The 50,811-nt window shown below is 36.9% G+C and overlaps 1 protein-coding gene across 3 annotated transcripts; it reads right to left on the reverse strand.

Moving 5' to 3' along the window:
* Positions 1 to 1,862: 1,862 nt before the first annotated feature.
* Positions 1,863 to 46,477, reverse strand: IFT88 (intraflagellar transport 88). 3 transcript variants are annotated; one of them, XM_085063229.1, is made up of 25 exons: positions 46,373 to 46,477; positions 45,345 to 45,407; positions 45,160 to 45,216; positions 43,369 to 43,422; positions 42,936 to 42,999; positions 42,790 to 42,859; positions 41,727 to 41,817; positions 40,233 to 40,337; positions 39,026 to 39,128; positions 38,259 to 38,373; positions 37,928 to 38,159; positions 36,340 to 36,410; positions 35,574 to 35,660; positions 32,929 to 33,028; positions 28,667 to 28,753; positions 27,865 to 28,051; positions 27,174 to 27,282; positions 25,576 to 25,726; positions 24,312 to 24,427; positions 21,423 to 21,475; positions 19,621 to 19,686; positions 17,951 to 18,057; positions 12,220 to 12,274; positions 3,530 to 3,625; positions 1,863 to 2,845 (listed from the first exon to the last, which is right to left on the reverse strand). In XM_085063229.1, exons 1-25 carry the CDS (start codon positions 46,475 to 46,477, stop codon positions 2,724 to 2,726), a joined length of 2,466 nt encoding a protein of 821 aa, XP_084919355.1. In that variant the 3' UTR covers positions 1,863 to 2,723. The 3 variants fall into 3 exon arrangements, 2 of the variants coding, with proteins under 2 accessions (XP_084919355.1, XP_084919344.1); XR_014852765.1 differs by lacking the exons at positions 12,220 to 12,274; positions 45,160 to 45,216; positions 45,345 to 45,407; positions 46,373 to 46,477 and having other exon boundaries at positions 43,369 to 45,089; XM_085063218.1 differs by lacking the exons at positions 1,863 to 2,845; positions 3,530 to 3,625; positions 45,160 to 45,216; positions 45,345 to 45,407; positions 46,373 to 46,477 and adding an exon at positions 11,533 to 11,655 and having other exon boundaries at positions 43,369 to 45,089.
* Between the last annotated feature and the right edge of the window lie 4,334 nt (positions 46,478 to 50,811).

Raw genomic sequence — 50,811 nt, forward strand, 5'->3', positions numbered from 1 at the left:
TATTGGTATTTCCTATTATTTTTTCATGGACATGTCTGTGCAATTGCAATGTTTGATTAGATGCTGCATTGGGTTTGCATGGCCAAGCTTTGGTCGTGGAGGGGCTGCAGGGGTGGCTTCTGTGAGAAGCTGCCAGAAGCTTCCTCTGTGTCTGACAGAGTGAATCCCTGGCAGCTCCAAGATGGACCTGCTGCTGGGCAAGGCTGGACCAATCAGGAATGACAGTAATGCCTCTGTGATAACATATTTAAGAAGAATTTTAAAAAGGTATCATACAGTTCTAATTGCTTCCAGAGAAGAGTGGGATGAGAAGGAACAACTATGCAGACACCAAGGTGAGTGCAGAGGAGTAAGAGGTGCTCCAGGCATCAGAGCTGAGATTCCTCTGCAGCCCATGGTGATTCCCCCCTTCCTGTGGTGCAGACCATGGTGAAGCTGCTGTGCTCCTGCAGCCCATGGAGATCCATGGGGATGCAGAGATTCACCTGCAGTCTGTGGAGGAGCCCCACACTGAAGCACTTGAATGCCCAAGAGGAGGCTGTGACCACATGGGAGATCTGTGGAAGAGTGACCCATGCTGCAGCAGCTTGAGAGGCACTGTTGCCTGTGGGACACTCACACTGCAGCAGTTTGCAGAGAACTCACATTAGAGGAGTTCATGGAGAACTGTCTCCCATGGGAGAGACCCCATGGTGCAGCAGAAGAGCAATTCCTCTCCCTGAGGAGCAGGAGAAGCCACAGGTGATGGACTGACCATAACCCCCACTCCCTGCCTCCTTGCACACTAGGCTAGGAGGTAGAGCTGGCAAGGAGGGAAGGGTGGGGGGAAAGGTGTTTTGAAGATTTTATTTTACTACTCATTATCCTGCTCTGATTTTGATAGTATTAAATTCACTTCATATCTCTAATTTGAGCTTGTTTTGTCCATGATGGTATTTGGTGAATGATCTCTGTCTTATCTCAACCCATGAACCCCTAATTATGTTTTCTCTCCCCTGCACAGCTGCAGAGGGGAGTGACAGAGAGGCTTCAGTGGGTGCCAGGCATCTAGTCAGGGCCAACCCACTACAGTATTCTCTTTGTGTTAGAAGACCATGACAGTGTCTCTCTTGGCCTTCTCTTCTGCACAGTTTCACAGGTTTATCTACACTCCCTGCCATGGTCCCAAGTATTCTCTCTTACTGGGATTAAGTCAGACACCTCATGCCACTGCAGTCTGCAGATGAAAACATTCCCTCCTGCAGGGCACATTGCATCCTGGTGGTCTAGGTCTTCCAAGACTAAGCCTGACAGAAAAATCTACCATGATATCCATGAATATGTCATTCTCTGACCAGAGCAGTAGATACAGCAGGACTGAGGAACAGGCAATAGAAAGACTTGCAGAAATAAGGCAGTGCCATCCACTTCCTTCTCATGCTCTTTTCCATCCCTTAGAAGGATGAGGTCCCAGAACTTACAGTGTCTTTCTTCTTTGGTGAACCCCTTGGGATAAATCTCTGCTGTACCATCAGGCAGAAGCAGTGCAATCCCAGATGGAGCACTGCTCCAGTGCTGTGGGAAGCATGTCACACACAGAGCAGCTCATTAGCTCTGCCATAAAGCCCACAGGACTTTCTGACCACTTCCAGACATCTTATGAAACTGGGCAGATGTTTTTAAAACCTGGAAAAACATTTCATGAAAATATGAAGAAACCTCTCCAGTGTCACTGGTTGGGAAACAGTCTGAGCACCAACACTGAGAAGGAGCACCAAAAATTTTAGAAGACTGAGTCCTCACATTTTAAAGTGCAATAACCAAAGTTTAACTATTAAACCAAACTCCTGCCAGCATTCCAAAACCAAGTCATCTCAGTGGACTAGTTTTGCAAGTATTTAATAGGAAATTCTGAACACCTGACTAGTATTTTTCATCTCCACAAAGTGATTCCTACTACAGGAAATTAATGTCTCAGTAACTTCAGATCAAACCTGTTCAGTCTATAAAATGATGATTTCTGTAACTAACGTCTTGACCCATACTCAGCTTAGGCTGTAGAAAACTACCACTGTGTGGTCAATGCCACAATCTCCAACACAAGACACAACAGCTGCAATCTAATTAGCAATGCTGACAAACCAGGCTGAAATCTTGACAACTCTGACCACTCAGAATGAAAAACCAAAAATAAGGACATTGCCAAGAGACTGCAAAATGGTCCTAGTTCATCTAAGCATACACTAAAATATAGATGCTTTCTTTGGTATCAGTGCTAAGTGATTTGCTGAATTGGGACCTTAAGAAGACCAAGGTCATACCCAACATTTTCAGAAAGTCAGTTGAGAGGCCTTAAATAAATTCTGGCTTTGGATGAAGGATATGGGATTTTCAACCTTACAAGCATTGCTCTGAGGTATTTTGCACTGAAGGAGAAAATTCTAGAGGCTTCTCTGTTTCATATTATCATTGTATTAATCTCTCAAAGCAAAAGCTTTACACATTTGATACAGCTTGCAATGTGTTTGAGTACCTGTGTAGAGTAAAATAACCTCAACACTGTTTTTTTAAAATCAGTTACAGAAGACATTGCAATTACAAATCCGTGTTTTTAACATAAGGTACCACATGTTCAAAGTATTTCACAAATAGTTTATAAAAATCCACTACAAAATCATCATGAATGAAAAGTTTTTCAGCTAAAACTTTTACAAGGATTAAAAAAATTATGAGTGGCCCATTTGCTATTCTGGAAGCAGATCCTCTCCTAGTTCTTCATCAGCAAAGTCATCTTCCTCCATTCTTCTTCTTGCTGCTGTTTTTGGTCTTTCTGGTTGTGGGCCAAGAGGATCTGTGTAGGAGGCATCTAGAGTTTAAATAAATACATGTGAAACAGTTACAAACTATTTTAGCTTTAGCTTGTTTCAAACATACAAAATCAAACACAAGGTTAGGATTTATCACTACACATCTGTGTCTTTGAAATCAAGACCAGAAAGAACATATGAACACTGAAGGGGAACAAAATACTGCATTTAGGATCTGAGTCAGGGCACAAGAGCAAAGCTCCTGACTTCTACTGATGGAAGCCTTTTTTTTTTGTGGGTTTTTTTTTTTTTTTTTTAAAATTTCTCCTATTATATGACAATGAGAAAAAGACTTCGGAAAAGTGTAAGGAACAGCAAGACTGATGACTTGTTTAAGGAATGGCTTTTTAGGAAGTACCACATTCCACATGGATTTGGGTTTTTAAACCCCTTTGAAAATTCAATCTTATTGAAGAACTTGTGACTGCAGAATGGCAATAACTGACTTAAAGGATGCCACAGACAGATATCAAAAGTAATATTAACATGGACCACAATTCTTAATACTTACAATTACTTTATAGTGAGCTCTGAACAATGAAGCTAAAGCCCCATTTTCGTGAGGATGATGTTTCCCCAATTATCTAATTTTACATACTCTTCCAATAATTTATTTTTTTTTCTCTCTCATTTCTCCTCACTCAGAACCATGAAAGTAAAAAAGGTATAAGATGTTCACTTGCCTATTTCTTTACTGCTGCTACTTTCATAGGGTTCACTTGTTCCAGGCAGAGCTCTTAGTTTGGCACTCAGTTTTTCCCCTTTGGTACCACCACTATCTGGGGAACAGAAAAAAAAAAAAGACAAATAAAATGCTGTTATGTTCTGTGAAACCAATATACAGGAACAACATCAATTTGGCTACTCCTATCTGTCAAACTAGACTTGGATGAAACCATCTTTTCATGACAGATACAGTACTCATTTGTAATAGTGGTCTTTAAAACACAGTGGACACTGTGTCCACACATGTGTGTTAATGTTTTTTAAAAAATATATACAGCCTTATTACTTTGGAGTAAACACATTAAAATATTTCTGCTTCAATTGCTGACATTTCAGTTGCTTATAAATCACAGTCACATTTTGGAGTTAAAATAAGCATGATAAATATAAACACTGCCACAATGTCCACAGGACATTTCCTATGTTTGTGTGCTTACTAATATATCAGTGTGATCCACCTGCTCAGTACTGTCAAGGTGAAATGCAACACTGACTTTGTTAGTTAGAAGAGTGTATTTGCCATGTGCTGTGTGCATGGCAGGCACAGTTCATGTGTACATAGCATGCTGGCCCTGCATCCTGCTGTAAACACTGTGCTGGCAGCTCAGTTTGCAGCAGGGCCCCAAGGAATGTGTCGGCTCCAAGGGCTGCCTCCTGCCCAGACAACATCAGATTAACATTCTCTTGCCACAGCAGTATTCCAGACACTTTAAATATTCTGTTCACCTCTGAATCTCTTTTTCACATTCATGGCAAGCTTTCAATCTCATCTGCTACAACAAATTTTTATGCAATATTTTTTCTCCTAGGAGAAAACATTTTGAGTTTGACTTGGTATATACACAACGCAGGACGTGCAGCCAAATGGAGACATATTCATTTACAACACCAAACAATGTGGGTATTAAAAGTCTTCCATATGTAAGGAGGAAAAATGGGTATCATTCAGCAAACATTAATTACAAAGTCTGGACTTTGCAACATATTTCCATTGTCTTACTTAGTATAAATGTTATTTAAATAAATATTGTTACAATTAAAAGAAAATAAACCACCCCCCCAAACTTTTACTAAGATGACAAATTTTTATTCCTCTACAAATACTACTTCTGTTTGCTCAGCCCCGAAATGGAAGACAACATCTCCACTCCAAGAAAGATCTAATACATACAGTCACGTATTGAACAGTTAGTAAGTTCACAAGACACAGATTACAGTTCAAATTTCAAAGCAAGGAAAATGTATTTTAATGTACATCCACTTCGCTTGGACCAATTCTCCCTGACAGGTTTAATGAAAGAAGTGAATAATTAAAGGATTTGAAGAAATGAGGGGAAACAATAGGTTTCCTTGGGGAGGAACTCAACCAAAGGGCTGTGAAATTGCAAAAGGGACTCCCCTTGATTTCAGTGGGCTCTGGACAGGCCTGTGCAACAAGGAGGTGAGAGCTGGGTTTCAAAGACAGTGTGGAAAAAATATTTTGAGGAAAATACAAAATAATCAATGAGAAAAAGAGTAGGATTGAAGTAGGCACAGTCTTGCATAATGGAGAACAAGTAGTTTCCAAGATGATAATTAAGTTGTAAGGAGCAGGAAAGAGATGCAAAGACAGGAACAATACAGCAAACTATACTAGGGGAAGACTGAACTAGTCAAAGAAACACCACAGGTTTAATTGGTTGGTTCTGAAAGGAAGAACTGGATGGAATGACAATAGAAGAGGAGGAAGATGGCATAGCAAATGTTTTCAGCTGTGAAGAAGGAAAACCCATGGGTGTTAGTGATAATACTGGAGTAAGGTGAAAGACTTTATATTAACTGAAATAAGGAAGAAAAGGATGGCAGACAAACCAGTTTGGGTGGAATCACCATAATGCCCACGAGTTACCTGCACACCTTACTGCCCTAAAAAAAATAAAATTGAAAACAGAAGCTTCCTTGGATGTTCTAGGACCCTTACATTTTACTAGGGTTACATCCAAGAAGGGAATGAGGCAGTAAGTCCAAAATTTGAAGCCCTTTTATTTAGTCTGAACCTCCTTATCTAGCCCCACCTCACCACAGAAAGGAGCATCCTGCCCTTTCTTCCCCATGTCATATCCCCCTCCACACACTGTCCAGTTGTAGCAGGTTCCTGTAAATTTAAAACTAACCTAATGGAAACTTTCTCTCAGGCAGATCAGCAAAATAACACAGCTCACCTTATTCTACATGACCACTATATCTAGCAAGAGTGAAGGAAAGGTTAACAACTCTTCTGGTTAGTTCTTCACATTTAGTTTAAATTGGGCTAATATGCAAAACCACATCAAGTCTCTATGGACTGCAGTATGCTCTGAGCATACCTAAAAATGTGGAAGAGGAGCACCTTTCATTTTAAAGTGCATCCAGAAGGAAGTAAGAGGTGCTTGACACCATCTGCATGACATGGAGATGTCAGACAGGAGCTCAGCAAGCAAGAAGTCTGGCTTCAATGCCTTCCTTCACCTGAGGGAGTTCAAACTCACAGCTTTCAGAAGGAATGTCCTAGCAGTTGAGCCATTTGGGGTAAGCTTTTCTTGACACTCTGCCATGGGATACAGAATTTGGCTGCCAACATGGCAGCTACTAAAAATTCTGTTGACCATATAACATGATCTGCCAGAAGTCTAAATCTCAGCTTGAAATTACTTTTTGTAGTTCTGTTTGCAGATGAATAATCTACATGTTTTTATTCAGTACACATTCACACATAATTTGGCAATGTTAAGGAATATAAGTTTGCAATGTAGACTTCAGGATTTTGGTATCCTCCAGTGAAGAGAACTTCAGGGAAGGAGTTGTGTTTAAAGCATTTTATCACAGACATGCGTATTTTTGGGAAGCTAGTTTTACAATTTCTACTAACCATTCCCTGCTGCTCTCACCCCTTCTAGGAGAAAGGTTTTATATATATATTTCAGCTTTTGAATTATGGGAATGAAGCTTTCACTAAAGCAATACACAGAAGAAAACAAAGCTAACATTGGGACGAGGGATAATAACAAAAACTCTGGATGAAAAGCTTTACTTGCAGCTTTTCTCTACTATGAGCAAGCTTTGAGTCTTAACATCTGATTGTACCTACAATCAGAGGACTACAGGTAAATATTTCTGAAACTGCAAATTCATTCTCTCTGTATTACTGTATTACCTGTACAAACACCTGCTCCTAATTCAAGGCAACTTTGGAATAATGGAAGACCATTGCTGAACGAAACTGCTCTCTATATCTAAGGAAATCTTCACCACAATGAATACCCACTCCTTATTTATTAATTTATTGGGCTTTTATTAAATAAGTTATTACTGTAGTTCATGTGGAGGGCAGCCCCACTGTACTCACTTTGGGTTGACAGTGTGGACACATCTACATGAACTGACTGCAGGAACAAAGCTCCAGATTTCAGTTGAAAAAGCAACAGAAACTGATTAAGCAGAGCTGGTCAATATATTTTTAAAATCTGATTGCTAAATACATTTACTCTGTAAAATCATTATACTTAAGACTTGGATTATCATGCTGACATTACCTTCCCCTCACAGTCTGTGTTCAACAGCCTTAACTGAGGACTATGCACACAGAGACATAAATAATACACTCTGCATGCTGATATCTTTTACAGTGCATTCCTTCCTCTCATCTGTTTAAAAGTCATGGCCATACCATTATATTTAGGATATTTAAATTATTCTATTAGAATTGTTTCATTCATTTAGATTTGTTCAATGTCTTACAAAAACTAATTTGAACTAATTCCTTCATATAGAATTTGGATGGGAATAAAAAAGAATCAAAGTATAAAATGTAATTTTAAAAAATGGCTAATTTGATATGGCAGAACAATGACTAATGCAACATACTGCCAAAGTAATAATATTTTGTAATTGTCCTATTTTAAGTAGTAATATCTAGCAAAAAAGATTCTCAATCTTTTTATGTGTTTCTGTACTTCCTATGCCACATGATACCTGTGTATACTTCAACCCATAAAATCCATTGTATTTGTATTTATTTTTAGAGGAATCTAACTAATTGCAATTACAGCAGCTACATGAGACTACTGCATTGGAAATTCCTCCAGTATCACAAAGGATGTAAATTAGAATTTTCAGTGCTATTTTATTCATCAAGAAAAGACATCAGAGGGTAAGACTTTGGTAATCTATGTTCTCTGTAAAATGTTTATGTAACTAAATGCACAGGGGTGTAATGCTCCACTAAATCCAGAATGTGTTTTAAGTGCAGCTCTGTGTATCTTTCATATTTGGGATGAAAACACCATCTTTGGAGAAGAATGGGCATTGGATTGACCAAAGAGAAGAGTAAGTTTGGTGTAGAAGGCAGGATATTGTATTAAAACTGTGGAACAGCATGGGAAGTAGATGCAATTTATAACTTCTCTGCTGTTCATTTTGATTTGAAATTCTGTTGAATGAAAACTGTTTGTGGTGTGCTAGTTCAGCTAGCTCCTTAGGTGAGTTCAGAGCAGAAAACAGATTAAGATGTTCTCTTCACTTCAACATCTTTTCCCTTCTTTGTTAATTAAGAAAACTATTTTCTATTTTGCACACACAGCCAATGGAACCATCCCACAATGACTTGTAATTAATGAGGCATCAACAGCCACACAAAGCCTAGAAAATATAAATGATTGTGATGTCCTGGCTGCAGGGTAACAAGGAAATCTCTTGTCTCTGTCACAGTCAGGATTATCTGGGATGTCTACAGCTCTAACATCTATACCATACTTCCATAACATATGAGGAGATCCCTAGGGGATGGTAAAGAGTGTTTGAAGATGGGAAATTTTTGGGGATGGACAAACTGACACAGTCAGCAGTGAAATGAAAAAGGGAAAAGACACCTAAATTATTCCCATGTGGTTTATTTTCCAAATTCACCCTGACAGGCTTAGGTAACAAGGAGAATGCAAAGTAGTCAGCCTTTCATCTTCTGAATTCAACACTGCTTCTTTGGGCTCCTGTCCGAGACTGCATGGCTCCTCTCATGCAGCACAAAACTCTCCATTCAGAGAGCTGGGCAAATTCAGAGACCAAGTAAACACTGCCATGGGAATGTATTCCCTAACATCATACTTTGCATTATCTACATATATAAAGGCACTATGCTATTAAACAGGAAAAGTCTTTTATGGTAGTAAAAACACCACAGTGTTTTGCACCACAGTGCACCAACTTGTAAGTTCTGGATGTTACAATCATATATCTGCAAAACACAAAAAAGTGAGAATGAAAACAAGAAAAGATAATTGAAATAAAAATCTTTGAGAACTGCTAACAGAGGTACTGTTAGCTCCCTTCAATGTTTTGTGGTGGTGTGGTTTTGCTTTTTTCTTTCTCCTTTCTTAAAATTAAAAAGAATAATTTTAACAGGACCATATCAATGTAATCTGCTTCCAACATAATAACCCAAGTAAGATTGAAAACCAAAAATCTGGTAATTGTGGGGAGAAGAAAACTTCACTTCTTATAATGAGTGACAAATGCGTTCAATTTTGGGTAGGCATTTTAGATTTAATGCTTGTCTTTCTGACAAGACAAGAGAAGACTTTAACTGACATTCTTATAGATGTCAGTTTTCTTGATCTCTTTGTTTCCATTCTGTCTGCCATTCATGCACACAGCAATCATATTGCTGAAACTGTACTTTGGTGCATCTCATACACCTTCTGCTTTAATTTATATTGGCAAAGTACTGGATACCTTTAAAGTACAAACCTTGCTGGTTTAGTTCTCCTTCTTAATTTCCTCTTTAAAAGCAATTTTAGATCATATTTCCTAAGACAAGGAAACCTGAATTATTAATACTCTTAATATAAAAAACTATATAGGGACAACACACCTGGGGGAAAAAATCTGTTAGGAATGCCAGCAAGTATGGAGACAGTGAGCTGGTAAGAGGAAAGAAATAAAACAGGCATCATACCTGAAATATCTGGAATGCATACAGACTTCAGTTAGCTAGTAAGAACTTTAATTTAGCTGGTAAGTACTAAACTAAGGAGGAGTCCACGCTTCAATGGGTTCAATAATGATGGCAAATCCCTCATACAGAGTAGGAAAATTATCCCTTTTGGTCTTGGCAACACCACTGGAAAAGACTAGCCTTAAAATGTATACAAATGTTTCTTTTTTTCCCCTCCTTTTGAAGTCATTAATTTATGAAAAGCATACTAATATTATGAAATAAAATAACCTATGTTTATATTTCATGTGTCTTCACACAGGCCATGCACAGAAATTTATTAAACTCCAAATTACAGCTCATAACCCCAGGTGAATAATGTCAAGCATTGGACAAAATAAAATGTTTGGGTCTTCAGGTTTCACTAGGTCATCCTCAGTACAATGTGGACAAACTACTGCAAGTGATGCTGCAAGTGTCCAGTTTCTTCACTGATAAGGCTCCCCAGAGTCAACATTACCAGTTAAAATGTGCCCAGCGCCTTTGACTCGTTCTAAAAATACATGTAAGTAGTACAGCTCACCACAACTTTTAATTAAGAATCCCAGCAGGAAGTTAACTCTGGGCTCAGTACAGGACCTTCTTTGTACCTCTGCTTGTTTGCCGAGTCATTTCCAGAAAGACTGGATCTTTGGCACAGCATTTGTATAATGGAGACTTCTCAAACAAGCTCTTATACAGACTTGGTCCCAAACTCTGTTTTTTTCCATTCTTTCATATATTTGACATAATATCTTGAGCAACAATCTAAGAATTACTGATAGGGCAAATTCGAGGTCAATTCTGATCCTGCTTAACCTCTCATCCTCTTTATTATTTTTTTTAAATCAAAGAAAAAAGAAGACAACTTTCCATAGATACCTCTGTCTTTAAAAGAAATATTGACAAACTGGTAGTTTGGGGGATTTATATTGTCTTAGCATTCTTTCAGCAAAAGCCTTATTAATATCTTATTTTGCTAAATTACTGACCCAGTCCCTCCTGAAACATACCCCCTTTCCACTAATGAGGGTAGGGATAATTACAAAGTAGAGCTGGAAGAAAAGAGACCCTTTGTGCCATTTGCCTACATGCCTGCTGCAAAGTTTTGCACTGCTGTGAATACCCTTACCTGCTACCAATGCTGCTCTTCATTTCTACTTACTGTATGCCAAAGTGGATTCCACTTTGTGACAGAGAACAGGGACCAATCCTGTCTCACACTGCTGTTTGTTGGCACCTCCAGCTGGCTGCCTGATCATAGGGTTTATATAACAAAGGAGAGCCCAGAAACATTTCCATCCCTCTCTGTTACTTAAATAAAGAATTACTTTGGCCTGAGGCCCAGAACAGGTAAAATTCAATCCTAGGTGAATGGTTGTTTCTTCCACACATCAAGAAATTATTTAAAAGCTTCTCTAGTGAAACTACTGAGCTGAAAAAGGAGTAAGATATCTCTCAAGCACCTAACTCACTCTTAACCATTAAAGAATCCAGGAAAGCAGTCTTCATAAATGAAACAACATTCTAAGGTCAACTTTAGATTACAATAATAATTGCCGTGACTTTTCATGGCCCTATAGAATTTGCTAAGTGTAGTAAAATATTGGCTATGTAGGTGGATAAATAAAATTACCAAATAAGAAAAAAATATCACAAATTATTTCTCTATAAAAGGAAGGGAAAAGAGGCAAAAATTTATAGATGATATCTTCTAATGAGAACCATTGATATCAAGATAAACCAAACGTAGAATATAAAGAAACCATTTCGGTTTTGGGTCTAAACATGGATTTTTTTTTTCCACATGGCTGAACTAGCCTGAAGTCTGCTAGTTTCCTTAGAGCCGCAATGGGGGACTGTTAGGTTTACATTACTAATTTTGTGGATTTAATAATGGGAGGGAAAAATCATTAGCTCTGCAGTATGCAGGCTACCTAGTGCAGAGAAGACAAAACAAAACAGAGCAGTTTCCTGACTTACATTGCAAGAGTTTTATATTTATGGAAATCAGCACTGTAAATCTATAGAAACAGACAGACTGAGTAGTCAGAGAGGAAGCTTTCTTCTAGGGAAGTCTCCAGTACTCCAGTTCTGCTATAAAGAGAAAAGGGGAGGAGGAGCTCAAAGATACTTAAGGGTATGTTATCCTTATTACAGGGTTGGTTGCACAGAACAATCTGCTGAACTTGTAGCAAACACCTAACATAGTAGATTACATGGTGGGCACAAAATTCCTTCATGTTAAATAAAGAAACAATGAATTCCTGTTTTCTATGGCTTACATGTTCTGTCTTAATATATGATTCCTTGTGGTAAATATTCCAAAGTTAAAAATGTTCAAGTACTAAAATAATGGAATAAAAATGTTCAAGTCCACAGTGCTGAAAACAATCAGAAATGTAGCCCTGGGAATATACTAAGACCTATATATAAAACACAAATGTTAGACCAAATCTATGCTACTTTGTTGGTTGCCATTTCATACAGCAATGAGAGAATCAAAAAGTATGAAATAAAATTTGTGAAGTACTTATATTAGTCAGTGCATGTTTGTGTGCATTTCAGAATTAAAGGAGGCTTTACAAACACTTTCAGAAACTCTGCTTTCTTTAGGATCCTGTCAAAACTGATATTTAAGCAGAGGCATTGACTACTTACCACCACTTCCGTCTCTGCGGCTACGCGCACTGCCATCTCTGCCAGATTTAATGCGCTGCACAACAAGGGAAAAGGTTTGAAAAGAACAGAACAAAAAAACCCATTCAGTAATATATACTGCAGATAATTATTGAAAATTCAACTCAGCTTATTAACAAAACACTAGAAGTATGTTAAACTAGACTGACTATACTGTGACTACTAAAGCTAGTTTTTCAACACACAAAATTGTCCTTAAAATCAGGGTTAAATCCAGTGTTTATATAAAACAAGAGTTCTGTGAAATTCAAATAGAATATCTCAATAAATTATTTTTCTTCAGATAAAATTTATACAAGGAATGTGCATAAAAATAGTTCAGATGTTCCTTTGAAAAGTACAGCTGAAAAAACAGGCAACATAGCCCTCCTTGCAGGAGTTCAAAGTAGCCTCTGCCTATTAACGTCTTGTAAATCCCACAAGCATTTTATTATTGTAAAGACTCAAAAGGGAGAAGTGGGGGAATCTATAAAAAGAACTATTCACCCTATGGATCTTAGATTTTGAATTCTTGGCACAGCACTGTATTTCACAGCAAAATTTAATTTGCTGTTGAGTGTTAAATGCAAGATAAAGGTGAAGGTAAATACTTTAAAAGCTGTGTTTAAAAAGTCAGCCCTCTTGCACAGGGGAAGGTACCATAAACATCTTCCAGCTGTGTTTTTTTGAGTGTTATTTGAAAACTTTAACAGTTTATCAAAGCAATACCTTTGTATGACATGGCAGACTTAGCTCTTCTGGCAAAACACCAAATTTCTTATGCATACATCTTGCCAATTACAAGAAGGGACACCTCAGAGAGGTAATTTTGATAGGTAGGTACAAAAACTTGATGTTTAAATCACTCAGCTATTTATAAAGTATCTCTGCATCTTATTTCAAAATACGGATTCAGGATCTGATAAACCACACATGCACACTACCTAACCATGTTTTTAGTCAATTACTGTAACTTCTTCACTCATTATTTTTCACCAGAAAAATATCATGGAGTCTAGCAAAGTTGCAATGATCCCAAAGAAGTGAAAGAACTTTCAAGATTCATGCCAACAGAAAAAGGAAGAACTCTTAAATCAAAACCCACAGGAGTCAGACAGGAAAGTATTGAGCCTAGTGTGAAACCAGGACTGGTCTTCGAGCAATTCAGTCTGGGACCAGAATTTCTCACACTTTTTTATTTGTTTTGGGAAATCCTCAAGTCTAAAATATGTTCTCTGAATTTTAGATTAAATATAATTTTCACAGCCAAGTGAAGTAGCATATATCAATCCTCCAGGAAGCCTGTCCAGACTCTCCAACTGTTGAATGACTGACAGCAGAAGCTCAGCTTGTGTCTGCCCAAGGGAAGCAGTCCCTATGTGATTGTGCCCTCTTGGCATTTACACCCTACAGCTTTCCTCCCAAAATATTACATAAGAACGACAGCTTAAACATATGATTAACTCCTGTAAAATTCCAAGTGACTAGTTCGTAAGTAATCCCATACTAAAAGCAGACATTCAAGATGGGTTTCCACCCTAAAACTGCCTATTTCTCCCATGACTGCAAAAGACATTTAGGATGGTTAGCCCAGATGTGGACGCCTGAAGGTGAAGGCAGTAAGGCCCCTCCGGCATTTGCACCTCTCATCACTGCTTCACACCACACCCCATCGCCCCTCGTTCTCAGTCATTAAGCTCACTAAACGGAAATAAATAGTCATGTGTGTACAAAGCAGCGCCAAGGAGGCTCTGTGAACTTTTACACTATTACTTGTCTTGTTTAGAGTGAAACATGAAAAAGTAAGACTAATGCAGTAAAAACAAAACAAAAAACAAAACAAAACAAAACCCCCAGCCACCCACCCTCCCCCCTCAAACACTCCAACATATGAAGGTTGCAGTAAAAATTGAATGCTGTGAGAAACAGGGAGAAAAATTTCTACAGGGAATGAACTCCACAGATGTTCCCAAATTCTTGGCTAGAAGTATTTAACAACTTGTCCATATTTGAGAACTGAGGGAAATAAATACTCCAGAATATTTATTTTGGTATAAACTCCATGTGGATATACTTATTCTGGAAAAACAATGCCAAAATAGAAAAATTTGATAAATTTGTACAGGAAGACAAAGTCTATGTGCAGGCTTTCAAACACAGGTATACTACAGGTATTTTGCCTATTTTGTCTTTACTGGGCGCAGCTGGGAAATCAAGGGTTAGTCTGAAATTGGGAGCAGGAATTGAACTGTATCTGGTACTGCTAACTGAAACCAGTATTCCTGTTGGAAACTTAGGTGGTGAAATATTAAAATTTGGTAATTTTAGAACTAGAATGTATAGTTTATGACTGCATGGTCATGGATGACAGAAGGAACTTCTTAGGGGAAAAAAACCCCTAGTAATTTCCAAAGCCAGATGGTAGAGAGAAGACTAAAAAACCACACACACACACACATCCCCAACCAAGAAACAAATGAATAAAAAACCTTCCCAAACCCAAAACCAGAGGATGGGAACCCAGATGTAACATCAATAGCAAAAAAAAGGAACTGCAGGGCTATTGTTTATAAGACAGCAGTGATGTAGAGATTGTCACAGAAAGATACTCCACTTCTAATGCAGGACAGCCGTATACTAAACCACAGCGTGTCCTGAAACATCTTTTCTTAGAGTCTTTGTTCCTTTACCAACTACAACGGTGTTCATTTTTAAGAAAACTCTGTCAGTGGGATCCCTGGGGGCAGAAGAAGTTGTTCCTTTCCTTCGGGAGGAACTTGGAAAGTTTTCAGAGTGTGGCAGAGGAGCAAGACAGAAGAGGGAGACGGGAGCTGGTCTCACCAAGACAAGGAGCTGCAAGAAGGAGCAGAAAGCAACTCATCAGACTTCAAAGGTTCTGAAGAGAGTATACTAGGAACCATAGGGGCAGAATTTTACTGCCATTCAGAGCTTAAGTCAGGCTGGAAACACTGGCCTGTGCAGGAATGACACTGACAGAGCTGACAGGAAACCTGGTTTATTTTTATTATTGCTGGTGGTTTTGAGGGGGCACAAAGTCAAGAGGGAGTGTTTGTCTGGGGTTTGTTTGGGTTTTTACAAGCTAGTGCATTTCATTTTTATCTGCTTAAATGAAAACTAATTTTAAAAATTTAAATTTTAAATTTCAATACAATCAGGCATATTTAAAAAGCTGAATTAGAAACCTTTTCTTTTCTGGCTAACACACTAGAGGAAATATTTAAGCAGATCTACCTTAATGCTTTGACTAATTAAAAGTGCTACCATAGACACCTTATCTATCCTAGACAGATCTGTTCTAACACTCCTCTGCTCTGTTCTCCTGAGACCTCACACAGAGTTCTGTGTCCAGTTCTGGGGCATCCAGTGTAAGGACATGGACCTGCTGGAGAGGACCATGAAGATGGAAAGAGGGCTGGAGCACTTCTCCAGTGAAGACAGGCTGAGTGAGTTGAAGCTGTTCAGCCTGGAGAAGACTCTGGGGAAGTCTTGTTGAGGCTTTTCCATACTTAATGGGGTCTTACAAGTAAGATGAGGACTGACTTTTTACTAAGGCCTGTGGTGACAGGACAAGGAGTGATGGCTTTAAACTGAAAAAGGGTGGAGAAAGAGAAAAAAATATGAGGGGGACAGTGGGACACTGGAGTAGGTTGGCCACAGAAGCTGTGGATGCTCATTTCTGGAAATGTTCACATTCAATGGGGCTTTGACCACCTGAATATTGGAGGATGTCCCTGCCCACAGCAAGGAGGTTGAAACTAGCTGATCAGCTTGTTCCAATCTAAACCATTGCATGATCCTGCTTTGAAAGGTTAGTGTTATGACACGTTAGAGTCAACAGACTAAACAGGAACGCTGAAATGCAAGACACTGAATGAGCTTTCCACATCATGGCCGAATTATGATCATAATTAAAGTCTGAACAGTCTAAACCAACTATGCAATAGCTTGTGCTACCATGAGTCTGTGTTGGATCCCACTGATACTTCTGTCATTCAGGTATGACTTAATGAATTCCCTTAACACAATGAAGGCAGAATGAAAAAAACTTGTAATTTAAACATAATTTCTCTTTTACTAAAATCCTAAGTTACTTAGATAATTTAAACTGTAAAGTACTCAATCAGTAGCTTTTCCCTCACCAGGTAGTACAAAAATGTGTTTGGGAAAGCTCCCACTTCCCATATGAAATAAACAGAAAGAAATATGACAATTTTTAGGAGTTTTTTTATTGTATTCAAGTATTAACTTTCCTAAAAAAAACAAAAAGGTGTTTTCTTTAAAGTCCTTGACATTTGCCCATGTATAATTAATGCCTTCAGTGTAAAAAAAAGGCCGGAATTACATGCAAGGAAATAGCCTTTCTATCTCCAGGGACCTCTCTCTCTCTCTCTCTTACCAACTATAAAATAATCCAGCTTCAACTGGTTTTGTTGGTGAGCTTTCTCAAGCAAAGCACTGAAGTATTGAAAGTTACTGCAATGAACTATGTATTTCACTGACATTGAACTCATTAGAAACCAAGCAAACCCTGTTTAATACACTTCAGTGAATCTCTTAATTATGAATTTTGCAGACTAGGAGCATTATACCTGGTCATCTGTTTTGCTTACTGATACAATTATGAGGAGAGATGGAGGAATATTAATCCCACTACAGCTGTGGGCTGCTCTCTTTTGCCCATTTTCCCAAGTGCTTCAAACTTTACATTTACTGAAAATCCAAATCAATGCACTTCAGCTAGTCCCTCAAACATGGTTGTAGCATGAGGCTGGAATCCTTCAGTAAGTGTTTCCCTTTGTGAGTTTCCTTTTTAAAATCTTCTAAAATGTTCATGTGCATACTCAGACTCCCTGGAATTTAAGTAGAAGTAGCTAAAGATGCATGTGCATATCATCTGGCATCAAAATGGACCAGTAAGTCTAAGAGCAGAGTAAATTAGTTAAGACAATGTATCCTAACGTATGTAGCTTTGAGGTAATTCTCTGGATAGGCAAAGCAAGCTTGAATACTTTGCAGCTCAACAGGATGGATAATGCTTTTTAAACAAGCAGCTGGTTTTAATTTTAAAATCTTACTTTATCACCAGAATAGCAAGAAAACAATGCACGAGTGCACAAACACACACACACAAATGTGAGCTCACTCTTCTGAACAGAACACAAGTTATGATCTCATACCTTTCACAGCCTGTTATTTTTCCATGGAATTTTTTTCAGTTTAAAAATTGGCACTCACATGAATAGCTTACTCCTACCTATATAATGTGTCAATGCTGCAGCTTTGTATGTTACAAAAAGGAGTTCTTCTACATGGACAAATTCTTAGGCTTCCCACCTCTCCCTATAGTTGCATTATTCCTTGGCTCATATATACACTAAAGTATTAAATAAAATCTGGCAAGTAAGTAGGAAAGACGACATTCCAGAGACATTGAATTATGCGAGTGGCTCCGGCATTCCCATCATGTCCACACAATCCATCTTTCACTAGTATTTAAAAATCACAGAAAATCTGGTGCTCAGAAACTATTCAGACAGATGTAAGACTGATCAGAAACTTAAAACTAAACCTCCCAAAACACAAGTCTCTGTAAACCAGAAAGTTACCAACGCATCTCGAAGTATCAAAATCACTATTTTGGCTTCATCTATGTCTGTAGCTATACTGTGTAATACCAGAGAAAGAGACTTACCTGCTCTCTTACTTCTTTTAATTTTTCTGCTTTCTTGAGCTTTGTTATATATTCCTGGACTTCTTTCAGCCCCATGTCTGTGCAGAGACGAACTAAGAATCGGAGGCCTAATTGGAAAGCAAAGCATTGTTAAAAACAGATTTACAAGCAGGTCAAACTACAAGTGTACTCTGGCAGAACTGGACATGCAGAATAGCAAACAGTGCAAATGTGGAAGGCACAGGACATACTAACTCATCTGGCTCAGAACTCTTGACATTTGCAAAATATTTTGGAAGCTGGAAAGCATAGTAATGACACTAAGATATTACTGAGGAGCTGCTATCAAGAGAATTTTGTTGAAAACAATTTTGCAAATGCCAAGCCAATCAAGAATTCCTCTGGCTGTGGCTGTTTTTTTAAAGACTAATATTTATAGAATTAAAACCCCCCAACAAAGCTGAGATGAAATTCACCAGTAACTGTATGATCCAGCCAAAAGAACCCCTGAAAAACATTCTCCTGAGATACTCCACCAAACTCTGAAAACATTGTTGGTATTCCTGTGTGTTTGTCAACATTCCTTTCAAAAAACTGAAGCAGAAACAAGCAGGACATGATCCATTCTCTCTTGATTGCTTTCACAAACATGCTATTTCATTTTGTGCTTAGTTTTCTGCTGATTTAGGGAGCCCATGATGAGGGAGTGATGAAGAAGAGCTATTGTTTCAGCAGTAGAAAACTTAAATCAGTTAATTGTCTTGCCTAACTCCTGCCTCCATTTATGAAATTTGTAGAAACTACATTCAGAAACTATCTGCATTCTAAAAGGTTTACTAAATGCCCCTCTGAAATGGGTGACCAACATGAAGATGATATTTTGTTTATAACTTTGAGGAGTTATAGCACTGAATTTCACTTGTACAAGAGAGCTGTGTGATTCCTCTTTAAAAAAGCAATACATCTCTTAAAGCAGAATGATACGATTTAAAAATAAAATACAATGAATGTTCTTCCCACATTGCATCTGAAAGCATAGACTTGTTGGCGACAACCCTGTATTTTGGAATTTGTGAGGCACAGTGTGGGATGGAAGAGAATGTTTGCACAACCACTGACAACCCTTATTTAGAGTACAGGTGTGACTGATTTTCAAAAATGTCTTACTCTTCAAAGTTATGTTTCCCATAGTTTAGTTTGAAATCCTCTATAGATTTTCGAGAGACTGGTTGACCAACTATAGTTAAAAACCCAGCAACAAAATCTCACCCTCTAAATTTTTTTGGAAACCCTGACTTTGGTAAAACTAAGCAGTAAGTTTTTCTCATATCTAGAAATTTACAGCAGGAGTTTCAACTAGCAGGAACTGGAAGTACAAATACAAATATTTTTCCCTAAGAAAGATTAAATAAGTAACATAGTTATAAAATTTAGGATGTAGGTGTGAGAAAGAACTCAAAGCAGTGTAACTCAGTTAAAGTTTATTTTCATGGCTCTTCTTCAGCATTACCCTCATATTTCTTAAATCACCCTTCAGTGTTGTCACAGAAAACATGCAGCATTAGCATGAATAAAAATGTTAGTTAATGGAACTATTTTCACATGAAAAATCTATCATATGGTTACTAACACACCTATTCCATGTAACAAAGCTTCCTTTGATAGTTACACCACAGAATGAAACTACTTACATTCAACATTCTCTGGGAATTTTCTGTGAATGACTTTGTATTTCTCCAGAGCTTTCTGGTAGTTACCTGCAAACAAAACAAACATCTCCTATCCACACATTCAAAGAACATTTGATGAGAAATTGGACAACTTTAACATCAATTCATTTTTTTAGATAAATGATTTAATATTGTAGGACCGAATTTGATAAGACCAAACTTAACATTCTTTATTAATCGATAGTAAAACTTAAGAGCATATGGAAACAGTCCAAATTATTCTGTAAATAACAGAATTAATGAGGAGGAGTTTCCTGATTCTTGCTTTTTTTGGACCTTCCTCTATGACACCACTGTTCTACAAAACAACTACTAGAGGAGCTGTATCAGCCTAACAGGACTTATCTGAGACTGCAATTGTATGGATTGGTCAAATGGAAATATCTAAGAGCTGAACTCACCACGTCCTTTCTCCCATCAAAATACAAGCTGTGTGGCTCTCCTTAGCCTCGATCTGGTAGCAAAGCAATTATTCCTTAAGACTTTTGCCTTCAATTTTGATTCAGACTGACTATGGAAAGGACTGATTGACCCATGAATTGAAATCATCTTCATAATATACTTGACAAAAAAGTTTGTTGAGACATGTTAACATGATACGCTGGGAATTTTACCAATAAATTATAAACAATCTGAAAAGTCGACAAACCCATTGTGTTTCTTTGATGGGAAAATAGTTCATGTGTCTAGTTTTGGGTGGTGCTGATTGTTCTTAATTCACTGACTCCCCTAGGTCCTGTTCCTTTTCTCACTGTTGTATGAAATAACTGAGCTGAGAAAATGCACTTATTTGTTATGGAAGACTTCTCTGTAAAATTCTAAAGCATAAAGAAGAGCGACAAAATGGAACAGCAAGAAAGAAGAGTATCATTTACATCATCAAGTATCTTGAATGCATTTTAGGTGGTGAAAAAAGCCAAAACGATTAGTCTCTTTTCATTTTGCTTATCAGTGTATTACATTCCCAGCAAGAAAATATAGCACATTAAGACTCTCTGTTGTTTGTGCAACACAAATACTATTTTAATATCAAAGAAATACACCTGCTGTTGAAAAATAAAGGGACTTAAGCAACTTGAAAAGCTAATTACTTACGTCAGATCAGTTGGTAATATAATTACATTTAAAAGCCCTTCTATCAGATCATTTATGCTGTACTATTTATTTTATTTAACAACACAAGAAATGTTTCATGTGTAAGTGCAGGCACACTTCCTGGACTTAAAGGAAACCATGCTTTACATCATATAGAGAGAAAATTAATAACAAAATAACACATAACTGAGTGTTCACACAAACTTAGAACCAATATTCACGAGTCAGAAAAGATCAAAGTAAGAAAAAAATCAAAACATCAATCAAAACGAAACAAATCACAGGATCATTAAATTATTTTAGTTGGAAGGGACTTTTGAAGATTGAATTCCAACACCCCGGCCATGGGCATGGACACTTTCCACTAGACCAGGCTGTTCCAAGAACCATCCAACCAGGCCTTGAACACCTCCAGGGATGGGGCATCCACAACTTCTCTGGGCAACCTGTGCCATTGCCTCACCATCCTCACAGTAAAGAATTTCTCCCTTAATGCCCAGTGTAAGTCTACCCTTTTTCAGTTTGAACCACTGCTCCACGACCTGGAACTGCAGATCCCAGTCTGTCTCCACCTTTCCTAGAAACTCCTTTCATTATTCTCCAATTAATTACAAAAAAAAAAAAGTTACAATCCTGCAAGCAATTACAAAAAAATTTACAGAACTTACCGCTTCTCCTGTAGCAACTGGCAACCATCAGCTGCCACTTCACTTGTGTTGGCCTGCATATAAATAAAATCAAATCATGCACAGTGTCAAACAACGAATGAGCAAAATAATCTGCATAGTGCTGGTAAAGACCTACTATTTAACTACTAATAAATTTTTCATGCAGCACGTTGCCTTCCCAGAAAGAATGTAGCCCTGCTCAGCTCACACACAATTTACTGCTGCATCATGCACCTGTTTCCAGCACTCGATGTCACTCATTCTCAGTCCCATGGTACAGTTTTTCTCATGATTCTGTGCCCAGACACATTTAGTAGACCTGACATGCAAACCACTAATCTTTGTCAGGTGGTGTTGGGGGGGTGTTTGTTTTTGGTGGGGGGTGGGGTTGGGTTGGTGGGGTTTGGGAAGCACAGTTGCCACTTACAGCTTTGAACTCTGGCTTCTCCTCTGTGCTATCACCTTGATGTCCTAGCTGCTGCCTGTCCTCTTTTTATCACATAATTATAACAGTATGGTCAGAGAAAATATCTGAGATGCTTGAGAGCATGTACAATAAAACTGTTGGACTCTTTCCTCATTTTTACCAAAATAATGTGAAAATTAGGAAATTTTCATGTTAACAGTGTAAGTATCCTCTGACAGCCAAAGCACTTTCCACATGTGACTTACAACTGAATAGCAGCTTATCCAAAAGGTACTGTAGAGTAACATTTTCAGAATAGTTTTGTACTTAGCCTCTTCAGTTTTTCTCGTTAATCATGGCACAGGCCATTTTTAACTCTAAGCAATCTGTTTGCCTGGTAGCTGCCAAGGAAGTTCATGAAATACAGATGTTGCACCTTTTTAGTTTCAGCTGAATGTATCTCCTGCAAACAAAGGCAGCCAAGCACAAGCCGTAACAGAATTTATTACGTAGCTCAGTATGACAATTCTAGAGAGAATAAATTGTAAGCAATAAACACTAACTGCACTAACTCCTTTTATTAATGGTAGATTTGACCATGATAGTGAAAATAAAATAGTGAAAAGCTGTTTCCCAATTAATTGTCTAACACGTTTTCTTAGAATGCAATTTAATAAGCCGTTATTGTGATTAAAACACTGAATACACTAAAGCAACTAAAAAATATTAAACTAAAAAATGCTGTTCACAGTTAAAATAAAGATACAACTTTAAAATGCAACTTTATTTAATGTTAGTAGCAATTTATATTTACATTCATATTTACCAATTAGCATATCTATTCTCTAATACCAAATAAGCAGCAAAACATTTATGCTGTTATCTACTATTAAAAATCTCCTCCCATTGAGAAATATTTTTTCTCTATTTCAGATGGATTACAATTACAAGAAATACTCAAGAATTTCATATGCTTATTCTCCGTAAGTACTTTACAATCCACATACTTTATGCATGGAATGAGTGCGACATGAAGCACAAAATATTTAAATCTTTGCCAAAACAAGATTATGAAATCTCTTTAGTTTCAGCTGTTTCTTTCCAAATTTTCTAAGAAGGCCATGAATGCCAGCATATGCAATCTCATAGCTCCACTAAAATACAATTTTTAAGGTAGCCAGAATCTGTAGGGAAAAAAATTACTGGCAAACCTGTGAACTGTGATTTCTGTCAACTATCTCCTGTGTATTTTTGTCTGATCTACTTCTCTATTTCTTTATAATCATACCACCATTTGGGTGAAGTCCAAGTTCTTAAATTTTTTGTCTTCACTTTTAATCCCTAATTAAACCTTAGATTTTCTCTTCTGTAATTAATGCCTACTCTAACCCAAGTATCTCAAAGCCAGAATTAGGATTTTTTACTGAACTTTTTATAACCTATTTGCAGTATGATTTTTCCTTGAATTATACTGTAGAAACTTTTTGTTCATATGCTCTCTTGAACGTACATGTCATTCAGATTCCCAGAACAAAAAGAATGTAAAATTTTAGATCATCACAAGACAAGCAATAACAGAGTTTTGCTTGGTCTAATTTTTCCACAGATTTCCTAAAACACAAACCAGAGAAATTCACACTTGTTGGGAGTGAATTTTAATTGGTCTATCAACACAAAATTCTTCATGAACCTATAGACAAATACTTTTTTTCATATAAAAAGACCATTCATGTGTATTTTTAGAATTATTTTTGAACTCTGGATTACAAATTTAAATTTGACCAAATTTTATTTATTAACCATTCTCTAGTAAGATCCCTTTCTGAACTAAAATAAAGTATATGGCCTATATACTTTCTAAGTGCATTATATTCTGCTAAAGAACAATTTCAGCAATTATGTTGTTGAACTGAACTCAATATATTTCAAACATCTTTATCAGGATCAGTTTAGCCTGTTGGTTTATTTTCACTGACCACTGGTAGTTCTGCACTACATGTTTTTCCTTACTTATATGCCTTATTTGATGGAAGTAGAAGTTATGTGAAAAGAGGAAATGCAGCAAGATCAGCTAAAACATGCACTTGTCTAAACCACCAAATCCTTATCGCATAATAAAACAACAGAAAGGAAATATTTCACATAAAGCCGTAGAGAAAGAAGTCTTGGTGGCTTTGTAGAACTGTTCCCCACTTCACAGCTGTGTTTAATGGCAGATAACAGGAAAAATAGGTTCTAATATCTACCACTATCTTGTGCCCAATGGAGGATCTTACTTAACACTGAAAATTCACATTAAGAGCAAAACCACACTGCAAACAAACAGAAAGTTGAAAAAAATAAATAATATCACAAATATTCTTCACCCTGGTGTTTGAATATAGTATTAAAGTTATCCAATTTTTATTAAAGTTATCTATAGGTTATCCAACTTATGGATGTCTAATCAGCAATCTGAGAAGCATAAAATAATAACTACTTACAGGATAAGTGCTGCTCTTTCAAAGTACTCAATGGCTTTTTCACAGAACTGGGTGTCAATGTAATATGCTCCAAGCCATTCAATTACCTCAATGTTTGAAGGGAAATACCGGTATGACTGACAAAATAGGAAAGGTGAAAAAACCCACAATTTCAGTGATAAACAACATCTTTATGTTGCTTCTGGAATATCTTACTCAAGTGTTTAATTCTCCAGATGCCCAAAACATGTAATATAAATGAATGGAAGTAGTGTGCTACACTAAGTGATCCGGAGGGGGGGAAGCATGCCAAGTTTTCTAATTGCAGAATGCTTTTTAGAAGTTACCCAAGATGAGTCTGTCATATTTTCCATCTAGCCTTATTTGAAATATTATTTTAAATAACTTGCAACAGCAAAAACATTTACTTAAATCACGTCTATGCATTAATAACTTACCTAAAACATTAAACAATGCTAACTAATACATGCACAATTCCACATTCACATCAGTCTGATGGAAAACTCACCCAAAAGCATTATTTCCTATACATAAGTACATGAATAACATTTTCAGATTTTTAGAAATTCCCACTGAAATAGGCAGTACAATTATCATCAAGCACAACTCAACTAGTAATTCAGATTGCAATAGAGCCTTTGGTTATCCTCAGTTTGCACAGATAAAGAGAACTCTCAGACTGCACCAGACACTTCTGTCTTATTCTTCTTTCTAACACAGAAGAATCTCTACAAACTAGGGACAGTAGTACAGCTGGTTTGAAATTAAAGAGGCTGCCCATCTTTAGGCAACTGTGCATACATAATGTATAGCTATACTGTTAAAACATTTATATAAACCTCCAAACAGAAACAAAACACAGTATGTATGTATCTCCATACCTATTATACAGACACAGCATCCAATAAAGTCAGTCACATGACACACCTCTAAAATTAGATTTATTATATCCCATTTTTATTTTGTCCCAGGCTATATTTTAAATTAAAATTATTAGAAGTCAATAGAAACAATGACTATATAAACAAAAAGGGAAAATCTGAGGCCAATATACACATGGAAACACAAGCTATGTGCTTGCTTAGGATCTGACTAAAAAATCAGATTTTGTTAACTCTTCCCCAATATCTCTTTGTTTCCCTCTTTTTGGATGACATTTTAAAAAGTTTAAATTAATCAATTGTTAATTTGATGTAGGAACCTATGGCAAAATTTTCTTTACTTATGACAAAGTGCATTGAAAAAGCAATATAAGAGCAAGTACCTCGCAGTAATAATGAAAAGCTTGGGATTTATCACCTTCGTTATCATATAAATTCCCTAGCTTTGAAAGTACACGTGGATCAGTTGGTACTACACTGATCAACTGCAGGAGCCACTCTATGGCTTGATTGGGATCTTCCATGATCTCATATCTGAGTTTTCTTCAGTCAAGGACTGATGCTGATGGTAGTTTGATTTGCTGAGAATCCATACTACTTCACCTAATACAATCCATATGCTGAACAGATACACCAGTCACTGCAGTGTGGAGATACAATGACTTCTTTTTTCCACATTGTTCACATAATTTCATTTGTATCAGAAAGTATTTTTGTTATGCCAGAAGAAAAGTATTCAGAGACTTTGGCTGCTCTTTCACCTTAGAACTATGCTGGGCTCAACAGAAGTCTGGGCTCAGTTGTCCTCTCTCTCTGACACTAAATTTACTTTGACTTCCTCATTTATAAGAATGAAGTGTAAGAACCAGGCCCTTTATTTGCGGCCTTTACAACTTGGCTAGTTTTCATACTAACAGCATTTTGTTCTAAAGTGATTAGGTAAAACTAATTACCAAGAACAGACTTTTGCCAGCAGGGGGGGTTTCTGCTGTATGTCTAAGAAGCACAGCCCAGACGATTCTGGTCCAGAGAACAGAGGCAGCTTTAGCTGTGTCTCAGCCTGCAGTGCGCTCTTCCCTCCTCAGTCACACCCAAATGGCACAATGGCTCAGAGCTCTGCACAGTGTCAGCTGGAGCTACTGCCCAACCTGCTTCTGCAGTTTCTGCTGCATCCTACCTGTCACAGAAGAAGCTTCTGAGAATTGGTGGAAAGCAGTTTTACACTCCAGGGGAGCAGAGAAGCTCTTCCCCAGATGGACGCTTGGAGTTGTTGGGCCATTTATGCTGTTGTAAAGGAGCTATACATGGAATCAGAGCCCTTCTGATATTTTTGGAGGTTACTTATTTTACTGACTAAAATACATTTTTATTACCTACACTGTTCTTAAAAGTGTAGTACATCAACTGGAATCTGTTCTGCCTTGGAGAGGATCTTATTACAGTTTGGACATCCATAGAAGCATTGTTAACGAAATTCAGTTTAGAATATCACTGATGATGTGCAAAGCCAGTCCCTTCCCTCAGCTTTTCAATCTGTTGAGCTTTTGCAGTGCTGGGAGACAATTATTTTCTTACACATACATTAACTAATCTGAAAACAGCTTTCAGAACAGAACTTCACATTTACTAGCTATATAATCTTCTTCTTAAGTATTTTATTTAAGTGTGCTTACATCTGCCACATTATTTTCTTAATAATACCAGCAGCATTTTAAATATTCCACAACACAATTTAATACTGACTGTAAATCTAATCCCTGCAATGTGAACAGTCTTAAAGTTTTTCATTTGCTTCACTAGAAATATTCAAGAAGGGTTAAATTCTGGTCTCATTTTCACAACCATCAGATAATGAATCTTTCTTACTACAATGGACACTAGAATAAATGCCTAAATCACCCTGTCATGATTGAAATACATATTTCAGATCAAGTGAGTTTACTAAAACCACCATTCCTTATCATAACCCAGAAAAAGATACATGCTTGCTATCTGGTAAAGGACTTGGGCACTATTTGGAAGGATTGCATGGAGTTTCAGAAAACAATCCAAAGCTTCATCTATCCTGTTTAACTTCTTGTACACTAAACCTAAAAAATAAAGGTTACAGTATTAATATAATGAAAACAAGATGACTTCAACATATTAACTGAAAGAATAACCAAGAAAAGAAAAATAGGAACACAGTGCTTGGAGGCAACACAAGTGCCTTGACTTTAGAGGACTCCATTTGTGAGAGTCACACACAGAATTCTTACCAGCCTGCATGACCTACCAAACTGATAAACACAATGAATGGGAACTCAATCAGAGACCTCTTTTTCATAATCATAAGTAACCTCATTTTTTGAACAAGACGAATGAGGGAAAGGAAAGGCTTTTAGAGAATGACTCCAATGGTTTAATAAGGCTAAAACTTTTAGTAGATAGTATAAATTCCTTAATCTTCAAAGTAACTTATTCATCTGCAATTATTAGTTGATGTTAGCACTGGGGGTTTTTTTAACAGAACAAAAAGGTAGTTCAAGTTAATACCTTGCTATAACATAAATTAATAAAATATTAATAATTCACACATATTTCTATATAAGAAAACTTTCAAAGACAGATTCTCAGAAACATTAGTGGTATCTTTAGTCAAAAGCTAAATCACCAAGGCACCTGTGACTTACCAAGATTATAAAGTGCTTCAGTGCATAAGGAATCATTCCTGAGAGCTTCCTTATAAAATTCAGCTGCTTTTTCACAGTCTCCATTTGCATAAACAGTATTTCCTTTGTTAGTTAGAGCTGCTGGATTGTACCTATCAGAATTTACAGCTAAATCTGCATAGTTAGTTGCTTGTTCCAATTCATTCCCCTACATGAACAAAACAAACATTGTATTAATCATTTGTCAGTCAATTTTCTTGCAGCTGTGTCTTCTTACAGGAATTTCAGAAGACTGAACTCCATCATTCAGTCCTAAAATATTTCTTACATACTTGCATAAGGTAGATAATCTCTTTCAAGTTTAACACTTGAGACACGTTTGCCACTCTATCCCATTCAGTCTGCAAGTTTTCTTTGTTGTAATAAAGTAGCATTTATTAAACAACCAACCAACCAACAAAAACCACCATACCCTACAAACTTCATACACAAACACACCTGCCTAAGCTACACACACTTCACATGTTCCTGACGTTCAGCCAGGGTCCCCAGGGCCCATGTTTTAAATGCAGCCACTGAACTTCTGCATAAATCCAACTGCAGGCATGTTTCTGTGGCCTGGGGCTCAATCTCACTCTTCTTCCCATCAACAGGATACAAAAGCACCCAATTCTAACTTCAACTGGTGCTCCAGAAGAATTATTCTAAGGTGCATATTCTTCTGTTTACAGATGTTATTTGGGCAGACACAAAAATTGCTACACAAATAGAAGTTGTTACATAAACTGCATCCTTAACTGGTTTTGTTGAAGCAAAAACTTACCAAATAATAAAGGAATGAAAGGTTTGTTGCAGCTGCGCTCTTCACTCTGCTATCCTTCTTTTCAAACATTTTCAAAGTTTCCAGTGCCTAGAAGTAATTTGGAAACAACTTACTTCACACTGAAGCAAGCTTATTCCAAAATCCTTTCAGAAAGCATTAATTATTACCTGCCCAAAATTTAGATTAGAAATGCCTACTGTGAACTACAGGTATCTGACAATTCTATTCACACAAAACACAATGTTAGATGATTTGCTTTTAATCTAGTCAACTAATTAAAATTCTCATACTTTTCAATACTTTTCTAATACTTATATTTTTTAAGTTCTTTAAGTGAACACAAATGAATTGACATATACCCCTTACTAAATGGCTGAAAAAGAACACACTATATAGAAAAATACACACCACAGTGTATGACTGGATTTCAATGTGCCTTTGTTTTGAGTAATATGATGACGACAATTGTCTAAGTTTAGGAAGTACTCAAATGTGAAGCTTGAGGCCAGAAGATTTTTTAAAAAACTTTTACATGAAAACTAAATTACATAAACTTCAAAATAAAGATGTTTATAGACAAAAAAAATTAGCATATTAATAGCAAATAAACTACAAAAACTCTCTGAAATAAAAGGCAGCTTTTTCTTGTCATTGACCATGGAATAACATTTGTAACTGCAGACTAAATTATTAAGGAAATCTGTCTTCCTTATGCTAAATATTTATATTAACCACACAAACTGTTAGAGTATCACAGTGAGCCCAGTTACCTCATCTATTACAACACAGATGTGGCAACCACAATTTAGCCATCAAAATTAGCAATTCAAAAGTTTCCTTCCTCCTTTACATGAAATCTTTAAGCTGCTGTTTATATATCAAAGCAAATGCATGATACTGTATATCAAACACCAAAACAAACATAAAGAGAAGTTTTAATTGACCTTCATACATAGTTTTCACAGTTACTCTACACAGAAAACAGAACTGTATTAATGATGTGTAAAATGACAAAATAATGGAGTTAAATGTAGTTAATTAGATAAACCTAAATGTAGTTCATTGATTTAGTCAACTATATTCCACCCAAGGACTACGAACTACTAATGATCCTAATAATTCTAATAATAATAGAAAATTCTTTAAAAATACACCATTTTCAATCAAGAAAAGCATTTCACTAGTTAGGCTTCAGATTTTGTGGTCTCAGAAAGAAATGTAAGAATTGTAACTTCAATAATTTAAATTTTTTTATATATATATATATATATGTGTGTCACTTTCTCCAAAAAGGGAATGATCCCAAATATTTCCAGATGTAACACTACTACATCTGAGGTACTCTACTCTTAAGCAAAGATTGGCTTCTTCAGGAATTAACTTTTAGTGAATTTAGAGCTTTACAGTTCAAAATTACTTTCTGAAAAGCCATTTCCCATTGTATCTGATTTATTTACCTTTGTTTATACTGCTAAATAGCACCTTTGATAATAAAGATTGGAGAGAAATGCCCTTTTCATGTATAATGAAAAGTTCACATGACTCTGAACTCAATTCATTTCAGTCAAATTATGTTGTGGGTCTCTTGACCCATTTCAGCAATTATAATGAAAATACATAGACAATATTCCTTTTGTCCTTGCAAAGTAGCACTGCATCATCAGTTACACATTTAAAGATTTCTAAAGAACTTCTAACTTTTTAATCCCAACAATAAAAATAACAATAACAATAACAATAACAATCAAAACACAGACTATCCAAACTATGCTTTGTGACTTGTTTCTAGTGTATCTAAATTAGTTGCTTACAGAACTTAAACTTCAAAGCAGCTTGCCTGACTCTAGCAGGATGTGCCAGAAATGTTTAGGAACTGCATGGTTAACCGGCAGAATTTTGGTTTATAATTAATTTTCAAAGTTTTTCTTTGATATTCAAAAAAATCAAAATTTGTAACATACAAAACTAAATATAAGATGGTAATTTCCCCCATGAATTTTATTTTATTTTTTATATTCAAGTACTTTTTTAAAATAACATATTCATTATGATGAACCCATACTTAAGCCCATTATAGTAACAGGAGAAATCTATTTTAGTTCAGTTTTTTTGGTTTTTTGGGTTTTTTTTAAACCACAATAAAACTTCAGCCTTGGAACTGAGTATTTCAGAAAGTTTCCATTCTTGTTCTTCAGCCAAAGGTGTGTTGAGCAGGTGGTGGGGTTAGTAAGTATATGAACAACAGATGGACAGGATGAATGTAAATGTCAGCTGCAGTTTTATTAGAGCAAAACAAACATAAAGATGTTCTGCAATCACCATTCTGCATTAAGTGGTTACAGTGCAGGTTAAAGGTCTTCTATCACATAATCCAAATAAAAAGTGGTTCTTCTCCCCTTACTCCTAACTTCCAACACACTTGCCTCTACCTCCACTGGAGTACTCCACAAAACATGACCAACAATCTCTGTATCTCATTTTACCTCTGAGAATTCACTTTAGTTTTTTAAACCTATACTGAACATAACTGGAAATCACAAAAAAATACCATTGAAAAAATAAATTATTGAGATCATAAGACTTTTTACCTGCCTGTAACACCCTCACCCTTCAAAAGCTATCATCAGTAAGGCTACCAGATCTGCCCAAAACTTTGCAGACTCTCAAGCTGCTTCCTGATCTCAGACAAGGTTTCAGTGTGCTGGTTTTGGCTGGGATAGTTAACTCTTTTCATAATAACTCATATGGGGCTCTGTTTTGGACTTGTGCTGGAGATTGTTGGTAACAGTTTCAGTTAAGCAGGGCTCACAGTAAATTCAATGCCTTTTCTGCCTCTCACCCCACCCCACCAGCGAGTGGACTGGGAGTGCACAAGGGATTGGGACAGGACACAGCCAGGACAGCTGACCCTGGCTGACCAAAGGGATGTCCCACACCATAAGGTGTCATGCTCAGCATGTAAGGCTGGGGGAAGAGGAAGGAAGGGGTCGGGATGTTTGGAGTGATAGTGTTTGTCTCTCCAAGTCACCCTTAGGCATGGTGGAGCACTGCTCTCCTAGAGATGGCTAAACACCTGCTTGCCCATGGAGAGTGGTGAATGAATTCCTTGGCTTGCTTTGCTTGTGTGCACAGCTTTTGCTTCACCTATTACCCTGTCTTTATCTTAGCCCATGAGTTTTCTGCCTCTTAGTCTTCTGATTCCTCTCCTGTCCCAGAGGGGCAGAGAGAGAGCGAGTGACTGAGTGGTGCTTAGTTGTCAGCTGGGGCTAAACCACAACAGTCAGACATGCAGTATAACACAGGACAACTCTCGTGCTGTATCTACAGGGAAGGAGAAGAGGACAAGACAGACAAGAAGAGCAAGAGCTGCTCAGAAAAACAGAAAAGCTTAAATATGAAAAGTAAAAGCAGGCTGAAGTTAAGCATGTGGCCCTGTGTGAATCCCTCCAAGCTGTGAGAAGGTGAATGACCTTAGAAGAGGACCGGTATTGACAACTTCAACTCTAATTTTGCTGTATATGATCTCCACTCATGCACAGCTGGGGATTGCTATATTCCTTATTTATCAACATTCCTATAACTGAATGTACCTGCTAGTGCTTGTTAGAAGAAAACCAGTCAAATCCTGTCAGATATCTGAGCTTGTTTTTGTTGAGATGATCTGAGCTTGTTTTTGTTGAGATGAAATTGTTTTCTAACTACTCACATTTCAAACCAAGCCTTGTATTCAATGGAACGACAGAAGAGCCAACTAAAGTATAAGGACAATTTATAGTATTTTAGGGAATGTTGTAGTACATGGGGAACAGCAAGAATACCAGAGCATAAATTGTAACTATACACAGCAGGTGCAGCTGCATATATTCTGGTACTATAGTCAACCTAATTGAGAGAAAGATTCATCTCATACTAATGAACACACCCCTAAGCTCATTAGCATCAGGCTTTCTAGGCTCTATTGACTGTTCTGACCTCAGTTCAATTAACTGCAATGACAGCTTGGACACCCAGTGAGGATAACTAAATTTAGGTATTTTGATTTTGAAATGCACTGCATTCACTCTAACTTCCATGGCAGAAATGTAGTTTCAATAAAAATTGTCTCTTGCCAGTGTTTTTATAAAGTTACTTTACTGGTCAGCATCAAAATAGTTATTGTTTGCATAAACCATACTTTCCCTTGCCAAAAAATATGCTGTGGCTAACAAAGGTATCTTTGCAAATACAGTATTAAAAAGTACTAATGTGAAAAGTTACTATACCTGGTTAAAATTCTGTTGCCTCAAGTAAGTAGTGGCTTTGTTTATTTCCAGATCATTGGCTAACTCTACATAGTGGGAAGTTTTCACCACATCAACACACCTGCAACAGAAAGTAAGCCAGAAAGATAAACAAAATGCATCTGTGCAAATTCCTGCAAGTTATATATTTTTTTCAGCTAATTTGCTTTCTGAGATGAATTTTCTTAGCTAATCTTTCTTCACAGTGGCAAAGAGCACTGTGATTAAAAGTACTTGTAAGAATATTTCAGTCCCATAACCTACCCTAATTATAGTATCTCTGCTGACTCTCTTTTTAAGTCAGCTGCCTAAATATCACTTTATTTTCCATCACTGAGCAATACTTGATGTCAAAAACTGACTAAAATAATTTTTCAAGCCATTTTCTTTGGCTACATTCTATAAGGCAGTTTTTCAGATTTCATCTCCTGATGCATGGATTACCAAACCTATAAGATTAGTGAACAAAGCTAGAGACTACACATTGTGTCCCTGAGCTACATCATGATAACAGAGTCATAATAGTATGTCTCATTCTGGTTATCCCCCAGTTATTTGTGGCTTAGGGTCTTCTGCAAAAAGAGTGCAGAACAGAAGGCAGAGGCAGTTCCGATGTTAATTCACAGCCACTGTTTTCCAGGGTTTGATGGGATCTACTTTAAGCTGCCTGATCACTTGAAATAAGACCTTTATTTATGGTGTGCATATCCTGTTCTCTCAAACACTTGGAAAATAGGCACAGTAAATTAACAACTCATGGGATGCTTCCTTAATCCCTTTCACTATTTTTTTTAACTAGTTGAAAGCCACCTTCTTTTCTTCTAACAGGCGGCTATTTTGCCAACAGAAATTTAATTTAACAAACTGCCTGCTGCTATAATTGGTTTGGCACATGGACAGTCTTTAGATAACTGCCTTTTATGTTAGAGGAAAAGTTATAATAAAAATGATAATTTCTTTTTTTTATTACAGATGTCTTTGTGACATCAAAAAAAGCATTTTCAACTGGTACTTTTAACATCTTTTAAGCATAAAATGCAATGAGATCTAACTATCCATCTGCTCTTTATGGAACATGACAGACAAAATTTAAGAAAGAAGCTATAAAATCTGAAGACTATTTGTCCCCACTTTATTTCTCAAAATAAAATAAATTTGGTTAAAAGTACATTTAATACTCAGAGAATCCATAGTAAGGTTTATAATTCAAAAAACTAAGCTCAAGCTGCTGGTTAAACTTCTTCACTGGGCTTGAGTACCTCAGCCTAAAACAACAACAAGTAGATCTGTCCTGATACACAAAAAACAATCCCACAGATCTCGGCAGAAGTTGTTAAATTAGCCAGAATAGATATGAGAGTGTGCTACTTCATGGCAAGTATTCTGTGGATAGCTCTAAGGAAAGTGGGTACCTGACAACCTTTTCCAGTTTTTCTGAACAAAAAACAAGACACAGAGCAAACAAATCTGACTTGCTCATCCTAACAAATTAGAAAACAACCTGATTTTTCACAAGACATACTGTTTAAGTTCTGATAATTCAGAATGGCAGAAGTAGGGAAATTGTACGATTATGGTGATTATTAAACCATCAAACACCACCTTGTGGACTCTAGCAGACAAAACACGTCTTTGTGAGAGAGAATTTCATGTTTGTATAAACAGCTTTCTTAGTAAATTATAACTATAGGACCTGCAAAATTTGAGAATAATCCTAACAGGCCAGAAACCCCAGGTAAAGAACAGTGCTCTTTTACCATCAAACATTCTTCACTACCCAAACACTAACATATATATTGGTAATGTTGTGCCTGCAATACACAACATTCCTATGCATACATGTTATTTCCCAATGCTATTGAAAAAAAAATCAAAGTAAGCCCTTATAATAAAAAACTAAAAATAAATTTTGGAAAAGCTGTATTATTAATTTTTATACTGTCATTATAGGAAGTGTGTCTATTTGAGTTCGTTTTAAAGAAAAGAATATTCTGCTGTAGAAAATACCACAGAAAGCAAAACCTAAGTTGTAAACTGAAAAATTAAGTCCAAATGATGAACTGTATTGGCAGCCTATCACTGTGTACACTTGCATAAATATTTCAAGAAATGGTAGATTAAGTTTATATTTATAAGCATTAAGTTCATAAATGAAATTCAAATAAACGTTTCTTAAAGTTTAGATTCCAGTGTTTTATATAATGACTCCGTGGAGTGATTGAAACTTCTGATGCACCCCAAGTCTTCATCATGCTATCTTCAACCTTACAGTAAAGACTAGCAATCACTGCCTTCCCTATAGCATTTGCCTATTGAGACTTTTAAAAGCTTCTCAATTTTGAAACTGAATTTTCAAACTCAAATGAACTTTTAGAAGCTCTTTTTGTGTGAATTCAGAACACTGCAAAAGTGTAATTAAGAGCTGACTTCTGATGATAAATTACTTTTCAACAGAGAATACGCTCTGATGCTTTGTTTTGTCTGGGGACAAAATGAAAATAGCCTGGATGCTGTGTTTGACATGCGAAATGTGTTTCCCAGGCTGCTTCCTTCTGTGAACTGGGTTCATAACAAGCACAAAAGACTGACATACAGTTGAGACAAAAGAAGCCCCACTTGACTCTTACCAGTCATAGCCTACTGCAAAAGATGTATCGATTGCTGGTGCAATGAGCTTAGCAGCTGTCATGATGTATTCCTCTGCCAAGGATTTCCTAAGAGAAAAACACCCACAGAAACACAACAGAAAAGTAAGAAAGAAATTCTTCACTGTGAGTGTGGTGAGCCAATGGAACAGGCTGTCCAGAGAAGTTATGGATGCCCCATCCCTGGAGGTGTTCAAGGCCAGGCTGGATATGGCTCTGAGCAACCTGGTCTAGTGGGGGGTGTCCCCACCCATGGCAGGGGTGCTGGAACCAGATCATCTTTAAAGTCCCTTTCAACCCAAACCATTCTATGATTGCATGTGTTTCTACATCACCATTTCAAAAACGTGTCTAGAAAAAAAACCAAAACAAAACATTTTCTTGCTTCTTCCGGCACTCAGGAAATCAGTGTAACCAGTTCCCTCCTACCACTACTCCTCTGTATCTCGATTAAGCTCTTAAGTTTTTTCTGTTTGCCTTTCACTGTACACTGCAGTTGCATGCTTTTAAAAAGCTCAAATGCTGCAAGTTTTAAGCTGTGTAACCTGTAACACTTGGGGTACATATTCTACTTTAGGGCAGTACACTAAACTGAGTAATCCAACTGGTTCTTCTGAGGGTGTTCTTTCCCAAGAATTGTGAGGACACTTTTGCAACAAGAGCTGTGGACAAGTGAAAAGACCAATAATCCTTTCAAGAGCTAAAATTCAAGGCATCACAGTCAAGAAAGAATAGAGTTCACCATTACCTCTCACGTTCTATTTGACTTAAACTGTCACTTTTTATGGCTTCAATCAGTAGATTTGTATGGAGATCATCCTGGAGGGGGACAAAACAAATGCAAATTATGCCAATATACAAATATTTTAATTGTTTTATAGACAATATGACTGCAAACATAAATTGATGCAAAATAAATGGTCCATAATGTCACTCATTTACTTTCCACACTTGAAAAAGCTAACTTCAGTTTGAAGTAATTTTCTAACCACGTAATCTGAAATTTGGCATTACAACTACTTCAATACTATTTTTCTGCTCGTGTATTTTGTCACAGCTCACAGCTGTTAAGGTTTTTAACAGATATAGTTCATGTGATGTGTATCAGACCAGGAAGGCTGCAAATCACAGTGAAAATATTCTCATGCTTAAAAATAAGCATTTGCTGAACTGCTGTGGTATTCAGCAGACGAGGACTTGTGCTACTTCCTCATTACAATAACTTGCATGATCATCTTACATTTTCTATCACACATCTCTATTAGTTCTGAAAGAAGTAATGCAGGGTATGCTAGGTAGCCACCCCTTCCTCATTTATTAGGGACAGATCACAGATTTATACAAAATAAAGATCAGAAGGAAACTGTGATCTTTTCTCTGACCTCTTCATTAAAAAATAGAGAACTTGGAATGTCTGTTAAAACTATTGCTTGCCTTCCCTTAGAAATAACTTCTGCAGTCTCAGGGCTTTCTTCCAATGAATGATCTGACACAGTCCTCAATTAATTCAAGGGCTTAATGAACCTTACTCTTAAATAATTTCTAATATAAGAAATTATAAAAAGTATTAAAATATATACATATTAATCAATAAATATATCTGTATGTTTCATATATTATATTTCCTTATGCTATGGCAATAGGAAACAACAGCTACTCCTAAGCTGTTTGAAGATTAGTTATATATTTGATCATTAGGACTGAAAATGAAAGCTTTCCATCTCTGAAAAGATGGTAGGAGAAGATAAAAGGCGTGATTTTTCTATAGAGCATTTTTCTAAGAGGGACCCTAAACCTATTAATTACTTTTTCCTTTTCCTTGCTTTAGCATCATGGAAAGTCAAAGCAATTCCATTTTCCAACAAAATCTAATAAACTAAAATAAGCATCTGTAAATGTCACTACATTTTCTTCTGTAAAACAACATTACAGTATTACAACTTTTATTAGCACTCACTTGAGGAAACTTGCATTAACTCACTCATTGCTTCACACCCTTTATTTTACCTTATAAATACTTCATTAAAATTTTATATAAATGAATATGGTAAAGCAGTAAGTGAGCTACATAAGTAAGCCCAAATGAATTTCAACAAAATCATTATGAAGACAATCATGTGGTATGGGTTTTATGTACATCATATCTTTTGAAGGAAAAAAGGATTCAAATGTTCTCTCATTATTTCACACATCTGAGCAGTACTGCCACAATAAATTCATGCTGGTAAAGAAATTATTTTAGAGACTTAAATGCACATCCATTTTTATATTCAGTATCTCTCCCTCTTTCTCCCATATTACTACATAAATATACTGTTTATTTTTTTCATACTTACATTTAGTGAAATATATTGGTCCTCATAATCCACTTCCAAGGGAACTTCAATCAGGTTTTTGAAGGCTTTCTTCATTTGCTCACCGTTTCCAATAGCAAAATAACACAGGATCAGGTTAAAGCCTGCCTTCAGGTTTGGGGATATGCTCATTATTTCTTCAAAGGAAGAAATGGCATCAACATATTGGCCAGTTTTAATAAATGCAACTCCAATATTTTCCATTATTTTTATCCTAAGTAAAGAAATCAGGTTTAGGTTATATTTTTAACTACCAAATCATATTGTATCCAAAACTTGTATTTCATAACCATGCCTCTGAGAAGAATCTCACCTCATCTGTTTGTGGGAACTAGTAATCTGGTCTAGAGCCATACGGTAGAATTTGATAGCTTTGGAATAGTTCCGTTGTTTTAAAAATATATTTCCCATATTGACCTTCAGTATACCTATCAAAAGAAGTCAATGAGTTACAACATTTTAAAATTGTTTCGAAGTGACAGAGTAGAACAACTTCTCAGTAAATTTATCTTCATTGTAGGATAGCAGTGTCCCTTTAAAGCAGCATTGCACAGAACTGCCTTCTGTGAATTTAACTCAAGAGAATATGAGAGAAAAGATGAAGTAGAGATGAAACCTAGAACAGAACTATTAAGTAAGATATACTCTGATTTTGATTGTGAATTGAGGGATGAAGCAGAGATTATTTATAGTGCCCTCCAGGAAGACAGCTGCAAATAAGCATCTCTGAGAAAAAGCACTGCAGGAGTCTCAAAGATATCCAAAATACTGAGAGAAGCTTTCAGAAGGGAAAGGCCAAGTCAATAGAGAAAAAATTAGTATTAGAGAAGACCACAAAGTGTGTGTGGCATAAGAAAATTATGTATTTGTCTTTATGTTTAACTTAGTCTATGGAAAGACTTCATGAGTCAGTATAACTTAATGTGGTTTGGCTCTCCAAGGCAGAGACTGTGAGTATCTGTCATCACTGTGACAGGCAGACATGAGGGTTGAGCCCTCTGTGTATCAACACTACGCAGATACAGTCCTCATTTTCAATGCCTGACTACCAGTTTTAATCCACTTTGAAATAGAACCTACCTCTATTGCTGAACATCTTATTCTTCACTATAACTTGGTAAGTAGTCAGTGCTTCGGCATACATTTCATTAGCATCATACTGACAAGCCAGATTGAGGAGAACCTATGAAAAATTGGAATTACAGGTACAAATTGGAATTATAGGTACAAGCAAATATATTGCCCTCTCAACAAGCAATAAACTTGAATTCATAGAAGATAATTTCAAATTAATTTTACCATGGAACTATTGTCTTTACCAGTAGTAAGCTTCCCAACTTTAATGCTCCTTTGTTCTCACATATTGATATAGAGGAAACTAGTTTAAAAGCTACTTATTCTAGGTAATTCTTTTATTTTTGTAACTCAATTACTAGCATTCAAAGTTATGTTACATGTGCCTTAGACCTAAGTAACACAATGCTATAATGCAAGGTTATACAAAAATATTCATACAAGATAATTCTCAGAGACTGTGTGTAATTTATGACTCCCAACATGTGCAAAGTGGTCCTAATGCCTGTGGTCACACAGTGTAGAAGGTAAGAATTTTTCCAAACTGCTGTTTCACAACAGAAGTTCTGTTGGTGTCAGGTAAAATACCTCTGCATTTTTTCCACAGCTTTACTCTGACCTTCATGGTAAAATAAATGACCAGGTCTGCCTAATTCAATATATTAATTGTTAATAATTGTCTGTACATTGGGGTATGAATTTAAATACCCCTCAAGTATTTTTATGCATGTTGTACCCTTTTTTTTATTTAAACAAAAGTTTACTATTTGAAAACCAGAGTGGAAATCTAGATACCTGCTTAAAGATTCATGATTATTACTATATCCTATTTTATGTAATACATTCTCTGTCACTTTATGGTTCAATGTAAAGGCAGCATTTGATCTTTCCTGTTTTCTCCTCTCAGCATATTACATTCTCTAGACTATTTATTTCTGAAGTACAGGGTTTACATCTGCTATATTTTGCTATGCAGGTTTTACATGTGAGTAAGTATCTGGAATAGATATTCATGGGAATTCTCCACATAACAGACTACATGGTTTCTCTGGTACTTTCTTTTAAGACTGTATGTGAATGGACTTGATGACATAAATGGATCTCCTTTGGTACACTGCCAGGAGCATTACAACACACACTTCAGAAAACACTGACATTTCTGTTCAGGAGTTTTTTTAGCAACATTTCAGTCAGAAGATTTCTAAGCACTTACTGTGTAAGTGAGGTCTAAGTTGATATTTTCTGGAGGAGTGATTTGTTCACGTTGTCTCAACAACTCTCTTTCTTGTCTTCCAGCCTCTCTTGCTTTCTCCAGAGCCTTAAACAAAATATTAGAATTAAACAGTGCCTTGAAGCTTACTGACTCAAGATAACAAAAATACATTCAAAATAAGTATGAAAAGAATATGCCCATGTCTATTTTCTTTAGATGCACACACTGCACCAAATGCCTGAAAAAAAGCACTATAACCCACCAAAAAGTTTTAATTAGCAACAAGCAGACATACAGTTATCTAGGTCTGCTTAGCTGTATCATTTTATACCCAGTTATAATCCTCTGCAGATTGGCATCAACACCCTTTGTACAAGTAATGCTCTGGGTCTAACAAGTGCCATTAGCAGTCCTGTGTGCCTCCACAAGGGTGCAATGATTAAAAAAGTAATGGTTACTACTCAACGTGGCTACTTGGAAGCCAGTGGTGAAGGAAGTACTTCAAGATATAGTTTGATTCCTCGTCCTTATGACAGAAGACAAATCCAACTTGGCTATTTTATAGATAATGAGTCAGCAACTTTGATGACTTTTGCAAGAAAATAGATTTTCTGCTGGACTTGTCAGAAACTAACACGGATTGTAAGGATACAACACGCACATAGTATCAGCTTGCATAAAAGAGCTAAGGAGGCCTTCATAGTGTGCAGAGAGCACCAAACAACACAGAGTCACTGTCACTGGGTCCAGTGCTGCTCCTGAGAGCTGAAGGAACTCTACATCTCAATGCAAAGACATCTGAACAAAGATGATCTACCCCAAGATGGACTTCTCAACAGATCCAGTATGTTAAGACAGCTGAAGTAAGATAAAATGATGCTGTATGCACCATGTTTCATAAGACCTAAGGAGATGTTTGAAAGTGTCTGAACCAGGGTAGAGATAGAAAAGTATTACTTTGTGTCAAGACAACACTTAGGAAAAGTGGTAACTTGTCCAAACAGCTTGAGCTCTCTAATTATATCTATAGTAGGTGTAAATCAAATTTAGAGTTTGTTAATTAGCTACTATTAACTGGCACAACAATGCTCTAGTATCCTCTGTAACAAAACAAATACATTCAAACTGTCTATTGCAAACAGTTCCTTATTTATAGTAACCTTTGACCATACCTAGGAACCGTTAAATGCTAGGTAGCCTGGGCCAAAACTGCACCAGCACAACTAATTAATCAGACCCATCTGAAGAGGTCAGTGGAGGCAGGGGGAAGGGAGTTTTTGTAATACTGAAATCTTAACAAATATATATGCCAGAAATACGGCTCCTACCTTTTTATTCAGCAAAGCAAGGTATTACTAGACTAGAAGAGTCATAACAGAATTAAAATTATTTTAATAATTTTAAGCATTTGACTGCAAGTCAGTTTGAAATATCTGTCTATACAAATTGTTCTTCACATAACAGCAGAAATTAAGTGAAATTCAGAAAAACTACCAATTTCAAGTCTCCACAGCTATTGGCAACACAGCTTTCTTCAACCAGATCATTCACTTTTTTTTCCAACTGCCTCATCTTCTCTTCTAAACTAAAAAAAAAAAACCAAAAGGATTAACACTAGTAATGTAACTGCAAACACTAAGCTTTCAGACATTATATTCTCAATAAAACAACACAATGACATGTCACAACTAGCTGGTTTTCCCATAAAAGAAAATATTGTGTGAAATTGTGCCTTGAGAATATTGTCCAAAGATATCACATTCACACTTTTTAAGAACAGAGACCTAAGAAAACATAAATTCTCTTACAAGAACAATATAGACAGGCAAATTTCACGAACCAAATTTATGCAGGAGAAGTAATGACAAAAGAACAGATGAGCCTTCATATCAAACACTGGTGAAATGAAATATCACATGAAAAGCAATTAATTGAACCTTTATTTGCATAAATAACTCTAAAGCATTGCTTGCAAATGCAGGTTATAACAAAAAATTGTGGCTCTTCTAGACTTTTTCCTCTGCTAAATAACCCAATATTTCAGTAGGACTCCCTATTCCTATATAGCTACATTTGGGCAACACAACTTTGGTATTGGAAAGCTCAGCAGCTTTCTGAGTGAACTCCAACAACATTCGCACCAAGTTTCAGCTCAAGTGCTAAGGTCAGAGTGAACAAAGAGAAAGAACAGGCAAATGCCCCCGAGTTCTTCTCAAAGAGCTGCAAGAATCATGGTGTTCCTTGCCTGTTACACACACTTTCATGGTCCTGCACAATTATATGTAAGTATCACAGCATTCGTGTGGCAACAGCTACGCCAAGGCGGCTGAGCTAGTCAGAACCAGATATCACTGAAATCAGATGCTCCTGAAAATCAGTGCAAATGCTTCTGCAAGTCAGCCAACTATATGCACAAATGTTTGTGACATTATTCCACCAGTTCAGAGCTTGGCCCCTCAAGGTTTTGTAACTGCCTGGATGTTTTTAAACTCTACGCATGGTTGGTTATCTGTTGCTGTAAATGCTTTGAAAGAATGTAATGCAGAACTGAACAAACCTGTCTGAAGGTTTCTTTTCCAGAGGTGAAGCAGGACCTCTTGTTTGGGCAAGAGGATCAAATGAAGAACCTGCAAAATTAACAGAGTACTGAAAACTGTAAAATAACATCTCCCTGTGGCAGCTGGCAATTTCTACAAACCATACCTCTCACAGCTGCCTTAGTGTAACCTGCAGCTTGCACTGCTGTCATTGGTCGAGCAACCCCATCCTCAAATAAAGAAGAAGATATATTAAAATCATCTCACTAAAAATTATCTTGTATACAATACAGACATAAGTATATAATTTTACATATAATTTTTATATATTCTATATATATTATTTTTATGACAAATTATTTATTGCGTGTCAGTAAGTGTTAGAAAGTATTACACTGTTATTGCTTCCAACTCTATGCTCAAATAAAATACACATCACTACCCTCATGCTTTCTGACAGTACTGTATTCAAAAAAGGACAAATTAAAAGTGTAGCAATTTGTATTAATTCAATGAACTTCTAAATACGTGTATCTAACACTCACCAGAAAAACTTACTGTTCCAAATTAATATAAAATGTAAATATTGGAACTTTTACCTGTATACTTCCTGTCATGGGTCTTCCCATAGATGAAGGTAAACTTGCCTTTGACTACAAAAATAAGTAAATTGTTTGAAATTGTTATTGACAAAGCATAACAAGCATATGTACCATTCTTCTCAACACTAAATTTTAAATGTTGTGCTAACTCTCACATAAGTTCAAAGCAAAGTTCCCACTTATGTTACTCATATGCAACATACTGCCAGTGCCTGGCAGATTAAAGATGTTGAATACTTCTGTCAGAACAAATTCACAAAGGTTTTTTATGCATTTGGATATTTCTATCAGCTCTTTTAAAAAGAAGTGCGTAGAAAATAATCTGAGGCAGCAGTACTTTCCATTATTAAATTCTTGAAATTGCAACCTTTAAATTGAACAATTTATACAAAATACTCAGTAAAATTCTGAGTAGAGCTGATAAAATCTGTCACTGTATTAATCCCCTAAGTTACATTTTCAAGCAGATTTATTTCATCAATAGATACAGATACACTTTCTAACTGCCAATGGGTATCTTTTCCCTTTCCTGAGTGTCACATACTGTTCTTCTGTGTAAGTGTTAAAAATGTAAAGAAGTAAATGGGAAATATTTGTTACTAAGCACTTAAGTTTGCAACAAATATACAATACAAACAGACAAATACATAGGGTTTCAGGCCATGAAAAAGTATTCCCCTATTTCTCACTCAGAGGCCTATGTTTACTTTTATATTCACCATTTGCACACATCACGATTGTTTCTAATTTTATTGCGAAGAATGAACCTTCATTAGCAGGGATTTTTGTGTAGGAGAAGCAAATCTGGAGGGTGAAAGATACAGTGCTGTAGAGTGGACAATGCTTTGGAAGTTTCTAGCTCTGCTATTGCAGATAAACATCTCAGTCTTAATTATCCCTAGGAAGTGCCTTTTTGTGCACTCATTTAACAAGACAGCTTTTCCCCGTACAGCTTTGTACTACACTAAACATCTGCAAATACAACTGCCAAGAAAAAGCGGTGTCAAAAGCCTGAGCAACCTGATCTAGTTGAAGATGTTCCTGCTCATTGCAGGGGTACTGGACTAGATGACCTTTAAAGGTCCCTTCCAACCCAACTATTCCATGATTCTAATACACCCAAAGCAGGTAACTGAAGGTTCAGAGTAAAGCTTGTATTCAGTGACATAATAGAATTTAGGTGTTCAAACTTCAAATTGCTAGCCACCTAACTTGCATGAGAACTACAGCCATTTGTTGTCCCCTTTTTGTCATACAACTTAAGGAACATTATATCCAAAAGAATTGTTTTTTCAAATTTTATTGAGTCATGCTAAGAGATATAAAATGTATTGGAATAAAGGGCATTTTAATCTGGTTTGTTAAGAGTTACAATAGCCTAAATATACCAAAAACCACAACTTTTTTTCTGATTCAACTAGAGGTGCTTCAGAGCCCGTATTCTTCAAGATTGGCCTTCGCCTTAACTTCCAGAGAACTTTTCCAAGCCCAAATAATAACCTATTAAATTCCCCCTGCAAGAGAACCTGGTTAATACCTTGGACTCTAATGCCTTGTGCAGTACAGAAGATTTGCAGCACGGTTCATTTGCAGCACAATAAAAGAAAAACAACCAGTAACCATGCCTTGATCAAGTGCAGAGTTATGAATTAAAATTAATGAAGAGATGCAGTTCCATGAAATTAAATCCTTAATTTAAAAGGGCTCACTCAGTGCATAGAATTAAATGGTACATTTATTTTTTGTAAATGACATTTTCATTAAGGATACAACAGAACAAAAACCTGCCCCAAATCCAGTAGCTAGAGGTCTTGGACTTGATGTACCAGGAATTTTGGCTGTCACCTGTGTGGGGAAAAAGAAAAGAACCAAACAAAAATAAACCCACCAGTTAAAAACCGTATGTGTCAATTATTAAGTGTTTCTACACAGTAAGATCTACATTAATGCAAAATGTTTTAAAAGGTACTTACAGGAGGCCTTCTTCCATGACTTGTTCTTGCTGCCTGTTGAAAAGCTACATCATTTTCTAAATCCTAGGAAAGATAAGATAAAGACATCAACTGTTTTAAAATGACCACACCTGAAGTCACAATTCCAGAATGCTCAGACTACTGAAAACAGATAGGTAAAAAATAAAAAATTCCTCACAAAATACTTGACCTGCAGATAACTGAACAAAAGGTTTTACTGTCAATAAACTACAATGGTTTTATTTGCCTCTCTTTTTTTGTATTTTAGATTAGGAAATGTAAAAACTCATTACTTTCTAAAAACACACAGAAGAAACAGAGTTGAAGTCATAAAATATAACATGAATTTTTTTCCATCCAAATGCTTACTCCTTATGCTAATTCTGAATTTTGACATTAACAACTGCCATGCAAGACATTGAAACATCTCATGTCTCTCAGGTCATGCAGCAACTCCCATGAATTGGGCACTGGGATGTCACACAAGATGCCAAGTCTTGCTAGAGGGTTTGGACCTAATGACATCACTGTTGTCCCAATTCCACCACACCAGCAGTTACCCAAAAATGGTCTGCAGGGCTACTTGAAGACATCCCAGATGCTCTACCCAATTGCACAGAGACCTGCAGGATTCCATTCTACTGTGAGCTCCTCCAGTAGCAGCACAGTAAGAGACCAATGACCTCTTGGCCACTCAGTAGCCTCTTGTCAGAAAAACTTGCTGCTGCACACAGCCTGGGAAACACCACATTGAATGTGCCTCCACATAATTATGATTTTATACTTCATAAATTCTAACCATTACATCATCTCAGATCTGTTGAGATCTGCACAAGTATTTAGTTGGAATAGAAAACTATAAAAGAATTAACTATTCAAAGAGATCCTGAGATGCTTCTTGCTAAATAAAGTAAATTTCACTTCAAAACAGTTGTAAACTGTATATTACTGTCACCATAAGTTCTTATCTTACACTTCTAAGTCAAAATTCTACATATGGGAAAGGTGGGAAACAGCAAATACTGTACCTCTGTGTCAAACATGGGATTATAATCATTGTAGCCAGAATAGAGATCATCTTCACTATTCTCAGGAGCCAAAAGCACATTTTTCATCATTTTTCTGTGAATCATTTAACATGCCAAATGTTAACGCATGGTTTTACATAAATATTTAAAAATGCAAAATATAAACAACAGTAGTTTGATAAGTCATAAAAACTAGGACTCACCTATAAACATATATTAAATGGCACAATTTCACGGATTCATATTTTTGTTTGTGCTTATACTAGTTATGAAAATTGTTTTAAAGATATTTATCATTAAAACTAAATTATAACAACAAGTAACTGCATTACTACTTCTAGAATGGTATCTTTCCACAGTCAGTTAACTCATTATTAAGAAAACTCACATTCTAAAGTTAGTCTTTATAGGCCAAACCATAGTAGTAAGTCTAACGAAAAGATTTTCATCTCACTTTGAATTTTCCTTTCCTCCCTTCCTGCACTCTAACATCAACATAGCTACAGTTACAATGCCTTTTCAATTCCTATGGTTTTTAGAAGCTAGCATTAAAAAAGCCCGGGTTCCAAAGCCTTTCTCCAGCGGCATTTCCCTGTCTAACACGGTGTGATCACCCGGTGGCCTTTCCCTCACGGAGCACAGACACTAAGGTGTCTCTCTTTGCCTGGCTACGTATTTTTATAAAAACCTCAAGAAGGCAACGTTTGATTTCATCGATAACACGAAATACGTGCCCTGCAGCCAGCAAGCCTCAGCCACGACGAAGCGCACGGTTCCTCTCCGGCAGCAGCAGCAGCAGGACGAGGATGCTCCCGCCGTGCGCGGTGTCCCGGTGATCCCGGCGCGGGTTCCTTCAGCGGGGCCCGGCGATGTGCCCCGGAGCGGGGTGGCTCAGGGTACGGCCGGGACTCTCGCCCTCGGCTCGCCCACAGCCCCTGCTCGCTCCGGGCCGGGCGGCGTTGCCCGGGACACGGCGGCGCTCCCCGCATGCACCGCGGCCGGGCGGGGCGGGCCGTGAGGGGCGGGCCGGGCCTGGGGGCGTGGGGAGGCACGGAGCTGCCCGCACCGCCCTCAGCGCGCCTGGGAGAGCGACCGGCAGGAAAACTGTCCGACGGCTGAACGCGCGCTGTATTTCCCCCGTCGCAATCCAGAAAGTTACCATTTCTTCCAACAGGCTGAGAAATCTGCTCTCAAAACTCTCATCTGGCAGCTCGCGGTGGCACTGGGACCACAGTCTGACTAAACATGAAAAAACAAACTATGGGAGTTGCAGGACAGGCCAGCGGTGCTGGTTCACCCCTGAGAACTTAAAAGGTTTTGAGCAATCCAGGGCAGCTCAGCTTGATATTTTTCGCATTACAAAGGTAAAATCAAGCAACAGGAGAAAAAAGAGACTGCATCTCATCTGAACAACCTAAGGGAGCACAGATGACACATTTTTACCCATTTGTAGGTGACATAAATGAACTCTGCACAACATCAAAAGAGTTCTCTGTTTATGAGCAATGTCTCAATTTGCATTATTGCCACATACTGAGGAGAACAGAGATGTATGTTGACTTTCTCATGGGTAAAAGCTGTGGTGCTTCCCACAAAAAGAAGAGGTAATGAGGGGTTCCTTTGACATCCATATGCACTTTGTGATTTGACAGTTGTCAGCAAAGTCTGCATGAGGGTAACAAGAACAGGTGAGAATGTTGAGTATGGATGCAAGAAGTCTGTCAAGAGCTCAGTGATCTGGGCAGAAAGCAAAAATAAAAGTTCTCAAATGAGAGAATCAGAATTTCTTAACATGGTGCTCTTCAACTTCCACATGGAAATTTCTCTCTTCACCTCAGGAACACTTCTACAAACAAGTAAATCTGTATAAACATAGGTTCTTATTCCATGCTGTGTATAATTTGAGTTAAATTGGCTAGTTTGATCATAATCACTGTGCCAACAAGTACCAGAGGAAGCTGGACTGGACATCATGGATGGCTCTTTGAGGCATTTAGTGCTTATTTGGCAAGGCTTGCTTCTGCGCTAATGGGTGCACTGGAGACCCATTCCAGAGCAGAGACAACATCAATTTGCTTTCACAGAATTTTATATATGCTAAAATATATGCTAAAGCATAAGAAAGTTGCAAAGAAAATATACATGACTCTTTTTATGGTCAGGGTTTGTGCGCATTATGCAATGTCAGGGCCTTCTGCTGCTCACCTTTCAGCCTCAAAGTCCTTTTTGTAGAGATAAGTGCAGAGGATATGAGTGAAAGGTCTTCTACTCTGGCTCCTAACAAGAGAAACAAAGATAAAATAAAGAACTATTAAGACATTATCACTTCCTGCATTAACCTGTTCACGTTCCATGCATGAACCACTTTCACACAGAAACTTCAGACTTGAGACCTTTGGACATGAGAATCTTTATACCTGAATTTTCTGGAGTACAAGTAGTTTGCACAATAACAGACTTAGGTTGGGAAAAGTTTTCAGGTGCATTACTTGCCACAAATTATGAATTTCACCATATGAAATCTATATGAAATTATGAATTTCACCATAAGAAATCTGTATAGCACTTATTTTTCTACTTGCTACTCCTCATATACAATTGAGCCTATGGTTTTTAGATTTTTCTCATTGTCCCCAGATGCAGTAATATGTACCAGGGCAATAGGTAGATTGTGTTGTAAGAGACCTCTGCTATCCAGCTTGTCCATATCAGGGACCTGGGCATACTAGTGCCCAGCACTATTCTGATGTTTCAGTCCAAGTATATAGAACAGTGGAAAGAAGGCACTGTGATAAGGAGTCAGTGTATCTAATTTTTAAATGAGGTGGTGCCAAGGCATTATTGGAAGCTGACCATGTTTGTATTGTCAAACTTCTTTATGATGCACGAAGATTTTGCACAAACCCTCAAAATCTCAGGATCCTTTGTGGCAACACGGGACCTTACTCATGGGCTGTGATTATAAGACATCCTCTAAGAAGATGATGCTACAGGGAGAAGCCCTGTAACTGTGTAAGATGATGTAATTGTCTTTATTGACTAAATCCAGAGGGCACCCTGGAACATGTAGCTGCTGAAAAAAAGTGTAGTAAATTTACTATACTGTCCAAGTAGCACTGTATGCTGCAAATATCTGATCATTTCAAAATGGATCAGGCCACAACTGACACTAAATGCCCTGCATCAGTCCTCTGACTGGCATCAAGTTACATACTTGTGCAGCTGAAGCAAACTGCTAATCTGATGAGGTCTTCCTTCAGTTACCATTCAAGACATAAGTACCTGATACAGTGAATTCAGTGAAAACTTAGGACAGATTAAGGGGACAATGAAGCTATACTCTTAAATAAGAATTTCTTTGCCTTTCAAGACATGGTGTATCTGTGTTTTTCAAGTAGTAACTTTGCAAATAAGGACTCAGACAAACTGTTCCAGGACCTACTAACTTGGGTTCAGGGGTTACTGGCCATGGTCTGCCTGTTATAATTGCTGTAAGTGTGTACCTTACCCTTGCTCTGCCAGTTGGACTGTTCATCTGATCAGGCACTGATTGGTGTTTTCAGAAAATGGTCTGAATGGAAAGTGCAATACTCCCATTATCATTATAATCTTTAAAAAAATAATTTTCTAGCACTGAATTCTGGACTGATCAGGTGTTTGGGATTTGCTGCTGTCATGAAGAAATCATTCAAATAGCTCGACTGCGACAAACAGTGAAGCTGCATTTCTGCTCCTCGGGGAACTAACGCATCTTGTCAGCATACAATTTGAATACAAAATTAATGGGAAAACCTCCTTATGAATGATACATATGTTACAAATTATGTATCTAAAATCATAGAATATCTGAGTTGAAAGGGATCGACAAGGATAACCAAAGGATGATATGTTTTGTATGTTGTACCATGTGTTGTAGTTGGGAGTTTAAAATGCATTTGCAACAGGAAAATTATCTTCTTAGCAGGTATTTTTACTATGGAAGTATATAATTCTATCTAGTTTTGCTGAATTGTGCTTTTGTAGTATCTACTTTACTACTATTTACTTTCTGATTCCTGCATGTTGCTTCCTCAACAATTGTGACAATATCAATATTATTTGCATCAGGTCATTTGCACTGTGAAAAAGCACCCCAATTAACAACACAAACTACTAACAATAATTAAAATTATAGTTTTAATTGCAACGTAATTTCAATACAACCACTAGTTAGAACACAGTATGCAAACCATTAGTTGGAACTCTACAGAACAGCAATAAAGTTATTAATTAAAGCTATCATTTTAAGGTATTATACTTCCTGAATATAAGAACATAGTTCATTACCAAATAAACGTATTTTCTGGTTGCTCTGGTGAACAAGTAATGTATTAAACAGATCTAATGCTTAACAAATGTGAACTATGCCTCTCTTTTTATTCCACACTAAAAGCTCACGC

This window comes from Lichenostomus cassidix, chromosome 1 (genome assembly GCF_008360975.1).
Source record: "Lichenostomus cassidix isolate B80296 chromosome 1, HeHo_3.0, whole genome shotgun sequence".
NCBI classification, from domain to species: domain Eukaryota; kingdom Metazoa; phylum Chordata; class Aves; order Passeriformes; family Meliphagidae; genus Lichenostomus; species Lichenostomus cassidix.

What these genes read in the sequence shown, in the direction of transcription:
- IFT88 (XM_085063229.1), bottom strand. Translation starts at nt 46,477, where the DNA reads ATGATTCACAGAAAAATGATGAAAAATGTGCTTTTGGCTCCTGAGAAT. An exon ending in ATCCCATGTTTGACACAGAG is followed by an intron (nt 45,408 to 46,372) that starts GTACAGTATTTG and finishes TATCTTTCCTAG; the next exon opens with GATTTAGAAAATGATGTAGC. An exon ending in GTCATGGAAGAAGGCCTCCT is followed by an intron (nt 45,217 to 45,344) that starts GTAAGTACCTTT and finishes TTCCCCACACAG; the next exon opens with GTGACAGCCAAAATTCCTGG.